The 72,089-nt window shown below is 40.7% G+C and overlaps 2 protein-coding genes and 1 long non-coding RNA gene across 5 annotated transcripts; all 3 read left to right on the top strand.

Moving 5' to 3' along the window:
* Positions 1-12,994: 12,994 nt before the first annotated feature.
* On the top strand, positions 12,995-16,411 carry LOC311117104 (uncharacterized protein). The gene is made up of 5 exons (XM_084192090.1): positions 12,995-13,241; positions 13,393-13,461; positions 13,596-13,662; positions 13,900-13,977; positions 14,078-16,411. Exons 3-5 carry the CDS (start codon positions 13,599-13,601, stop codon positions 15,334-15,336), a joined length of 1,401 nt encoding a protein of 466 aa, XP_084048216.1. The 5' UTR covers positions 12,995-13,241; positions 13,393-13,461; positions 13,596-13,598; the 3' UTR covers positions 15,337-16,411.
* Positions 16,412-48,714: 32,303 nt separating this feature from the next.
* Positions 48,715-51,264, top strand: LOC311117110. The gene is made up of 3 exons (XR_014611566.1): positions 48,715-48,875; positions 49,057-49,083; positions 50,872-51,264. It is a non-coding gene; the product is annotated as an uncharacterized lncRNA (long non-coding RNA).
* Positions 51,265-58,814: 7,550 nt separating this feature from the next.
* LOC311117109 (uncharacterized protein) lies at positions 58,815-62,623 on the top strand. Of its 3 annotated transcripts, none has more exons than XM_084192098.1 (5): positions 58,815-59,008; positions 59,160-59,228; positions 59,372-59,437; positions 59,676-59,753; positions 59,854-62,623. In XM_084192098.1, the coding sequence occupies exons 2-5, from the start codon at positions 59,222-59,224 to the stop codon at positions 61,185-61,187; spliced, it is 1,485 nt and encodes a 494-aa protein (XP_084048224.1). In that variant the 5' UTR covers positions 58,815-59,008; positions 59,160-59,221; the 3' UTR covers positions 61,188-62,623. The 3 variants fall into 3 exon arrangements, with proteins under 3 accessions (XP_084048224.1, XP_084048223.1, XP_084048225.1); XM_084192097.1 differs by having other exon boundaries at positions 59,363-59,437; XM_084192099.1 differs by lacking the exon at positions 59,372-59,437.
* The last annotated feature ends 9,466 nt before the right edge of the window (positions 62,624-72,089 follow it).

Genomic DNA, 72,089 nt, shown 5'->3' with positions numbered 1-72,089 from the left:
CCCACAATATATCTGCCATAGGGCTCAACAATTCACACACCAAAATTAAAATGGAACAGCTTGAATTCAGCTTGATGTCCTAGTATGAAGCATTCAGTCATTCTCAGACTGCTCACATAGTAGCACTGATTACATCCCTTTCCCTAGATGTACATTAGTAATTATTGTGATGAACAGTCATTCCAATATGATGTATGGTATTTCATTAAATTATGTAATGAGACAGAAATTCAATGAACAATAATAACTAATGCATTCTGTTTTACATGATCATTATTCATGACTCTCCATCTTGGATAATGGATTATCAGGAAGACGTGAGTAATTACTTATGTCTTTTTTGTTTATTGACAACCAATAACACAAGACAAAGAACAGACCAGAGTGTTAATCTGATACTATGAATAAGTACAGGCCTTGTGAACAGCAGTGTGCCTACTTCAAGGCTACAAATTAAATCAGTTTCTTTAGATTTATCATTACTCTCCCCAAATGTTCTCAAGGTAGGTTGGATTATGATGTATAGATATTCTTCAATTTATCCTGAATTTACATACCATAGTCCTCCCACTATATATCTGCCATAGAGCTCAGCAATTCACACTCAAAATTAAAATGGAACAGCTTGAATTCAGCTTGATGTCCTAGTATGAAGCATATAGACGTTCTAAGACTGCTCACATAGTAGCACTGCTTACATCCCTTTCCCTAGATGTACATTAGTAATGAATGTGATGAACAGTCATTCCAATATGATGTATGATATTTCATGAAGTTATGTAATGAGACAGAAATTCAATGAACAATATTAACTCATGCATTCTGTTTTACATGATCATTATTCATGAATCTCCATCTTGAACAATGGTTGATCAGCTACGGGTGAGTAATTACTTATGTCTTTTTTATTTATTGACAACCAATAACACAAGACAAAGAAAAGACCAGAGTGTTAATCTGATACTATGAATAAGTACAGGCCTTGTGAACAGCAGTGTGTCTTCAAGGCTCCAAATTAATTCAGTTTCTTTACATTTATCAATACTCTATACAAATGTTCTCAAGGTAGGTTGGATTATGATGTATAGATATTCTTCAATTTATCCTGAATTTACATACCATAGCCCTCCCACAATATATCTGCAATAGAGCTCAACAATTCGCACACCAAAATTAAAATGGAACAGCTTGAATTCAGCTTGATGTCATAGTATGAAGCATTCAGTCATTCTCAGACTGCTCACATAGTAGCACTGCTTACATCCCTTTCCCTAGATGTACATTAGTAATGAATGTGATGAACAGTCATTCCAATATGATGTATGATATTTCATGAAGTTATGTAATGAGACAGAAATTCAATGAACAATATTAACTCATGCATTCTGTTTTACATGATCATTATTCATGAATCTCCATCTTGAACAATGGTTGATCAGCTACGGGTGAGTAATTACTTATTTGTCTTTTTTATTTATTGACAACCAATAACACAAGACAAAGAAAAGACTGGAGTGTTAATCTGATACTATGAATAAGTACAGGCCTTGTGAACAGCAGTGTGCCTTCTTCAAGGCTACAAATTAAATCAGTTGCTTTACATTTATCAATACTCTCCCCAAATGTTCTCAAGGTAGGTTGGATTATGATGTATAGATATTCTTCAATTTATCCTGAATTTACATACCATAGTCCTCCCACTATATATCTGCCATAGAGCTCAGCAATTCACACTCAAAATGAAAATGGAATCAGCTTGAATTCAGCTTGATGTCCTAGTATGAAGCATATAGACGTTCTAAGACTGCTGACATATTAGCACTGATTACATCCCTTTCCCTAGATGTACATTAGTAATGAATGTGATGAACAGTCATTCCAATATGATGTATGATATTTCATGAAGTTATGTAATGAGACAGAAATTCAATGAACAATATTAACTCATGCATTCTGTTTTACATGATCATTATTCATGAATCTCCATCTTGAACAATGGTTGATCAGCTACGGGTGAGTAATTACTTATTTGTCTTTTTTGTTTATTGACAACCAATAACACAAGACAAAGAAAAGACTGGAGTGTTAATCTGATACTATGAATAAGTACAGGCCTTGTGAACAGCAATGTGTCTTCTTCAAGGCTACAAATTAAATCAGTTTCTTTACATTTATCAATACTCTCCCCAAATGTTCTCAAGGTAGGTTGGATTATGATGTATAGATATTCTTCAATTTATCCTGAATTTACATACCATAGTCCTCCCACTATATATCTGCCATGGAGCTCAGCAATTCACACTCAAAATGAAAATGGAATCAGCTTGAATTCAGCTTGATGTCCTAGTATGAAGCATATAGACGTTCTAAGACTGCTGACATATTAGCACTGATTACATCCCTTTCCCTAGATGTACATTAGTAATGAATGTGATGAACAGTCATTCCAATATGATGTATGATATTTCATGAAGTTATGTAATGAGACAGAAATTCAATGAACAATATTAACTCATGCATTCTGTTTTACATGATCATTATTCATGAATCTCCATCTTGAACAATGGTTGATCAGTTGTGGGTGAGTAATTACTTATCTGTCTTTTTTGTTTATTGACAACCAATAAGACAAGACAAAGAAAGACCAGAGTGTTAATCTGATACTATGAATAAGTACAGGCCTTGTGAACAGCAGTGTGCCTTCTTCAAGGCTACAAATTAATTCAGTTACTTTAGATTTATCATTACTCTCCCCAAATGTTCTCAAGGTAGGTTGGATTATGATGTATAGATATTCTTCAAATTATCCTGAATTTACATACCATAGCCCTCCCACAATATATCTGCCATAGAGCTCAACAATTCACACACCAAAATTAAAATGGAACAGCTTGAATTCAGCTTGATGTCCTAATATGAAGCATTCAGACATTCTAAGGCTGCTGACATAGTAGCACTGATTACATCCCTTTCCCTAGATGTACATTAGTAATGAATGTGATGAACAGTCATTCCAATATGATGTATGATATTTCATGAAGTTATGTAATGAGACAGAAATTCAATGAACAATATTAACTCATGCATTCTGTTTTACATGATCATTATTCATGAATCTCCATCTTGAACAATGGTTGATCAGCTACGGGTGAGTAATTACTTATTTGTCTTTTTTATTTATTGACAACCAATAACACAAGACAAAGAAAAGACTGGAGTGTTAATCTGATACTATGAATAAGTACAGGCCTTGTGAACAGCAGTGTGCCTTCTTCAAGGCTACAAATTAAATCAGTTGCTTTACATTTATCAATAATCTCCCCAAATGTTCTCAAGGTAGGTTGGATTATGATGTATAGATATTCTTCAATTTATCCTGAATTTACATACCATAGTCCTCCCACTATATATCTGCCATAGAGCTCAGCAATTCACACTCAAAATGAAAATGGAATCAGCTTGAATTCAGCTTGATGTCCTAGTATGAAGCATATAGACGTTCTAAGACTGCTGACATATTAGCACTGATTACATCCCTTTCCCTAGATGTACATTAGTAATGAATGTGATGAACAGTCATTCCAATATGATGTATGATATTTCATGAAGTTATGTAATGAGACAGAAATTCAATGAACAATATTAACTCATGCATTCTGTTTTACATGATCATTATTCATGAATCTCCATCTTGAACAATGGTTGATCAGCTACGGGTGAGTAATTACTTATTTGTCTTTTTTGTTTATTGACAACCAATAACACAAGACAAAGAAAAGACTGGAGTGTTAATCTGATACTATGAATAAGTACAGGCCTTGTGAACAGCAGTGTGTCTTCTTCAAGGCTACAAATTAAATCAGTTTCTTTACATTTATCAATACTCTCCCCAAATGTTCTCAAGGTAGGTTGGATTATGATGTATAGATATTCTTTAATTTATCCTGAATTTACATACCATAGTCCTCCCACTATATATCTGCCATAGAGCTCAGCAATTCACACTCAAAATGAAAATGGAATCAGCTTGAATTCAGCTTGATGTCCTAGTATGAAGCATATAGACGTTCTAAGACTGCTGACATATTAGCACTGATTACATCCCTTTCCCTAGATGTACATTAGTAATGAATGTGATGAACAGTCATTCCAATATGATGTATGATATTTCATGAAGTTATGTAATGAGACAGAAATTCAATGAACAATATTAACTCATGCATTCTGTTTTACATGATCATTATTCATGAATCTCCATCTTGAACAATGGTTGGTCAGTTGTGGGTGAGTAATTACTTATCTGTCTTTTTTGTTTATTGACAACCAATAAGACAAGACAAAGAAAGACCAGAGTGTTAATCTGATACTATGAATAAGTACAGGCCTTGTGAACAGCAGTGTGCCTTCTTCAAGGCTACAAATTAATTCAGTTACTTTAGATTTATCATTACTCTCCCCAAATGTTCTCAAGGTAGGTTGGATTATGATGTATAGATATTCTTCAAATTATCCTGAATTTACATACCATAGCCCTCCCACAATATATCTGCCATAGAGCTCAACAATTCACAGACCAAAATTAAAATGGAACAGCTTGAATTCAGCTTGATGTCCTAATATGAAGCATTCAGACATTCTAAGGCTGCTGACATAGTAGCACTGATTACATCCCTTTCCCTAGATGTACATTAGTAATCAATGTGATGAACAGTCATTCCAATATGATGTATGATATTTCATTAAATTATGTAATGAGACAGAAATTCAATGAACAATAATAACTAATGCATTCTGTTTTACATGATCATTATTCATGACTCTCCATCTTGGATAATGGTTTATCAGGAAGACGTGAGTAATTACTTATGTCTTTTTTGTTTATTGACAACCAATAACACAAGACAAAGAAAAGACCGGAGTGTTCATCTGATACTATGAATAAGTACAGGCCTTGTGAACAGCAGTGTGTCTTCTTCAAGGCTACAAATTAAATCAGTTTCTTTAGATTTATCATTACTCTCCCCAAATGTTCTCAAGGTAGGTTGGATTATGATGTATAGATATTCTTCAATTTATCCTGAATTTACATACCATAGTCCTCCCACTATATATCTGCCATAGAGCTCAGCAATTCACACTCAAAATGAAAATGGAATCAGCTTGAATTCAGCTTGATGTCCTAGTATGAAGCATATAGACGTTCTAAGACTGCTGACATATTAGCACTGATTACATCCCTTTCCCTAGATGTACATTAGTAATGAATGTGATGAACAGTCATTCCAATATGATGTGTGATATTTCATGAAGTTATGTAATGAGACAGAAATTCAATGAACAATATTAACTAATGCATTCTGTTTTACATGATCATTATTCATGAATCTCCATCTTGAACAATGGTTGATCAGCTACGGGTGAGTAATTACTTATTTGTCTTTTTTGTTTATTGACAACCAATAACACAGGACAAAGAAAAGACTGGAGTGTTAATCTGATACTATGAATAAGTACAGGCCTTGTGAACAGCAATGTGCCTTCTTCAAGGCTACAAATTAAATCAGTTTCTTTACATTTATCATTACTCTCCCCAAATGTTCTCAAGGTAGGTTGGATTATGATGTATAGATATTCTTCAATGTATCCTGAATTTACATACCATAGTCCTCCCACTATGTATCTGCCATAGAGCTCAGCAATTCACACTCAAAATGAAAATGGAATCAGCTTGAATTCAGCTTGATGTCCTAGTATGAAGCATATAGACGTTCTAAGACTGCTGACATATTAGCACTGATTACATCCCTTTCCCTAGATGTACATTAGTAATGAATGTGATGAACAGTCATTCCAATATGATGTATGATATTTCATGAAGTTATGTAATGAGACAGAAATTCAATGAACAATATTAACTCATGCATTCTGTTTTACATGATCATTATTCATGAATCTCCATCTTGAACAATGGTTGATCAGTTGTGGGTGAGTAATTACTTATCCGTCTTTTTTGTTTATTGACAACAAATAACACAAGACAAAGAACAGACCAGAGTGTTAATCTGATCCTATAAAGAAGTACAGGCCTTGTGAACAGCAGTGTGTCTTCAAGGCTCCACATTAATTCAGTTTCTTTACATTTATCAATACTCTCTCCAAATGTTCTCAAGGTAGGTTGGATTATGATGTATAGATGTTCTTCAAATTATCCTGAATTTACATACCATAGCCCTCCCACAATATATCTGCCATAGAGCTCAACAATTCACACACCAAAATTAAAATGGAACAGCTTGAATTCAGCTTGATGTCCTAGTATGAAGCATTCAGACATTCTAAGGCTGCTGACATAGTAGCACTGATTACATCCCTTTCCCTAGATGTACATTAGTAATGAATGTGATGAACAGTCATTCCAATATGATGTATGATATTTCATTAAATTATGTAATGAGACAGAAATTCAATGAACAATAATAACTAATGCATTCTTTTTTACATGATCATTATTCATGACTCTCCATCTTGGATAATGGATTATCAGGAAGACGTGAGTAATTACTTATGTCTTTTTTGTTTATTGACAACCAATAACACAAGACAAAGAACAGACCAGAGTGTTAATCTGATACTATGAATAAGTACAGGCCTTGTGAACAGCAGTGTGCCTACTTCAAGGCTACAAATTAAATCAGTTTCTTTAGATTTATCATTACTCTCCCCAAATGTTCTCAAGGTAGGTTGGATTATGATGTATAGATATTCTTCAATTAATCCTGAATTTACATACCATAGTCCTCCCACTATATATCTGCCATAGAGCTCAGCAATTCACACTCAAAATGAAAATGGAACAGCTTGAATTCAGCTTGATGTCCTAGTATGAAGCATATAGACGTTCTAAGACTGCTGACATATTAGCACTGATTACATCCCTTTCCCTAGATGTACATTAGTAATGAATGTGATGAACAGTCATTCCAATATGATGTATGATATTTCATGAAGTTATGTAATGAGACAGAAATTCAATGAACAATATTAACTCATGCATTCTGTTTTACATGATCATTATTCATGAATCTTCATCTTGAACAATGGTTGATCAGCTACGGGTGAGTAATTACTTATTTGTCTTTTTTGTTTATTGACAACCAATAACACAAGACAAAGAACAGACCAGAGTGTTAATCTGATCCTATAAAGAAGTACAGGCCTTGTGAACAGCAGTGTGTCTTCAAGGCTACAAATTAAATCAGTTTCTTTACATTTATCATTACTCTCCCCAAATGTTCTCAAGGTAGGTTGGATTATGATGTATAGATATTCTTAAATTTATCCTGAATTTACATACCATAGTCCTCCCACAATATATCTGCCATAGAGCTCAACATTTCACACACCAAAATTAAAATGGAACAGCTTGAATTCAGCTTGATGTCCTAATATGAAGCATTCAGACATTCTAAGGCTGCTGACATAGTAGCACTGATTACATCCCTTTCCCTAGATGTACATTAGTAATGAATGTGATGAACAGTCATTCCAATATGATGTATGATATTTCATTAAATTATGTAATGAGACAGAAATTCAATGAACAATAATAACTAATGCATTCTGTTTTACATGATCATTATTCATGACTCTCCATCTTGGATAATGGTTTATCAGGAAGACGTGAGTAATTACTTATGTCTTTTTTGTTTATTGACAACCAATAACACAAGACAAAGAAAAGAGCGGAGTGTTCATCTGATACTATGAATAAGTACAGGCCTTGTGAACAGCAGTGTGTCTTCTTCAAGGCTACAAATTAAATCAGTTTCTTTAGATTTATCATTACTCTCCCCAAATGTTCTCAAGGTAGGTTGGATTATGATGTATAGATATTCTTCAATTTATCCTGAATTTACATACCATAGTCCTCCCACTATATATCTGCCATAGAGCTCAGCAATTCACACTCAAAATGAAAATGGAATCAGCTTGAATTCAGCTTGATGTCCTAGTATGAAGCATATAGCCGTTCTAAGACTGCTGACATATTAGCACTGATTACATCCCTTTCCCTAGATGTACATTAGTAATGAATGTGATGAACAGTCATTCCAATATGATGTGTGATATTTCATGAAGTTATGTAATGAGACAGAAATTCAATGAACAATATTAACTAATGCATTCTGTTTTACATGATCATTATTCATGAATCTCCATCTTGAACAATGGTTGATCAGCTACGGGTGAGTAATTACTTATTTGTCTTTTTTGTTTATTGACAACCAATAACACAAGACAAAGAAAAGACTGGAGTGTTAATCTGATACTATGAATAAGTACAGGCCTTGTGAACAGCAATGTGCCTTCTTCAAGGCTACAAATTAAATCAGTTTCTTTACATTTATCATTACTCTCCCCAAATGTTCTCAAGGTAGGTTGGATTATGATGTATAGATATTCTTCAATGTATCCTGAATTTACATACCATAGTCCTCCCACTATGTATCTGCCATAGAGCTCAGCAATTCACACTCAAAATGAAAATGGAATCAGCTTGAATTCAGCTTGATGTCCTAGTATGAAGCATATAGACGTTCTAAGACTGCTGACATATTAGCACTGATTACATCCCTTTCCCTAGATGTACATTAGTAATGAATGTGATGAACAGTCATTCCAATATGATGTATGATATTTCATGAAGTTATGTAATGAGACAGAAATTCAATGAACAATATTAACTCATGCATTCTGTTTTACATGATCATTATTCATGAATCTCCATCTTGAACAATGGTTGATCAGTTGTGGGTGAGTAATTACTTATCCCTCTTTTTTGTTTATTGACAACCAATAACACAAGACAAAGAACAGACCAGAGTGTTAATCTGATCCTATAAAGAAGTACAGGCCTTGTGAACAGCAGTGTGTCTTCAAGGCTCCACATTAATTCAGTTTCTTTACATTTATCAATACTCTCTCCAAATGTTCTCAAGGTAGGTTGGATTATGATGTATAGATGTTCTTCAAATTATCCTGAATTTACATACCATAGCCCTCCCACAATATATCTGCCATAGAGCTCAACAATTCACACACCAAAATTAAAATGGAACAGCTTGAATTCAGCTTGATGTCCTAGTATGAAGCATTCAGACATTCTAAGGCTGCTGACATAGTAGCACTGATTACATCCCTTTCCCTAGATGTACATTAGTAATGAATGTGATGAACAGTCATTCCAATATGATGTATGATATTTCATTAAATTATGTAATGAGACAGAAATTCAATGAACAATAATAACTAATGCATTCTGTTTTACATGATCATTATTCATGACTCTCCATCTTGGATAATGGATTATCAGGAAGACGTGAGTAATTACTTATGTCTTTTTTGTTTATTGACAACCAATAACACAAGACAAAGAACAGACCAGAGTGTTAATCTGATACTATGAATAAGTACAGGCCTTGTGAACAGCAGTGTGCCTACTTCAAGGCTACAAATTAAATCAGTTTCTTTAGATTTATCATTACTCTCCCCAAATGTTCTCAAGGTAGGTTGGATTATGATGTATAGATATTCTTCAATTAATCCTGAATTTACATACCATAGTCCTCCCACTATATATCTGCCATAGAGCTCAGCAATTCACACTCAAAATGAAAATGGAACAGCTTGAATTCAGCTTGATGTCCTAGTATGAAGCATATAGACGTTCTAAGACTGCTGACATATTAGCACTGATTACATCCCTTTCCCTAGATGTACATTAGTAATGAATGTGATGAACAGTCATTCCAATATGATGTATGATATTTCATGAAGTTATGTAATGAGACAGAAATTCAATGAACAATATTAACTCATGCATTCTGTTTTACATGATCATTATTCATGAATCTTCATCTTGAACAATGGTTGATCAGCTACGGGTGAGTAATTACTTATTTGTCTTTTTTGTTTATTGACAACCAATAACACAAGACAAAGAACAGACCAGAGTGTTAATCTGATCCTATAAAGAAGTACAGGCCTTGTGAACAGCAGTGTGTCTTCAAGGCTACAAATTAAATCAGTTTCTTTACATTTATCAATACTCTCCCCAAATGTTCTCAAGGTAGGTTGGATTATGATGTATAGATATTCTTCAATTTATCCTGAATTTACATACCATAGTCCTCCCACTATATATCTGCCATAGAGCTCAGCAATTCACACTCAAAATGAAAATGGAATCAGCTTGAATTCAGCTTGATGTCCTATTATGAAGCATATAGACATTCTAAGACTGCTGACATAGTAGCACTGATTACATCCCTTTCCCTAGATGTACATTAGTAATGAATGTGATGAACAGTCATTCCAATATGATGTGTGATATTTCATGAAGTTATGTAATGAGACAGAAATTCAATGAACAATAATAACTAATGCATTCTGTTTTACATGATCATTATTCATGACTCTCCATCTTGGACAATGGATTATCAGGAAAACGTGAGTAATTACTTATGTCTTTTTTGTTTATTGACAAACAATAACACAAGACAAAGAAAAGACCGGAGTGTTCATCTGATACTATGAATAAGTACAGGCCTTGTGAACAGCAGTGTGCCTTCTTCAAGGCTACAAATTAATTCAGTTTCTTTAGATTTATCATTACTCTCCCCAAATGTTCTCAAGGTAGGTTGGATTATGATGTATAGATGTTCTTGAAATTATACTGAATGTAAACTCAGCAAAAAAAGAAACGGCCCTTTTTCAGGACCCTGTCTTTCAAAGATAATTTGTAAAAATCCAAATAACTTCACAGATTTTAATTGTAAAGAGTTTAAACACTGTTTCCCATGCTTTTTCAATTAACCATAAACAATTAATGAACATGCACCTGTGGAACGGTCGTTAAGACACTAACAGCTTACAGACGGTAGGCAATTAAGGTCACAGTTATGAAAACTTAGGACACTAAAGAGGCCTTTCTACTGACTCTGAAAAACACCAAAACAAAGATGCCCAGGGTCCCTGCTCATCTGCGTGAACGTGCCTTAGGCATGCTGCAAGGAGGCATTAGGACTGCAGATGTGGCCAGGGCAATAAATTGCAATGTCTGTACTGTGAGACACCTAAGACAGCGCTACAGTGAGACAGGACGGACAGCTGATCGTCGTCGCAGTGGCAGACCACGTGTAACAACACCTGCACAGGATCGGTACATCCGAACATCACACCTGCGGGACAGGTACAGGTTGGCAACAACAACTGCCCGAGTTACACCAGGAACGCACAATCTCTACATTAGTGCTCAGACTGTCAGCAACAGGCTGAGAGAGGCTGGACTGAGGAATTGTAGGCCTGTTGTAAGGCAGGACCTCACCAGACATCATTGGTAACAACGTCGTCGCCTATGGGCACAAACCCACCGTCACTGGCCCAGACAGGACTGGCAAAAAGTGCTGTTCACTGACGAGTCGCGGTTTTGTCTCACCAGGGGTGATGGTTGGATTCGCGTTTATCGTCGAAGGAATGAGCGTTACTCCGAGGCCTGTACTCTGGAGCGGGATCGATTTGGAGGTGGAGGGTCCGTCATGGTCTGGGGCGGTGTGTCACAGCATCATCGGACTGAGCTTGTTGTCATTGCAGGCAATCTCAACGCTGTGCGTTACAGGGAAGACATCCTCCTCCCTCATGTGGTACCCTTCCTGCAGGCTCATCCTGTCATGACCCTCCAGCATGACAATACCACCAGCCATACTACTCGTTCTGTGCGTGATTTCCTGCAAGACAGGAATGTCAGTGTTCTGCCATGGTCAGCGAAGAGCCCGGATCTCAATCCCATTTACACATCTGGGACCTGTTGGATCGGAGGGTGAGGGCTAGGGCCATTCCCCCCAGAAATTTCCGGGAACTTGCAGGTGCCTTGGTGGAAGAGTGGGGTAACATCTCACAGCAAGAACTGGAAAATCTGGTGCAGTCCATGAAGAGGAGATGCACTGCAGTACTTAATGCAGCTGGTGGCCACACCAGATACTGACTGTTACTTTTGATTTTGACCCCTCCTTTGTTCAGGGACACATTATTCCATTTCTGTTAGTCACATGTCTGTGGAACTTGTTCAGGTTATGTCTCAGTTGTTGAATCTTGTTATGTTCATACAAATATTTACACGTTAAGTTTGCTGAAAATAAACGCAGTTGACAGTGAGAGGACGTTTCTTTTTTTGCTGAGTTTATATTCCATAGAACCCTGATCCTGACACAATATAGTGTTTCTGCCATAGAGCCCAGTTCTGGTTATCACAAACCATGAAAATAATATGTTGATCAGGGATAGGCCAATAACTAAAAAAATATTATTAATTAAGTTAACCAGATCTTATTGGCGCCCACAGTCCCTACATTAGGGAGGCTTGAGAGACAGGAAACATCTGATTGTTCCTGTTTGTTCTGGATATAGTGATGTAGTCTACCAGACAGATCTCACCTCTCTTTTTTACACCATATTGTCAGGTTCAGTGTATTTACAACATGAGACCCAGGAGGATAAGTTGAAGAGGGAGGCATCAGCTGTTGAGCTTGGTAAGTATGAGATAGTCTGGAGGAGAGAGGATTGGTTCAGGGAACATTAGTGATGTTATTCCTTTTTTCAGACTAATTCATTTGGTAATGTATGAAATAGTCAATTGATCAGTTGATTGTTGGTTCAGCTCAGATAACTGTTGACTGTAGAAAACAATTATTGTACCACCTCCATCAAATTATAATGTGTCTTTATAGGCATACTATTGAATTAATGAATTAATTGCTTAATCAAACAACCAATTAAATATGTTAATTACTTTCTCTCAGAGTTGAAGATGGAAAAAGAATTAAAAGAGATATTAAGAGATGAGTTGATGAAACAACTAGAGGAGAAAGACAAACAACTGGATGATATGACCCAGGAAGTGAGAGAGAAAGAGAGACTACTGGAGGGAAAAGATAATGAAATAAAGGAGAAGAAGGTTGAACTAGGAGACAAAGACAAGAAAATAAAGGAAAAAGACCTTCAACTAGAGGACAGAAACTATAGACTGGGAGAGAAGGACAAACTACTAGAAGAAAAAGAAAGTGAACTAAAAGAGAGGAGACAGGAACTAGAAGAGAAATATAAACTACTAGAGGAGAGAGAGAAGCAGTTAAAGGAACGAGACAAACAAGTGGAGGATGTCAACAATGAAAATGCTAAACTGGGTAAGATTATTACTACCATTAATACATTTAGTCTACAGTACTTTCCTCAATTCTCAGGAATATTGTTTTACATCACTTTCCCTCTGCATCATATTTCTGTCTAAAGTCTTTAACACAGAATTCAGATGTTAGTCTTCCTTTGTTATTTCAGCTCAACAGATATGTGATGTGAAGACTGAGGTAGAAAGACTGAGAAGAGAGACCTCCGCCCAGATGACTGGTGAGTGAGATATGTGATACTTAACATTAACATTTCACGAGAAACCCAGAACTACCCTTAAGTAGGTCTATGTGCCTTCATGTGTTACTGAGGTAAATGTTCCCATTATAAATGGATGTTATTTGTTGTTTTAGAACATGGAGACACCTCAGATACAGGTTCCATACTCCCAGTCAGGAGGCATGGATTATCCTCCACTCAGTGAGTTATCAATATTGTCCTGCTTTCTCCTACTGTTTCTAGTCTATAGTGGACCATCCTTCACTTAGTGAGTTGTCAATGTTGTCTCAAACTGTCATCAATCTTGATATGCACTATTTTCTCCAATAATCTATATTTCACATAATGTGTAATGTATTTGTAGTTTGTGTATACTATGTTTTTAAATGTGTCTCTGATGAGTCAGTATGTTGACCAGTTCTCTATGTTGTGTTACAGTGGGAGGAGAGACCTCCGGTACAGACCCCACACTTCCACTGAGGAGGAGAAACAGCATGGAGTTAATTCCTCCAGACAGTGTGTTATGGATGTAGCTTACATTATATTTGACACTGTGTTGTACATCCTCCAGAAGGTCGGTGTGTTGAGCAGTGCTGTGTGTTGTGTTGTGTTGCAGTGGGAGGAGAGAGCAGCAGTCCAGACTCCCCAGTCTCTCCCAGTGTGTCTGAGCTGAGACTGGTGCTGCTGGGGAGGACTGGGGCTGGGAGGAGTGCAGCAGGAAACACCATCCTGGGCAGAGAGGAGTTTGCGGCCCAGGCCAGCCCTTCTGCAGTGACCCAGAGGAGTAAGAGGAGAGAGGGGGAAGTGTCTGGGAGACGGTTGGTGCTGGTGGACACTCCAGACTGGTTCTGTCCTGGACTCTCTCTGGAAGAGATGAGACAGGATGTGGGGCTCTGTGTCCGTCTGTCTGCCCCGGGACCCCACACCTTCCTCCTGGTCATACCAGTGGAGCCCTCCAGGGGGGAGGAGAGAGGGGTGCTGGAGAAAATAGAGGAGATGTTTGGGGAGGGTTGTTGGGGACACACTGTGATTCTATTCACCCATGCTGATGGCCTGAAAGAGCAGAGCATTGAGGAGTTTCTCCAAGCAGGGAGTCAGGACCTCCAGCAGCTTGTAGAGAAATGTGGGAGCAGGTACCACGTCCTCAACATTAAGGACAGGGCCCATGGCACTCAGGTCCCAGAGCTGCTGGAGCAGGTAGAGGAGATGGTGGCAGGAAACAGAGAGAGATTCTACAGCAGTCAGACCTACCAGGAGGCAGAGGACCAGGTCAGAGAGATGGAGGGAAAGATCCAGAGGGAGAAAGAGGAGAGGAAACAGAGGGAGGAGAGAGAGGTGAGAGTGAGGCTTCAGAAGGAGTTGCAGGACTCTCTGATAAAGATAGAGGGAGTGATCCAGGAACATGAAGCAGATATCAGAACACTCAGTGAAAGAACCACTGAACTGGAGAGAGAGCTGAAAGAAGAGGGTGATGAGGAAAAGAAAAGAGAGCTGGAGAGAGAGCTGAAGAGAGAGTCTGATAGGAGGGAGGAGATGGAGAGAAAGCTGGAGAGATTTAGAGAGAAGAGAGAGAATGAGAGGAGGGAGATGGAGGAGAGACACAGACAGGAGATAGAGGAGATGAGGGAGAACTATGAAGGAGAGGTCAGAGTTGAAGCAGAGAGAAACCTGATGAAGATAGTCCTACCTGAGTTACAGAGGAACATCATGATCTCACAGACAAAGATGGAGAGGGAGTTCAGCAGACAGATGGAGGAGAAGAATAGACAGATGGAGGAGAAGGATATAGAGATGAAGGAGAAGGATAGAGTGATTGCGGAAAGGGATGGAGAGATAGAGGGACTGATAGAAAGACTGTGGGAGATGTGCAAATGAGTTCTTGTAACTAGCCTGAAGAGCTACTCAGATACATGGAGAGGTAGGAGAAGAGAGAGGTAGAACACAGGGAGAAAAGTCACTTTCTGAGCACTTCTACAATGGGCAAATATGTATGTAAGGTTTCGTTCAAAACATTTTAAGGGAGTATACATGAACAATTATGTTTGTTGAAAAGAGGGAACGGAGAGCTACATTCCAAACCTATTTGTGAGTTGCTCGTTCAAACCATATAGTAACTAGCATAATTAGCATTAGGATGGTTGTCACATGGAATGTGGGGTTGGTTGTTACTATCAAGTCCATTATAATCACATTGTTCAGGGACATTGCCACTGCCAGTTTACACTAAATCCCCAGCTCTTTTGTGCTGTTGTTATAAAGACCTCCCTTCCCAGGAAATACAAACACCTTTGGCTGACATATCAAAATGTAGAGTGGAAAGCGTTTGCACATTGGAGAGACGTCGCCCAGACCTCTGTATAGATTGTTGATACCTGGCCAACATATAAACACTGTAGAATTTAGAATGTAGGTATTCTGAATACATCTGTGAGACATTTAGCCAAAAAACAAACTATGTTTAAATTGCATCTTCCCGATGCATCACGTATACTGTACATCTGTTGTATAGAGGTATCTGTGCTAGCTGCACCATCGAGAGCATCCTGACTGGTTGCATCACCGCCTAGTATGACAACTGCTCAGCCTCCGACCGCAAGGGGGCCAAGCTTCCTGCCATCCAGGACCTCTATAACAGGCAGTGTCAGAGGAAGGCCCTAAAAATTGCCAAAGACTCCAGCCACCCGAGTCATCGACTGTTCTCTCAATTACCTTGACTAACCTGTACCCCCACACATTGACTCTGTACCAGTACTCCCTGTATATAGCCTCGTTATTGTTACTTTATTGTTGCTCTTTATTTTTTACTTTAGTTTATTTAGTAAATATTTTTCTTAACTCTTATTTTTCTTTAAACTGCATTGTTGGTTAAGGGCTTGTAAGTAAGCATTTCACGGTAAGGTCTACACCTGTTGTATTCAGCGCATGTGACAAATACAATTTGATTTGATTTATCTGGGTTTGTTGCATCTCTCTCACACACATACACTGAGTATACCAAACATTAGGAACAACTTTTGCCCTCAGAACATCCTCAATTCGTCGGGGCATGGGCTCTACAACGTGTCGAAAGCATTACACAAGGATGCTGGCCCATGTTGACCCCAATGGTTCCCACAGTTGTGTCAAGCTGGCTGGATGTCTTTTGGGTGGTGGACCATTCTTGATACACACAGAAAACCCCTACTATTTGACCGAAGAGTCACTATATTTTCATGAATCAAAATGCACAGATTATTATTATTATTATTATTATTATTATTATTATTAAATACGGTAAAACTTCATTTTAAAAGGTCCTTACTACAGTGTAAATACATGTGTAATTACACTAACACGTAATGTAGCTTACTGTAATAACTCATAGTTACAGTGTAATAACAACATGTATTTTCACAATGATGTACAGAAATGAAGTGAAACTTCCAGAATCTTTAAAATGAGGGTCAGGTTGTCAGGATGTGTAATGTACCAGATGGTACACTTTATTTTGGTGGAAAGTGCTAGCAATAACGTTGAGTGGAGATATATTTTCAACAGTGCACATTCATGGGTAAGTAATTAGAGCCTATTGAGCATAATCTCTCAGATGCCCAGCGCATCCACGAGAGGTCACAACCTTTGTGACAGTTGTTACTGAATCGGATGCAGCTGAGAAGAAATAAAACAATACCTTTTTAATTTAGAGGAAGCCTGCCCATTTGTAACAAGCATGGTAACAAGCATTCATTGTTACACCTTTGTAATTACAGACCACAATTACTGCTAGTTACATGTTGTTATTACAGTGTAACTTTTAGTTGTTAGAGTTAACTAAAATACTTGTTCTGGTGTAATTAGACATGTAATTACACTCTATAAGGACCCCTTCAAAGGAAGTGTTACCTTAAATATTGTCATATTTAAATCTCAGAGATCAATTGCTAAACTCTGATTTACCACCCCAAAATACAGCCACACAACGTCTCTTTGCGCCTCTATTGGATGGACACTACAAGTGTAATGGCTGTGTTCATTGCAATGGAATTTATACATGTAGATCCTTCAAACACCCCCAAACAGGGAAGCAGATCCCAATCAAAGGTGTTATCTCTAAGGAAGTTACAGTATTTATCGAATAACTTGTCCTTGTGCTTAAAATTATGTGGGCAAAACAAAGTGCAAACTAAAAGTAAGAATCTCTGAGCACCGTATCTCCTGTCCATTTTTTAGAAGCTAACCACTCTATTTTCTCTCTTTGATATATGCTATATCGACATTGTACACATTTACATTTACATTTTAGTCATTTAGCAGACGCTCTTATCCAGAGCGACTTACAGGAGCAATTAGGGTTAAGTGCCTTGCTCAAGGGCACATTTACGTCATTTAGCAGACGCTCTTATCCAGAGCGACTCACAAATTGGTGCATTCACCCTATAGCCAGTGGGATAGCCACTTTACATTTTTTTTTTTTGGGGGGGGGGGGTAGAAGGATTACTTTATCCTATCCCAGGTATTCCTTAAAGAGGTGGGGTTTCAAATGTCTCCGGAAGGTGGTGAGTGACTCCGCTGTCCTGGCGTCGTGAGGGAGCTTGTTCCACCATTGGGGTGCCAGAGCAGCGAACAGTTTTGACTGGGCTGAGCGGGAACTATGCTTCCGCAGAGGAAGGGGAGCCAGCAGGCCAGAGGTGGATGAACGCAATGCCCTCGTTTGGGTGTAGGGACTGATCAGAGCCCGAAGGTACAGAGGTGCCGTTCCCCTCACTGCTCCATAGGCAAGCACCATGGTCTTGTAACGGATGCGAGCTTCAACTGGAAGCCAGTGGAGTGTGCGGAGGAGGGGGGTGACGTGAGAGAACTTGGGAAGGTTGAACACCAGTACTCTCCCTAGGAGAGGGGGTGACCTTGACAATGGCGAACGTGCATAAAGATGGCAGAATTCACATATGACATAATTGTTTTAGCACTATGAGTTTGTAAACTACGGTGCGCGACATGGTTCAATGTGCCAGTAAATCAGCACAATCTACTTTTTCATTTTTCTAATTGCTGCCGTCTTGGAGCTAAAATTGGCATAAAAAAAAAAGAGTAACGGACAGCAATGTAATATACGGCGAACTTAGCAAAACAAGGAATTTGTGGTAAGTACATCTTCATGCACCTCTGCTATTTATTGATAAAACGAGAGGCCGCCTGGCTATTTAATTTAAAGACCCTCCCTCCCTTCGGTGTCAATGTAGAGTTTGATCGGAAGCCATTCCTGTGATTATTGTGTTTTTGCTATCCATTGTAAATACTATTGTGTTTGTAGGCGTATATGATGTAGCCTAATTGTATATACACCAGGGTCTGTGGGAGCTGTGATGATAAACCTTGTCTCCTCAGGTTGTAGTTCATCACATTGGTTTTTATGCTACTACCGACCGTGGCAAGCCTTTTGGACAGGCAATACCTTGACCATGCATTGATTAAAGATAATACAGACAAAAAAATAAGTTAAAGGTAATCCAATCTAAACAAAAAAATATTAAAAAATGGCAAAAGCTGCTATACAATTACTCTATTACCATCCAACAATAGACCATTAGCAACTGAAACAAGTTCAGAAATAGAAAAATATATAAATGATTATTGTGTCCGCCCACCCAGAAATATCATAGAACCGGCTCTGATATGAGTTGACTTGTTCCTATTGTTGAATATGGTATATATATATATATATATATATATATATATATATATATATATATATATATACAGTATATTCGGGGTCAACAACATATACAACTTTGCATTTCACATAGTAAACATAATCAACAACCTTAACAAGTTTAGGTTTGGTGGAAAATGTAGGGGAAATAATGTTACCTCTGGATGCATCATAATTAGCCTTGTCCCAGCCATAACGGCCCATAGGGCAGAAGCCTATCTCCTATTTCAGTAGTGTGAGGCAGCTTGATATACAAGTACACTCCCTGGACAGGACTCTAGTCTATCGCAATGCCTTTCCCCCGAATCCATCTGCTTAATGCAGAGTGCCAAGTAGAGATGCATTGGGTCCTGATTTTTAGAGTCTTAGGTATGACTAAACTGGGGATCTAACCCAACCTTCCAATCTCAGGGCCGACACGAACCCCAAGGCCACTGAGTTGATGGATGCATGATGCTTTATATAAACAACATCCGCTGCAGATTGTCAGCTGCTGTAACTCAAAACGGAGCTTTTAGGTTTTCTCCTTCAATGATTTCACCTTGAAACGAGCAATCGCTTACCGAAACTGTTTAGTTCACTTTTACTATCTGCAAAACCATGCCTTCTGAGTTGTAAAGTGGTGGCCAGCCAAACAATTTGTTTTAAAAGTCTCACATGACAACAAAAACTATCCCATGGACTATATCCAGTAATAGTTTCTTATAGTTCCAGTTATGACATCAGAACACAGTTATGCTACTACAATTAAGGCATAATCCATAATCAAGTGGTATATATCATTTGAAAATGAAAACAAAATTGGCTTGAACTTGTCGAGTAATGTATATATTTTTGACACCAAAAAGGTTATGTAGATTACATTTACATTTACGTCATTTAGCAGACGCTCTTATCCAGAGCGAGTGCATACATTATTTAATTTTTTTATACTGGCCCCCCGTGGGAATCGAACCCACAACCCTGGCGTTGAAGTTGAAAGGTTTTCGTTTACTGTAAGATATTACAAACAAATGCTTTATTACTTACCAAAGTCATCAAATACCCTCAGAAGTCTACTGTGGTAGAGTGAGCACTTATGGCCATCTCTTCACCTCCAGTGCCATTCCAATGAAAACGGAAGGGTCTTTTCAAATTGACCATCCTTAAGAGGATGTGGTCCTCTGTAGCTCAATTGGTAGAGCATGGCGCTTGTAACACCAGGGTAGTGGGTTCGATCCCCGGGACCACCCATACGTTAAAATGTATGCGCACATGACTGTAAGTCGTTTTGGATAAAAGCGTCTGCTAAATGGCTTATTATTATTTAAGAGGAAGAGTATTGGTTAAGAGTTTGGGCTTGGTTTCAATAATTTGGCCATGTTTAAAAAGCATGACCTGGTGAAAATATGTAAGTTGTGGGTGGAAATATGTATCAGATAGACAGAGAGACAGAGATAGCGAGCAAATACATTTAGTTGATCAGTTGAAGTGCAACTGCAAATAGTACAAATACTTGGTTTAAAAGTGATGACAGTGATCCTTCGTGGGATAAACCTCTGCGAAGGCCTCAGGCACTGACCATTTCAATTAACTTATGTTTGAGAAATTAGTTTATTTGTCAATTGGGCACATGATCAAACATTGTAAATGATAATTACCTGCCAGATCTCCAGGTAGTGGACAATGTTTTTGTCTTTATGGGTGGCCACAACACAGTCAGAGCAAAATATTGTCTCAGCCCCACAGTCACTGCACCGCCATATTATCTCTGTATCGATCCCACACATGGAGCAGGTGGATTTTAGTGAGGCCATGTTCTCCACAAGGATGTTGTGCAGCTGCTCCCTAATCTCTCTCCATGCAGCCACTGTTTCCCCTTTCCTCCTCTGAGCATTGGTAGTCGGGGTATGACTTGTAGCCAGACTATGGTCCTCCCTTTGGGCCTGAAGGGGTTCAGAGCCGGAGGTGCAGCACTGAGGAACAATGTGCCTCTTTCGCCTCAGAGCCTTCACTCTAATTGGAATTTCCTTACCCAGGATAAAGATGTTTGTTTTCCCAAATTTGGGAATTGTTGTATAATTCTGAAACAAGAACAGTTATGAAGAATCAGATAAAATACATTTAGTTGATCACAAACTCAAGGAAGGCAAGAAGCCAGAAAATCCCATATGTCTCTGATGTTTCACAAAGCTTTTGACTAGGATTATGCAACATTTAGGGTGTATGCGCTTGGAATCACTGTATCCAGTAGGTGGCAGCAACACAGCTTTTTGGGTTGTAGTCCGCCATAAAACCACAAAAAAATAAGAAAATCCAAAAGCAAAAGTGACTTACCGTTACGTGAATCTGTGCAATAGAAACTCTCGTCAAAGGTAACGCATTCCACACATGTGGCATGTGGGGTACCACATTCACCATATGAATGGTGTGATTGGCTTTATACATAGCTTGGGCTTTGTCGAGTAAGGCTTAAACTATGTATTTAGATTGTAGTTAGGTATTATAGGTAGGCATCGTGGGCTGTATATTACTAGGTATTATAGGTAGGCATCGTGGGCTGTTGTGGGTAGTTGTTGTATGTAGTTATTGTAGGTTACTTTTGTATTCGGCGGTGCCGGGTGTAGCACGAAGCTAGCTAGCTAACTCACCTCCTGAACTAGCTGGCGAGTAGCTATTAGCAACGGTAGCAACTAAATACAATATCCTTTTAGCCAGCTACATTCGTTTGCAGCGACGCCGTTTTTCAAACAAAGTCAACACAGCAGCCATTGCTAGCTAGCCAACACTACCAGCTAGCTGTACTGTAGTAGCTAAATACAATATCTTTGTGCTAGCTAGCCAACGTTTAATTATTGCTGCGTTATGAAAGAACTAGACACGGACACGAATTATCTGTTTAGTGTGTTAACACACTATTGGTAGTTTGTTGTAACCAAGTATTGGTGCTAAACTGTGTGTTATTGGATGCTAGCATGCTAGTTAGCTATGGCGTCATAGTTAGCTAGCTGAATAAAGTAAGTTGAGTCTATTCCTTGAAACATTGAACCGCTGTAGTTTACAACAATTCTAATTTCTAAAGTGGAAGTTGGGAGAGTTTTATTCGGGTGGCTCAGTGAAACAATTATAGTTTCTGAGGTGGAAGTTGGGAGAGTTATATTTTTTTTGGTGAGGGAGGCCCTGCTCTCTCCTTTCCCAGATGTTTAGTTCATTTCATTCCGATCTCCTCTGCATTATTGTAGCCATCTGCTACAGCCTGTCAACTATGCCTCTGCCTATCCCTGTTCTCTCCTCTCCGCACAGGCTACACAAACGCCTCACACCGCGTGGCTGCTGCCTCTCTAACCTGGTGGTCCCTGCACGCACCACACACCTGGAGTTCCAGGTCTCAGGCAGCCTCTGGAACTGCCGTTCTGCTGCCATCAAGGCTGACTTCATCCCAGCCTATGCTACCCTCCAGTCCCTCGACTTCCTGGCGCTGACGGAAACATGGATTACCACTGAAAACACTGCTACTCCTACTGCTCTCTCCTCGTCTGACCATGTGTTCTCGCATACCCCGAGAGCATCTGGTCAGAGGGGTGGTGGCACAGGAATCCTCATCTCTCCCAAGTGGTCATTCTCAATTTCTCCCCTAACCCATCTGTCTATCTCCTCATTTGAATTCCACGCTGTCACAGTCACTAGCCCATTTAAGCTTAATATCCTTGTCATCTATCGCCCTCCAGGTTCCCTTGGAGAGTTCATCAATGAGCTTGATGCCTTGATAAGTTCCTTTCCTGAGGATGGCTCACCCTTCACAGTTTTGGGGGATTTCAACCTCCCTACGTCTACATTTGACTCATTTCTCTCTGCCTCCTTCTTTCCACTCCTCTCCTCTTTTGACCTCACCCTCTCACCGTCCCCCCCTACTCACAAGGCAGGCAATACGCTTGACTTCATCTTTACTAGATGTTGCTCTTCTACTAATCTTACTGCAACTCCCCTCCATGTCTCCGACCACTACTTTGTATCCTTTTCTCTCTCGCTCTCCTCCAACACTACTCACTCTGCCCCTACACAGATGGTAACGCGCCGCCGCAACCTTCGCTCTCTCTCTCCCACTACTCTCTCCTCTTCCATACTATCATCTCTTCCCTCTGCTCAATCCTTCTCCCTCCAATCTCCTGATTCTGCCTCCTCAACCCTCCTCTCCTCCCTTTCTGCATCCTTTGACTCCCTGTGTCCCCTATCCTCCCGGCCGGCTCGGTCCTCCCCTCCAGCTCCGTGGCTTGATGACTCATTGCGAGCTCACAGAACAGAGCTCCGGGTAGCTGAGCGGAAATGGAAGAAAACTAAACTCCCTGCCGACCTGGCATCTTTTCACTCCCTCCTCTCTACATTTTCTTCATCTGTTTCTGCTGCTAATGCCACTTTCTACCACTCTAAATTCCAAGCATCTGCCTCTAACCCTAGGAAGCTCTTTGCCACATTCTCCTCACTGCTGAATCCTCCCCCCCACCCCCCCCCCCCCCTCCTCCCTCTCTGTGGATGACTTCGTCAACCACTTTGAAAAGAAGGTTGACGACATCCGATCCTCATTTGTTAAGTCTAATGACACTGCTGGTCCTGCTCACACTGCCCTACCCTATGCTTTGACTTCTTTCTCCCCTCTCTCTCCAGATAAAATCTTGCGACTTGTGACTGCAGGCCGCCCAACAACCTTCCCGCTTGACCCCATCCCCTCCTCTCTTCTCCAGACCATCTCCGGTGACCTTCTCCCCTACCTCACCTCGCTGATCAACTCATCCTTGACCGCTGGCTATGTCCCTTCCGTCTTCAAGAGAGCGAGAGTTGCACCCCTTCTCAAAAAACCAACACTCGATCCCACTGATGTCAACAACTACAGTCCAGTATCCCTTCTTTCTTTTCTTTCCAAAACTATTGAGCGTGCCGTCTTTAGCCAACTCTCTTGCTATCTCTCTCAGAATGACCTTCTTGATCCAAACCAGTCAGGTTTCAGGACTGGTCATTCAACTGAGACTGCTCTTCTCTGTGTCACGGAGGCTCTCCGCACTGCTAAAGCTAACTCTCTCTCCTCTGCTCTTGTCCTTCTAGACCTGTCTGCTGCCTTTGATACTGTGAACCATCAGATCCTCCTCTCCACCCTCTCCGAGCTGGGCATCTCCGGCGCGGCTCACTCCTGGATTGCGTCCTACCTGACCGGTCGCTCCTACCAAGTGGCGTGGCGAGAAGCTGTCTCCGCACCACGTGCTCTCACCACTGGTGTCCCCCAGGGCTCAGTTCTAGGCCCTCTCCTTTTCTCCCTATACACCAAGTCACTTGGCTCTGTCATATCCTCACATGGCCTCTCCTATCATTGCTACGCTGACGATACGCAACTAATCTTCTCCTTTCCCCCTTCTGATAACCAGGTGGCGAATCGCATCTCTGCATGTCTGGCAGACATATCAGTATGGATGACGGATCACCACCTCAAGCTGAACCCTGGCAAGACGGAGCTGCTCTTCCTCCCGGGGAAGGACTGCCCGTTCCATGATCTCGCCATCACGGTTGACAACTCCGTTGTGTCCTCCTCCCAGAGTGCGAAGAGCCTTGGCGTGACCCTGGACAACACCCTGTCGTTCTCCGCTAACATCAAGGCGGTGACCCGATCCTGCAGGTTCATGCTCTACAACATTCGGAGAGTACGACCCTGCCTTACACAGGAAGCGGCACAGGTCCTAATCCAGGCACTTGTCATCTCCCGTCTGGATTACTGCAACTCGCTGTTGGCTGGGCTCCCTGCCTGTGCCATTAAACCCCTACAACTCATCCAGAATGCCGCAGCCCGTCTGGTGTTCAACCTTCCCAAGTTCTCTCACGTCACCCCCCTCCCCCGCATACTCCACTGGCTTCCAGTTGAAGCTCGCATCCGTTACAAGACCATGGTGCTTGCCTATGGAGCAGTGAGGGGAACGGCACCTCCGTACCTTCAGGCTCTGATCAGTCCCTACACCCAAACGAGGGCATTGCGTTCATCCACCTCTGGCCTGCTGGCTCCCCTTCCTCTGCGGAAGCATAGTTCCCGCTCAGCCCAGTCAAAACTGTTCGCTGCTCTGGCACCCCAATGGTGGAACAAGCTCCCTCACGACGCCAGGACAGCGGAGTCACTCACCACCTTCCGGAGACATTTGAAACCCCACCTCTTTAAGGAATACCTGGGATAGGATAAAGTAATCCTTCTACCCCCACCCCCAAAAAAAAATAAAAATACAATAAAAAATTGTAAAGTGGTTATCCCACTGGCTATAGGGTGAATGCACCAATTTGTAAGTCGCTCTGGATAAGAGCGTCTGCTAAATGACGTAAATGTAAATGTAAATGATTGGTAAGATGATTTCCACCTTTTAATGGGGTGATTGTAGTCTTATCGGGTGCACCTGATGGGCTGTGAGCTCACAGGTCAGTGACATCATCACCTGAAAACAGATATTTACATACGCTTTATCAGACCATGGTCCAATGGTAAACCTTTATTTGACACCCTGCTCATACAGTTAGATACAAAACAGTCATGTCTAGTTATAAGATAATGTCATGACAGTGTTATGGTCGCAATATTGGGGATAGCTTAGTGAGATCTGACCTGCCCCCTGAGCCCACTCAGACGCTCTTGACACCCATTCCAAATGGGAACTACAAATGTGGCTCATGCGCACATTGCAATAGCATTACAAAAACATCCTTCCTCGGACACCCATACAAAGTTAGAAAAATCCCTGTTAGGGGTGTCATCTCATGCAAGACAAAGGGATCTATCTCATCACCTGTTCATGTGGGAAAGCCTACGTAGGACAAACGAAATACATTTAAAAACTTTACACCGTAGTTCAATCAGGTGAAAGAACACTGTCCAGTAGCAGTTCACTTCGTTGAAGCTAACCATCCTATCTCCTCCCTCCAATACACAGGCATTGACCATGTTGCTCTACCAAGGAGAGGAGGTAACATGGAGATCCTAATACTACAGAGGGAGACCTACTGGATATCCTGTCTAAAAACATTGACCCCTAGTGGTCTGAATATTAACTGATCTCAGGTCATTCTTATGAACAATCCTTCTTTCTTCTCTCTTCTTTATGAACAAGTCTTATAAATGAATATATTCTTTCTACAGCTTATCAGCGTACACCCAATATGATCCCCCTGTTGATGATGCTTATTATGCATTATGGTTGAACCAAAAGATTACATGTAAACAACAATTTAATGAAACTGGAAATAATTAAATATATATGTGAAATTAAATTAAACAATAATGTATGTTGATGCTAATATTATGTACAATATCTAATTATGTTTCCATATGATAGCAATAGCCTAATATTCTATATGCTGGAAACTATTGTCTTTTAACAGTTTCACTGAATTCATTCTAATCAATCTAATAATTATGACACATGTTGTGGAAAATTATCACTATACTTATTAAAAATCAAAGTTCTTCCAGAATTTTTGTAGAATTAAGATAGACTTACACAGAACCTATGGTCTGACCTAGGGTACCACTCGGTACCATAGCTCTGTATGGTCTACTGAAAAAATACCCACACACACCCCTCACTATTTTCATTGGTTGCACTAATTGCACTGTTTGTCTACATAACCTGGTTCAAGCATTCATGACATTACCCTGAAGAAGGCACAGTGATGCCGAAATGTTGGTGTTTTTATAGACTGTGCAACTATCTTTATTTATTTTTATAGCTTACATTTTATTCTACGTTAGTCAGCACCTCTACACTAAATAATGTTCTCTGGGTGTGCGCCAGCTGATGCTTTTTATATGACAGCGTTATGACACATAATATTTACATGCATTGTAACATATATTTCAGGATGTTCTTGCATTATGACACCCTGCTTATAATGCCTCCATAATAGTGTCATGAACATTTCATATCACATGTGACAATGGTTATGAACATTGTCATAGAACATTTTATAACAGCTGTCATTACAGTGTGAAAAGACATATCTTGAGTCTGTGTTTGTTTCTGGTTCTGTTCCCCCAGGTTGTTCAGAGCCTCTGGGTTTGAAGGGGGGTCAGATGCAGGACTCCCAACTAACCTCATCCTCTGTGTCCCAGACCCTGTGTATGGGCCTGCTGGCCTGGACCCGTAACAGAGCCAGACTGGACCACCAGGCCAAGGTCAATGCATGGACACACAGCCATCAATGACCACAACCAGAGGATACATGTATGGAGGAGAGGGGGAGAGGTAAGGAGAGAGTGAGGGAGGAGTAGGAGAAAGATACACTGTATTTGAATAAATGGATAATCTCTTCTCCTTCTATTTCTCTCTCCCTCTCTGTCCTTTCTCTCTCTCTCTCTCATCTCTCTCTATAAACTGGCCTACTGCAACGATGGACTGAGGTGGGGTATATACCAAGACGAAGCACAACATAAGGACAAGGTATAAACACATGATCATATGGATTGATTGAGTGATTGATTGATTGATTGCTGCGTGGTTGTCTTGGCACATGATATCACCTTTCCTCTGTGAACAGCTGAGCCGCTCATGGAGCGTGCACAGGAAGCGCTGCAGTGCAGCTGAGACCGGTGTCAACCCCAACAATCTGCTTGTTACTTTCAGTCTGCTACTCTGTGGCGATGTTGACCCCTGTTTTGGCCCAAACTCCACAAAACAAGCCAAATAACTATGCCCAAACTGTGGTAAGACCGTAAGGAAGAACTCAAAAGTGGTGGCTTGCAACATCTGTGATATGTTTGTTCACATAAAGTGTGGAGATATCCAACCCTTGTCATATGATAAAGCTGTAAAGTCTCAAAGTGACATTTTGCTTGTTTGCAATGTATTTGATGAAAAAAAGATTGTGGAGGCTGTTTTGTTAGACTTCAGTGCGGCTTTTGACATTATCGATCATAGTCTGTTGCTGGAAAAACGTATGTGTTATGGCTTTACACTCCATGCTATATTTTGGATAAAGAGTTACCTGTCTAACAGAACACAGAGGGTGTTCTTTAATGGAAGCCTCTCCAACAAAATCCAGGTAGAATCAGGAATTCCCCAGGGCAGCTGTCTAGGCCCCTTACTTTTTTCAATCTTTACTAACGACATGCCACTGGCTTTGAGTAAAGCCAGTGTGTCAATGTATGCGGATGACTCAACACTATACATGTCAGCTACTACAGCGACTGAAAAGACAGCAACACTTAACAAAGAGCTGCAGTTAGTTTCAGAATGGGTGGCAAGGAATAAGTTAGTCCTAAATATTTCAAAAACGAAAAGCATTGTATTTGGGACAAATCATTTACTATACCCTAAACCTCAAATACATCTTGTAATGAATAATGTGGAAATTGAGCAAGTTGTGGAGACTAAATTGCTTGGAGTAACCCTGGATTGTAAACTGTCATGGTCAAAACATATTGATACAACAGTAGCTAGGATGGGAAGAAGTCTGTCTATAATAAAGCGCTGCTCTGCATTCTTAACAACACTATCAACAAGGCAGGTCCTACAAGTCCTAGTTTTGTCGCACCTGGACTACTGTTCAGTCTTGTGGTCAGTTGCAGCACGGCTGGCCCTTGGATGTACACAGAGTGCTAACATTAATAATATGCATGTCAATCTCTCTTGGCTCAAAGTGGAGGAGAGATTGACTTCATCACTACTTGTATTTGTGAGAGGTATTGACATGTTGAATGAACCGAGCTGTCTGTTTGAACTACTGGCACACTGCTCGGACACCCATGCATACCCCACAAGACATGCCACCAGAGGTCTCTTCACAGTCCCCAAGTTAAGAACAGACTATGGGAGGCGCACAGTTCTACATAGAGCCATAACTACATGGAACTCATTCCACATCAAGTAACTCATGCCAGCAGTAAAATTAGATTTAAAAAACAGATAAAAATACACCTTATGTAACATTGGGGACTGTGAAGCAACACAAACATACACACATGCATACAAACCACGATAACATATGCACTATACACACATGTACACATGGATTTTGTTTTATAGATATGTGGTAGTAGAGTAGAGGCCTGAGGGCACACACTTAAGATGTTGTGAATTCTGTTTTGAAAAATGTATAACTGCCTTAATTTTGCTGGATCCCAGGAAGAGTAGCTGCTGCCTTGGCAGCAGCTAATGGGGATCCATAATAAATACAAAAACAAATACAAAGGTATGCTGTTTAAAACCTCTTAGATGTAAAGTCCCCTGTTTAGAAGACCTGCGTGGTTCTGGTACTGGTTCCGACCGTCATTTTCGCTTATAAATCAATCTGTGGATGTAAGGGTTGGTGTGAGGTGTGACCCAGGTGCGGTGCAGGATATACAGTAGGCAGTAGGCAGAGATGGTTAAACAAGGATCTTTACTGGTGGTCCCGAAGCCAGAATACAAAATAACGGACTTATCACGATAAAAGAAAGGCGGAGCTAATAAGTCTCCAAAAACCGTCTGACAGCCAAACTACGAAATACTACCTAAGACTGAAACAAATAACGAAACAGGGAGAACAATTCTCAAGTACCTGTTCATAGGTCTCCGATCAGACACTGAGTAGTACTGCTGGACATAGAGAAACTAGCAGAGAAAACTGAGCAAGGGAACACAGGGATGTGAGAGCATAAATACACAGGTGAACAGGTAGACACAGGTGACACCAATAAGATCATGACTAGTCCAGACTGTGAGTGAGGAGATGCCTAAGGTTTTCGGAGGATGACACCTAGTGGGTCGCTCCGGAACAGCGACCACCTCCTATAACATGTGGACACCATAGATTGAAATGGCTTGCATTGAGCAATAGCCCTGGTTCCCACGGACAGAGAGTATATTTTCTACGCCTGTGTGACATAATATGTGAAATCTGAAACCACTTGAAGCTGGGTTGTCCGTCCTACCATTTCATTTGCTCTTCCAAGTGTCGCTATGAACCGTACATCACAGTCACTAGCTGAGTTCGAATACTCATACTAACCGCACTAACCGTAATATTTGTGACATAAATTGAGTATGTAGTATACTTATTAGTCATAGTATGGATATAGTTAGTATGACAAAAGTTCCCAGATGATGTACTACATTCGGCAAAATATGAAGTATACAAGCAGTGGACACTATTTCCATGCTTTTGGGGCCCATAATGCAATTCTTCAGAAAATGGACGTGGCTTCACAACATTTTCAGATTTGAAGAAAATGGTGGAAAATATGCAGCCGAAGTCCGACAAGAGCAGATAGAAATTAATTACTTTAACTAATTATGACAAATGTTAAGAAAATGTTGAGCAATGTAATAAAGTAATGCCTTTTCAAATAATGTACATTACACGTTATGGTGTCTGGTAATTTGTTAGCTTCGCTAGCCTTAAGAACCGCATAGCATATCATTACAGCAGTTGTTTGTATGTACCGGTATGTTAGCTAGCCACTGTCCTAATGTTACTTGGCTACTAATACATAGAACTTGCCAGTATATATATATATATATATATATATATATATATATATATATATATATATATATATATATATATATATATATATATATATATATATATATATATATACAGTGCCCTCCACTATTATTGGCACCCCTGTTTAAGATGTGGTCGAGGACTTCCAAAAATTCTCTTTTTTTTTTAAACATAGAACCCAAATGCAAAAAAAGAGAAAAATCCAACCTTTTATTTAAGTACATTACTTTGGTGGTTAAAAAAAATTCACACATTTAGAAAAAAATAAACATGAAATCATGTGTCCCACAATTATTGGCACCCCTAACAATTCCGCTGAAAATTTTAATTGATTTTTAAAACAATATATTTTTCTGTAGTTGCTAAAGTTGGTCAGGGTATCTAGGAACTTTTAATTAGTAATTCATGACTTCCTGTTTCCCTGGGGTATAAATATGACGTGACACAGAGGCCTAATTCTCTTACCCATTTGTCAACATTGCAAAGACAAGAGAACACACCATTCAAGTAAGGCAGATTTGTGTCGACCTTCATAAGTCAGGCAATGGCTACAAGAAAATAGCCACTCGCCTTAACTTGCCCGTATCTACAGTCAGAGGAATCATTAAGAAGTTTAAAACAACTGGAACAGTGACAAACAAGGCTGGAAGAGGTCCCAAGTTTATCTTGCCACAACGCACAGTGAGGAGGATGGTAAGAGAAGTAAAAAAAAGTCGTAAGCTCATTGTCACAGAATTGCATCAAAGAGTGGCATCTTGGGGTCACAAAGTCTCCAAAACAACCATCAGACTCTCTCTACATGCCAACAAGCTGTTTGGGAGGCATGCAAGGAAAAAGCCTTTTCTCACTAACACTAACAAACGTAAACGTCTGGAGTTTGCTAAGCGGCACTGGGACTTCAACTGGGATTGTGTGCTTTGGTCAGATGAGACTAAGATTGAGCTTTTTGGCAACAAACACTCTAAGTGGGTCTGGCGTAAAACAAAAGATGAGTATGCCGAAAAGCACCTCATGCCCACCGTGAAGTATGGTGGAGGATCTGTGATGCTGTTGGCCTGTTTCTCTTCCAAAGGCCCTGGGAACCTTGTTAGGGTGCATGGCATTATGAACGCTTTGAACTACCAGGACATTTTAAATAAAAACCTGATGGCCTCTGCCAGAAAGCTGAAGATGGGTCGTCATTGGGTCTTTCAGCAGGATAATGATCCAAAACATGTGGCAAAATCTACACAAAAATGGTTCAGCAGTCACAAACTCAAGGTCCTCCCATGACCATCTCAGTCCCCAGACCTCAACCCAATCGAAAACCTGTGGGGCGAGCTAAAGAGGAGAGTGCATAAGAGAGGACCCAGGACACTGGATGATCTAGAAAGATTGTGCAAAGAAGAAGGGTCAAAGATCCCTCTCTCTGTGTTCTCCAATCTTGTGAAATGTTATAGGAAGAGATTAAGTGCTGTCTTGTTGGCAAAACGGGGTTGTACAAAGTATTAACATCAGGGGTGCCAATAATTGTGGGACACATGATTTCAAGTTTTTTTTCTTCTAAATGTGTGATATTTTTTTTTACACCAAAGTAATGTACTTCAATAAAAGGTTGGATTTTTCTCTTTTTTTGCATTTGGGTTCTATGTTGTTTAAAAAAAAAAGGAGAATTTTTGGAAGTCCTCGACCACATCTTAAACAGGGGTGCCAATAATTGTGGAGGGCACTGTATATATATATATACACAGTGGGGAGAACAAGTATTTGATACACTGCCGATTTTGCAGGTTTTCCTACTTACAAAGCATGTAGAGGTCTGTAATCCAGAAAATCACATTGTATGATTTTTAAGTAATTAATTTGCATTTTATTACATTACATAACTATTTGATCACCTACCAACCAGTAAGAATTCCGTCTCTCACAGACCTGTTAGTTTTTCTTTAAGAAGCCCTCCTGTTCTCCACTCATTACCTGTATTAACTGCACCTGTTTGAACTCGTTACCTGTATAAAAGACACCTGTCCACACACTCAATCAAACAGACTCCAACTTCTCCACAATGGCCAAGACCAGAGAGCTGTGTAAGGACATCAGGGATAAAATTGTAGACCTGCACAAGGCTGGGATGGGCTACAGGACAATAGGCAAGCAGCTTGGTGAGAAGGCAACAACTGTTGGCGCAATTATTAGAAAATGGAAGAAGTTCAAGATGACGGTCGATCAGCCCAGAACTACACGGCAGGACCTGGTCAATGACCTGAAGAGAGCTGGGACCACAGTCTCAAAGAAAACCATTAGTAACACACTACGCCGTCATGGATTAAAATCCTGCAGCGCACGCAAGGTCCTCATGCTCAAGCCAGCGCATGTCCAGGCCCGTCTGAAGTTTGCCAATGACCATCTGGATGATCCAGAGGAGGAATGGGAGAAGGTCATGTGGTCTGATGAGACAAAAATAGAGCTTTTTGGTCTAAACTCCACTCGCCGTGTTTGGAGGAAGAAGAAGGATGAGTACAACCCCAAGAACACCATCCCAACCGTGAAGCATGGAGGTGGAAACATCATTCTTTGGGGATGCTTTTCTGCAAAGGGGACAGAACGACTACACCGTATTGAGGGGAGGATGGATGGGGCCATGTATCGCAAGATCTTGGCCAACAACCTCCTTCCCTCAGTAAGAGCATTGAAGATGGGTCGTGGCTGGGTCTTCCAGTATGACAACAACCCGAAACACACAGCCAGGGCAACTAAGGAGTGGCTCCGTAAGAAGCATCTCAAGGTCCTGGAGTGGCCTAGCCAGTCTCCAGACCCGAACCCAATAGAACATCTTTGGAGGGAGCCGAAAGTCCGTATTGCCCAGCGACAGCCCCGAAACCTGAAGGATCTGGAGAAGGTCTGTATGGAGGAGTGGGCCAAAATCCCTGCTGCAGTGTGTGCAAACCTGGTCAAGACCTACAGGAAACGTATGATCTCTGTAATTGCAAACAAAGGTTTCTGTACCAAATATTAAGTTCTGCTTTTCTGATGTATCAAATACTTATGTCATGCAATAAAATGCAAATTCATTACTTAAAAATCATACAATGTGAATTTCTGGATTTTTGTTTTAGATTCCGTCTCTCACAGTTGAAGTGTACCTATGATAAAAATTACAGACCTCTACATGCTTTGTAAGTAGGAAAACCTGCAAAATCGGCAGTGTATCAAATACTTGTTCTCCCCACTGTATATATATATATATATATATATATATATATATATATATTATTTTTTTTCTATGGGGGGTAGATCAGCTTAATATTGCAGATAGATTGTAACTTCCATCAATGTAATTGTCTGCATCACTTCCAATCCCCCATGTTTTTTATATATATACTCCCCTTTATTCCTTTTCAACCCCACCATCCTTTCCCTACTTGGGGTAAATTAGTGAACAACAATGCCCTCTACTTCCAGCCTATACTTACTATCTACACCTTATGGACACAGTCAATTTTACAATAATTCAATTTTATTTGTTTTTGCTCCTGAACTTCTTCTACTCTCAACCTCTCCGATCATTTTCATGATGTCCATCCGGTTTGCTTCTACAGTGGGGAAAAAAAGTATTTAGTCAGCCACCAATTGTGCAAGTTCTCCCACTTAAAAAGATGAGAGAGGCCTGTAATTTTCATCATAGGTACACGTCAACTATGACAGACAAATTGAGGGAAAAAAATCCAGAAAATCACATTGTAGGATTTTTTATGAATTTATTTGCAAATTATGGTGGAAAATAAGTATTTGGTCACCTACAAACAAGCAAGATTTCTGGCTCTCACAGACCTGTAACTTATTTAAGAGGCTCCTCTGTCCTCCACTCGTTACCTGTATTAATGGCACCTGTTTGAACTTGTTATCAGTATAAAAGACACCTGTCCACAACCTCAAACAGTCACACTCCAAACTCCACTATGGCCAAGACCAAAGAGCTGTCAAAGGACACCAGAAACAAAATTGTAGACCTGCACCAGGCTGGGAAGACTGAATCTGCAATAGGTAAGCAGCTTGGTTTGAAGAAATCAACTGTGGGAGCAATTATTAGGAAATGGAAGACATACAAGACCACTGATAATCTCCCTCGATCTGGGGCTCCACGCAAGATCTCACCCCGTGGGGTCAAAATGATCACAAGAACGGTGAGCAAAAATCCCAGAACCACACGGGGAGACCTAGTGAATGACCTGCAGAGAGCTGGGACCAAAGTAACAAAGCCTACCATCAGTAACACACTACGCCGCCAGGGACTCAAATCCTGCAGTGCCAGACGTGTCCCCCTGCTTAAGCCAGTACATTTCTAGACCCGTCTGAAGTTTGCTAGAGTGCATTTGGATGATCCAGAAGAGGATTGGGAGAATGTCATATGGTCAGATGAAACCAAAATATATATTTTTGGTAAAAACTCAACTCGTCGTGTTTGGAGGACAAAGAATGCTGAGTTGCATCCAAAGAACACCATACCTACTGTGAAGCATGGGGGTGGAAACATCATGCTTTGGGGCTGTTTTTCTGCAAAGGGACCAGGACGACTGATCTGTGTAAAGGAAAGAATGAATGGTGCCATGTATCGTGAGATTTTGAGTGAAAACCTCCTTCCATCAGCAAGGGCATTGAAGATGAAACATGGCTGGGTCTTTCAGCATGACAATGATCCCAAACACACCGCCCGGGCAACGAAGGAGTGGCTTCGTAAGAAGCATTTCAAGGTCCTGGAGTGGCCTAGCCAGTCTCCAGATCTCAACCCCATAGAAAATCTTTGGAGGGAGTTGAAAGTCCGTGTTGCCCAGCGACAGCCCCAAAACATCACTGCTCTAGAGGAGATCTGCATGGAGGAATTGGCCAAAATACCAGCAACAGTGTGTGAAAACCTTGTGAACACTTACAGAAAACGTTTGACCTGTGTCATTGCCAACAAAGGGTATATAACAAAGTATTGAGAAACTTTTGTTATTGACCAAATACTTATTTTCCACCATAATTTGCAAATAAATTCATTAAAAATCCTACAATGTGATTTTCTGGAGAAAAAAAATCTCATTTTGTCTGTCATAGTTGACGTGTACCTATGATGAAAATTACAGGCCTCTCTCATCTTTTTAAGTGGGAGAACTTGCACAATTGGTGGCTGACTAAATAAATTTTTTCCCCACTGTATATGCCATATCTTTCTAACTGTGCTCTTTCCCAAAAGCTCCCAACATACAACCTATATACTTATTATGGACACTGTATGCATACATTATTAGTTATCTTGTTATTATTTGTTGTTATTTGTTATTAGTCCCATCCTTCAACTCCATTCAATACCTCCCATCTATCTCTTAACACCATCCATATTGGATTTCTATTTGCCATATATATTTCAAACGTACTGTGATGTTTTACAAAAGTTCTGAACCTTTCTATTCTCATTGCTTCTACAGATTGTGAATTAAAAAGAAACATTTTTGCTAAAAGTATGATTATGTTATTGCTCGATTGACTATGACTTTTCAGATCACCCAGTAATGCTATCTGCAAGGTTAGCTCCAGGTAAATATTGCAATCCTTTAGCCATTCCTGGACCTGTGTCCAAAAACAAGCTACAAATGGACAGAACCAAAACAAATGATCCAATGATTCTGTCTCCTCACACCAAAATATGCAGAGCTGGGAAGATTGTATCCCCCATATAAATAACATTCTATTGGTAGCAAGAATTGTATATAATAATTTAAATTGAAAGATTCTAATTTTTGAATCCGGTGTCGTTTTGCGTGTCAGTTCATAAACACTATGCCATGGGATCGGTACGTCAAAAAATCTCTTCCCAACTATTTTGCAATCTATATGGGACGGCTGTCAATCCTTTGGTCCTTAAGTGAAACTGATATACTTTTTTATTTATCACAGTTTTCCTTAACCAATTATGTTCTTTAATGCAAGGCCGACAGACAAGTTCCTTACTTTCTCCCCCTTCCACTTTCCTCTTCCTTTTTTGCGGTAAGGCTGCAATTATTTTGTTGTAATTTTGGGTAGAGCAGACATTTCCATATGTTTTTGTTAGCTGCATGTGCGACATAACTCCACCAGTCCTACCGATGATATCATTTGCGAAGATTATACCTTTTTTAAACATTCTGTCAAAAAATAAAGGTTTTTTGTCAATTAGTATATTTGAATTTAACCACAATATTTGTTGCATTATTTGTTCTGTCGTTTCTGGAGGATTAAATTGAAATTGCAACCAACTTTCTATGGCTTGTTTTAGAAATAGTGATATTTGGAAGATGATTTCCTTTTCAAATAACTGAAAATGAGTGGTTGTAATCTGAATAAAGGGAAAAAGGCCATTCTTGAACATTGGGTGAGACAATCTTACTAATTTGCTTGAGAACCAGTTCGGATTTAAGTATAACTTTTGTATGACTGAAGCTTTTAGTGATAGGTCTAATGCTTTAATATTTAATCATTTCTGTCCTCCGAATTCATATTCATTATATAAATAGGCCCTTTTAATTTTGTCTGGCTTGCCGTTCCAAATAAAATTGAATATTTTTTTCTCATATAATTAAAAAAACTGTTCGCTAGGCGTAGGCAAGACCATAAGCAAATAGGTAAACTGGGATAATACTAAAGAGTTAATCAGGGTGATTTTTCCACAAATTGACAGGTATTTACCTTTCCATGGTAGCAAGATCTTGTCTATTTTTGCTAACTTTCTATTAAAATTTATTGAAGTGAGATCATTTATTTCCTTTGGGATATGTATTCTGAGTATATCCACATCACCATCAGACCATTTTATTGGTAAACTACATGGTAATGTAAAAATTCCAATACGTAATATAGTACATTTGTCATAATTTGGTTGTAATCCAGAGAGGTTAGAAAATGTATCTAGATCCTCTAAGAGGCTGTGGAGGGATTCTAGTTGTGGATTTAAAAGAAAACATGAATCATCAGCGTACAATGACACCTTTGTTTTTAAGCCCTGGATTTCTAATCCTCTGATATTATTATAGGATCTGATTTTAATAGCTAACATCTCGATGGCCACAATAAATAGATATGCCAATAGTGGACAACCTTGTTTCACTCCTCTTGACAGTTTAAAACTTTCGGAGAAATAGCCATTATTTACTATTTTACACCTAGCGTTACTATACATGATTTTGACCCATTTTATAAGAGATTGTCCAAAATTGAAATGCTCCAGGCATTTATATATAAACCCCAGTCGTTCTTTATCAAATGCCTTTTCGAAGTCTGCTATGAATAGCAGGCCTGGTTTCCCATATTTTCCATAGTGTTCTATTGTTTCCAATACTTGCCTTATATTATCTCCAATGTATCCGGCGAGTTGAGTTGATGCCCTTTGACAGTCACGTGACTTCCGTCTCGCTTCCGCATTGTCTCCGTGCTGCTCTGCTGTTTGTTGCTACTTGGCTACCTGCCAAACTATTCACGTTTTACTTTTAATAAACGTTTAATCAATCTCTGTGTTCAACAAATTTACCAACTTTTTAGTTTTGTCCTCACTCATCTTTTTTCGTTAAACTTTTTCACCCCGGACGTTTATCCCGAGACAGAAGAGTCATTTTCCTGTGCGTTTTAGCTGCCAACTTTACGTTATTTTCCTTTTTTCCATCGCAACTTTTTTCCCTTATTCAACTTTTTCACTCCGGACGCTTTATCTGGACATGGTTCATCAACATCTTCAACAGCCGAAGCTAAGTAGTAACATTAACATGATGTCTTCTAATTGCAGTCGCTGTACTCATAATATACAGGAGAATTCTCGCCTTACGGCGAGAATAGCTGTGCTACAAGCCCAGCTTCAGACGCAATCGTTAGGCAAGGGTAATATCAGTGTAGGAAAGGAAGAAACAGCGTCTGTGCCACCAGTAAGTACAGACAGTAACGTTAGTATAAATCCCCCCGCACAGTCCCCGCAGCCGGACAACTTTCTCATGGCTTCTGGAGGGAAATACTGTTGGAATGCTCAACCGGTGTCGCTCATTCAGCCGACAGAAACCTTCAACCGGTTTTCCCCATTATGTAGCGAGTCGGAGTCTGAGTCTGAGTCTTCTCTAGTCTCTACTCCTCCCGTTACGGGGTCTGAGACTCCGAAGGCTCCCACCATTAGCTCTGACAAATTGAAAACCCTAGTCATTGGCGACTCCATTACCCGCAGTATTAGACTTAAAACGAATCACCCAGCGATCATACACTGTTTACCAGGGGGCAGGGCTACCGACGTTAAGGCTAATCTAAAGATGGTGCTGGCTAAAGCTAAAACTGGCGAGTGTAGAGAGTATAGAGATATTGTTATCCACGTCGGCACCAACGATGTTAGGATGAAACAGTCAGAGGTCACCAAGTGCAACATAGCTTCAGCGTGTAAATCAGCTAGAAAGATGTGTCGGCATCGAGTAATTGTCTCTGGCCCCCTCCCAGTTAGGGGAAGTGACGAGCTCTACAGCAGAGTCTCAGCACTTAATCGCTGGTTGAAAACTGTTTTCTGCCCCTCCCAAAAGATAACATTTGTGGATAATTGGCCCTCTTTCTGGGACTCACCCACAAACAGGACCAAGCCTGACCTGCTGAGGAGTGACGGACTCCATCCTAGCTGGAGGGGTGCTCTCCTCTTATCTACCAACATAGATAGGGCTCTAACTCCTCTAGCCCCACAGTGAAATAGGGTGCAGGCCAGGCAGCAGGCTGTTAGCCAACCTGCCAGCTTAGTGGAGTCTGCCAATAGCACAGTCAGTGTAGTCAGCTCAGCCATACCCATTGAGACTGTGTCTGTGCCTCGACCTAGGTTGGGCAAAACTAAACATGGCGGTGTTCACCCTAGCAATCTTATTAGGATAAAGACCTCCTCCATTCCTGCCATTATTGAAAGAGATCGTGATACCTCACATCTCAAAATAGGGTTACTTAATGTTAGATCCCTCACTTCAAAGGCAGTCATAGTCAATGAACTAATCACTGATCATAATCTTGATGTGATTGGCCTGACTGAAACATGGCTTAAGCCTGATGAATTTGCTGTGTTAAATGAGGCCTCACCTCCTGGTTACACTAGTGACCATATTCCCCGTGCATCCCGCAAAGGCGGAGGTGTTGCTAACATTTACGATAGCAAATTTCAATTTACAAAAAAAAATATGGCGTTTTCATCTTTTGAGCTTCTAGTCATGAAATCTATGCAGCCTACTCAATCACTTTTTATAGCTACTGTTTACAGGCCTCCTGGGCCATATACAGCGTTCCTCTCTGAGTTTCCTGAATTCCTATCAGACCTTGTAGTCATAGCAGATCATATTCTAATTTTTGGTGATTTTAATATTCACATGGAGAAGTCCACAGACCCACTCCAAAAGTCTTTCGGCGCCATTATCGACTCAGTGGGTTTTGTCCAACATGTCTCTGGACCTACTCACTGCCACAGTCATACTCTGGACCTAGTTTTGTCCCATGGAATAAATGTTGTAGATCTTAATGTTTTTCCACAAAATCCTGGACTATCGGACCACCATTTTATTACGTTTGCAATCGCAACAAATAATCTGCTCAGACCCCAACCAAGGAGCATCAAAAGTCGTGCTATAAATTCTCAGACAACACAAAAATTCATTGATGCCCTTCCAGACTCCTTCTGCCTACCCAAGGACGTCAGAGGACAAAAATCAGTTAACCACTTAACTGAGGAACTCAATTTAACCTTGCGCAATACCCTAGATGCAGTTGCACCCCTAAAAACGAAAAACATTTGTCATAAGAAACTAGCTCCCTGGTATACAGAAAATACCCGAGCTTTGAAGCAAGCTTCCAGGAAATTGGAACGGAAATGGCGCCACACCAAACTGGAAGTCTTCCGACTAGCTTGGAAAGACAGTACCGTGCAGTACCGAAGAGCCCTCACTGCTGCTCGATCATCCTACTTTTCCAACTTAATCGAGGAAAATAAGAACAATCCAAAATTTCTTTTTGATACTGTTGCAAAGCTAACTAAAAAGCAGCATTCCCCAAGAGAGGATGGCTTTCACTTCAGCAGTGATAAATTCATGAACTTCTTTGAGGAAAAGATCATGACCATTAGAAAGCAAATTACGGACTCCTCTTTGAATCTGCGTATTCCTCCAGGGCTTAGCTGTCCTGGATCTGCACAGCTCTGCGAGGGCCTGGGATCGGGAGAGACACTTAAGTGTTTTAGTACTATATCTCTTGACACAATGATGAAAATAATCATGGCCTCTAAACCTTCAAGCTGCATACTGGATCCTATTCCTACTAAACTGCTGAAGGAGCTGCTTCCTGTGCTTGGCCCTCCTATGTTGAACATAATAAACAGCTCTCTATCCACCGGATGTGTACCAAACTCACTAAAAGTGGCAGTGATAAAGCCTCTCTTGAAAAAGCCAAACCTTGACCCGGAAAATATAAAAAACTATCGGCCTATATCGAATCTTCCATTCCTCTCAAAAATTTTAGAAAAAGCTGTTGCGCAGCAACTCACTGCCTTTCTGAAGACAAACAATGTATACGAAATGCTTCAGTCTGGTTTTAGACCCCATCATAGCACTGAGACTGCACTTGTGAAGGTGGTAAATGACCTTTTAATGGCGTCAGACCGAGGCTCTGCATCTGTCCTCGTGCTACTAGACCTTAGTGCTGCCTTTGACACCATCGATCACCACATTCTTTTGGAGAGACTGGAAACCCAAATTGGTCTACACGGACAAGTTCTGGCCTGGTTTAGATCCTACCTGTCGGAAAGATATCAGTTTGTCTCTGTGAATGTTCTGTCCTCCGACAAATCAACTGTACATTTCGGTGTTCCTCAAGGTTCCGTTTTAGGACCACTATTGTTTTCACTATATATTTTACCTCTTGGGGATGTTATTCGAAAACATAATGTTAACTTTCACTGCTATTCGGATGACACACAGCTGTACATTTCAATGAAGCATGGTGAAGCCCCAAAATTGCCCTCGCTAGAAGCCTGTGTTTCAGACATAAGGAAGTGGATGGCTGAAAACTTTTTACTTTTAAACTCGGACAAAACAGAGATGCTTGTTCTAGGTCCCAAGAAACAAAGAGATCTTCTGTTAAATCTGACAATTCATCTTGATGGTTGTAAAGTCGTCTCAAATAAAACTGTGAAGGACCTAGGCGTTACTCTTGACCCTGATCTCTCTTTTGACGAACATATCAAGACTGTTTCAAGGACAGCTTTTTTCCATCTACGTAACATTGCAAAAATCAGAAATTTTCTGTCCAAAAATGATGCAGAAAAATTAATCCATGCATTTGTTACTTCTAGGTTAGACTACTGCAATGCTCTATTTTCCGGCTACCCGGATAAAGCACTAAATAAACTTCAGTTAGTGCTAAATACGGCTGCTAGAATCCTGACTAGAACCAAGAAATTTGATCATATTACTCCAGTGCTAGCTTCCCTACACTGGCTTCCTGTTAAGGCAAGGGCTGATTTCAAGGTTTTACTGTTAACCTATAAAGCGTTACATGGGCTTGCTCCTACCTATCTTTCCGAGTTGGTCCTGCCGTACATACCAATACGTACGCTACGGTCACAAGACGCAGGCCTCCTAATTGTCCCTAGAATTTCTAAGCAAACAGCGGGAGGCAGGGCTTTCTCCTATAGATCTCCATTTTTATGGAACAGTCTGCCTACCCATGTGAGAGACGCAGACTCGGTCTCAACCTTTAAGTCTTTACTGAAGACTTATCTCTTCAGTAGGTCATATGATTGAGTGTAGTCTGGCCCAGGAGTGTGAAGGTGAACGGAAAGGCTGGAGCAACGAACAGCCCTTGCTGTCTCTGCCAGGCCGGTTCCCCTCTCCACTGGGGTTCTCTGCCTCTAACCCTGTTGCAGGGGCTGAGTCACTGGCTTGCTGGTGCTCTTTCATGCCGTCCCTGGGAGGGGTGCGTCACTTGAGTGGGTTGAGTTACTGACGTGATCTTCCTGTCTGGGTTGGCGCCCCCCTCTTGGTTTGTGCTGTGGTGGAGACCTCTGTGGGCTATACTCGGCCTTGTCTCAGGATTGTAAGTTGGTGGTTGGGGATATCCCTCTAGTGGTGCGGGGGCTGTGCTTTGGCGGAGTGGGTGGGGTTATATCCTTCCTGTTTGGCCCTGTCCGGGGGTTTCTTCGGATGGGGCCACAGTGTCTCCGGACCGCTCCTGTCTCAGCCTCCAGTATTTATGCTGCAGTAGTTTATGTGTCGGGGGGCTGGGGTTAGTTGGTTATACCTGGAGTACTTCTCCTGTCTTATCCAGTGTCCTGTGTGAATTTAAGTATGCTCTCTCTAATTCTCTCGTTCTCTCTTTCTCTCTGAGAACCTGAGCCCTAGGACCATACGTCAGGACTACCGGGCATGATGACACCTTGCTGTCCCCAGTCCGCCTGGCCTTGCTGCTATTCCAGTTTCAACTGTTCTGCCTGCGGCTACGAAACCCCTACCTGTCCCAGACCTGCTGTTTTCAACTCTTAATGATCGGCTATGAAAAGCCAACTGAGAGACCTGAGCCCTAGGACCATACGTCGGGACTACCGGCCGTGGTGACTCCTTGCTGTCCCCAGTCCGCCTGGCCTTGCTGCTATTCCAGTTTAAACTGTTCTGCCTGCGGTTATGGAACCCCTACCTGTCCCAGACCTGCTGTTTTAAACTCTTAATGATCGGCTATGAAAAGCCAACTGAGATTTATTCCTGATTATTATTTGACCATGCTTGTCACTTATGAACATTTTTGAACATCTTGGCATGGTTCTGTTATAATCTCCACCCGTCACAGCCAGAAGAGGACTGGCCACCCCTCATAGCCTGGTTCCTCTCTAGGTTTCTTCCTAGGTTTTGCCTTTCTAGGGAGTTTTTCCTAGCCACCGTGCTTCTACACCTGCATTACTAGCTGTTTGGGGTTTTAGGCTGGGTTTCTGTACAGCACTTCGAGATATTAGCTGATGTAAGAAGGGCTATATAAAATAAAATTGATTGATTGATCTTCCGTGTAAAAAACCTGTCTGATTAGAAGGAATAATATCCGACAATACCTTTTTAATTCTATGCGCTATACATTTTGCTAGAATTTTTGCATCACAACACTGAAGTGTAAGGGGCCTCCAATTTTTTAAATGGACTGGATCTTTATATTTTCCACTTGTATCCTGTTTCAGTAATAAAGAGATCAGACCTTCTTCTTGAGTGTCAGATAATCTACCATTTACATAGGAGTGATTAAAACATGCTAATAACCAACCTCTTAGTATATCAAAAAAGGTTTGTTATACCTCGACTGGTATGCCATCCAACCCTGGAGTTTTCCCGGACTTAAAGTCTTTAATTGCATCCAGAAGTTCCTCCTATGTAATTTCACCTTCACATGAGTCTTTCTGTATGGCTGTTAATTTTACATTATCAATAGAAAAAAATTCTCTACAATTAGCTTCAGTTAGAGGAGATGGAGGCGACTGAAAAGAAAACATATGCTTAAAGTACTTTGTTTCCTCCTTCAAAATATCATTTGGTGAATCATAGGTGACTCCATCAATTGTAACCAGTTTCATTAAGTTCTTTTTGGTAGCATTCCTATGTTGAAGATTAATAAAGAATTTTGTGAATTTTTCACCATATTCCATCCAGTTTGCTTTATTTTTATAATATATTACACTTGATCTTTCTTGAATAAGTTTCTCCATTTCTTTTTGTTTTTCCTCTAATTTATTCTGAGCCTCTATGTTACAGTTTTTATTGCCATCTATCTGTTCTGTTAGACTTTCTATTTCCTTTGTTAGTATAAACTCTTTTGACCTAACTTGCTTTTGTTTTCGAGATGAGTACTGAATTGCATGGCCTCTAAAGGCACATTTAAAGGTGTCCCATACAATGTGGATTTGCTGTACCAATGTTATGTCGGAAAAAGTCAGTTATAAATTCATTTGTTCTAATTATAAATAAATTATCATCCAATAGGCTCTGATAACATTTCCAATATCCTCGCCCACGTGGAAATTCAGTAAGAGTAATGTATATGCCAATTATATGATGGTCCGACCGCATTCTGTCCCCTATTAACACTTTTTAAACTTTTGGTGCCAACGAGAATGAGATAAGAAAGAAGTCAATACGACTAGCTTGATTGAGTCTCCACCATGTATATCTCACTAGATCAGTATATTTAAGCCTCCATATATCTACTAGTTCTAATGTATCCATGACATTCACAATTTCCTTAAGAGCATGTGGGTGATTGTTTGTGGTGTGATTTCCTTTACGGTCGATTGACCTCCACAATCCACCATAAAATCAGATACTCAACGGCTGTTATATCCCAGAGCCCAACTCAAGAAAGGACCTGATTTACGAGTGCACATACAGTTAAAGCTGATTGAGAAAGCATGCAGATTGAGCAGAAATTGACAACAATATGAGATTTGATTAATCTACTTAATCTATGTCAAGACCTAGGTGATGGAGATCAGATCCACCCTCTTCACCTGAGACACAAACACTCTGATCCCCTGTTGTAACCATTTTCCCAAGCACCTCCGTACAGTCAGACCTTTGATTATTTTGAACCACCTGGGCCACAATGATAAACCCCCTCTCTGATTGTCCGAGTGTGACCCCCTCCCCATGGGTTACTGCAGCCAGTGTTGCCAGCACTACCACTACCTGGGTGGGGGTACCCCACCGGAATCCACACCGGCTAGGTAAAAGGTCGTCAAGGTTCTCATTAGCAGCTTTGAGAATTTCCTTGTATATAATGCTCTCCCATCAGGGGGCTCTGGCTTTGTAGGACCAACCCTGCCAGGCAGGCTCAGAATCTTGAGGGGGCGATGCTGCTCAAGTAGGTCTCTGACCGCATTTAGTTCTCAGTTTAGGCTGCATACTCAGATCCATAAAAGAGATGGGAACTTCTCTTTGGTGTATGGGTCGCTCAGGTGGGTGTCCAGGATATAGGGTTAGGGATCTTTCCATCATGATAGGACAATAAAAAATTAGATTAGATGTATACTATATTTAAAAATGTATATCCCTCATCTACACAGAATTGAAAGCTCTCTCTCACTACCCCTGCTCATAGACCCCCGTCGGCTCTGGGATATGCAACCATTTCCCCTCTCACTCACTTAACGCCACACCTTTTCAAACACAAAAATGCACTCCACATGGTTGACTGCGGAAGAAATGGGCCGAGCGTGCAAACGCACCCGCATCCACACCTGCCAAAAGGGGGAAAGGACGCCAGAGAGAACACAGGACCAACCACAACAACCATCCGCCAAAACAACAACCGCCCGCCAAAAAAGCTATGTTCTAATTATTTGTATTTAAAGATGTATTATTCTGCTTGTTATCTTTTCTTGTTATATCGTTTTATCCTTTTATAAAATACTATACTTACTATAAATGTTCTTTAATATTACAATTCCTATCATTGCTAGTATTGGGTGCTCCATTATTCGACTCCTCTATTAGAACTTTTGGTTGTCGATATACAGTTTATCCACCACGAGTGCAACACGTTTCCCTTTTAATCTGTTTTCCTTGAAGATTGGATACAGAACTTGCCAGTATATTAACTATATGCTATCTAACTAACTATCCAATGTTTATTGACATGATTATTCACATCATTCTTAGCTTAGCTAAGTGGTATAGTCGTTGTGCATTCTCAATGGACATTGTCCTCTGTAGCTCAATTGGTAGAGCATGGCGCTTGAAACGCCAGGGTAGTGGGTTTCGATCCCCGGGACCACCCATACGTAAAAATGTATGCACACATGACTGTAAGTCGCTTTGGATAAAAGCGTCTGCTAAATGGCATATTATTATTATTGTAAATGAAGTCGTAAGATATCTAGCTAGTCATTTGTTAGCTATGCTAACAAGCTAGAAAGAAGTTGCATAGCAACAGCATCATCTTCCGGTAGACAGGCGAAGCGCTAGCACACTCAACTGAAAGGATGCCGTTTGTTTACAGTATACTAAAATTAACTAATAGTATGTAGTATACAGTGCATTCGGAAAGTATTCAAACCCCTTCCCTTTTTCCACATTTTGTTATATTACAGCCTTATTCTAAAATGGATTTAAAAAATACAATATTCATCAATCTACACACAATACCCCAAAAAGACGAAGCAACAGCAGGTTTTTAGAAATGTTAGCAAATATGTAAAAAAAATTAAAACATAACTACCTTATTTACATAACTATTCAGACTCTTTGATTTGAGACTGTCACGACTTCCTCCGAGGCTGCCTCCTCTCCTTGTTCGGGCAGGCTTCGGCGTTCGTCGTCACCGGCCTTCTAGCCACTGCCGCTCCTCATCTCATCATTCCATTTGTTTTGTCTTGTTTATTACACACACCTGGTTCATATCCCCTCATCAGTACCTGTATAAGTGTTCCCTCTGCCCCCTTGTCTTTGTGTGTGATTGTATATTGTGAGATTAGTGAAGCTCGGTGGAGCTCCTTGTAGTTTGTATCACTGGGTTATTTTTCCTGTGTGCCTTCTTGGTTTCAGTGCGCCTGTTTTGCGCACTGAACTGTATTGACACTTTATTGCGTAACTCTGTATACCAGAATAAATCCTGTTATTCTGTGATTTACCCTCCTGCGCCTGACTCCTTCAAATCACCACATCAAAGAGACTCGAAATTGAGCTCAGGTGAATCCTGTTTCCATTGATCATCCTTGAGATGTTTCTACAACTTGATTGGAGTCCACCTGTGGTAAATTCAATTGATTGGACAATGTTTGGAAAGGCACACACCTGTCTGTATAAGGTCCCACAGTTGACAGTGCATGTCAGAGCAAAAACCAAGCCATGAGGTCGAAGGAATTGCCCGTAGAGCTCAGAGACAGGATTATGTCACAAAATGTCCGCCTTAACTCTTCCCCCAGCCTCCCCAATCACAGCCCTTACCCCCAGCCCTGTCCTTTGTACACACTAACCAAAACTCAGCCTTTACTCCCAGCACCCTAACTCTACCCCCAGTCAGACTACACCAAGCCCTTACCCCCAGCCTTATCCCAGTCCCCTAATTATCTCCCACACCCCTAATTCAGACCCAGCCCAGCCCCCTCACTCTAACCCAAATGGGCAGGCAGTGCAAGCGGGCTCTGTGCGTCATTCCAGATCAAACTGTTGGTTTTCAATGTGTGTTCAATACAGGGAGGTGTGTGTGTTGAATTTGCTGAATTGGATGTGTGTTAAGCCTACTGGTATGGGACAGCATGTGTAACTGTCTGATTTGTAAATTCACAACATTGACCAACAGGTGGCAATGATACTCTCTTCTCTGACAGGAAGTTATCATCAGTCAGCTACAGTCTTTTAGTTAGCAGGGGATGGAAAAGCATTGGGACTATTTCTGTCATGGAATCTATTTCACTCATGGACTCATGTGAATGGGTCCAAAGAGATAAGAGAAGCTAATATTGATACGCACTGTTAAATCTTTACAGCTCAGGATAATATGACTATAATTAAAGACCATCACTACCATCTGCTGGCTGGATCTGTCTTCTGATTTGAATTGAAACAGTTTTAGAATTTAGAGATGATTAACTAAAATATGGTTGAGATAAGATCATAAAAGAGGGCACCATGCTGTATGATAGCATAATCCCTCTAATGGTCGTCACTAGTTAACAAAGTCACAAACCCTGCCCATTTTTACATTTTAGTCATTTTAGCAGACGCTCTCATCCAGAGAAATTTAAAATATTGAGTGCATACATTTTCATACTTTTTTAGTACTGGTCCCCCGTGCGAATCGAACCCACAACCCTGCTGTTGCAAGCGCCATGCTCTACCAACTGAGCACATGGGACCACAATTAATAGTCTTAAAATCTGATTTTAAACCTATCCCTAACCCACACTGCTAACATTATGCAACCTTAAACTTAAATTAAGACCAGAAATGTACATTTTTGTTTTCATGAAATGTTACGACAGGCCTATAGACAATTCTGACTTTGTGGCTGTGTTATCTAACAAGCAGAGAAGCAAGGGGGGAGGAGTTTAGTCCCAAGTGCCTGTGCAAAGGTGAAATTGACATTTCTGTCTCAGTATAGGCCTGAGGTGAAAATTGTTCTGTAAAAACGTGTAGATATGCATATATAGGGAATATTAGAGTATGGTTATGGATTTAAAGAAACTATTTTTAATCTGAAGTGGAGGACGTGAAGACCAGTAAAGGTAAGAGGAGATCTCAGTATATATCACTTTCCAAACTAAACACAACATTCCTGTTTTTAAACAACGAGGACTGGAGAAAGAGGAAGTGATGTTTCTATCTGTGTGATTGAGAAAATGAGAGAATCTGATGAATAGATGGTGGTAATGATGTGAATATGAATGTTTTCTCTTTTTATTGCAGGGAAAATGGCAGAGTCCAGAGTTCATAGTAAGTCACCATATTCGAATTCATTATGAGCTTTTCTTTCACATATCAAGGACAACAGTACTAAACCAACTATTGAAAATGAAATGTGTTTGTGGTTTTATTTCTCTTTATGTGTAAATGTTTGTCACTGGATGAAATGTGTTAGGAACATGAGGAGTTGTAGCTGAGTTTGTGTCTGTGAGAAACAGCTCTACTGCTCCACAGTGACCTCTCCCTCCAAACGTCTCCTTTCATTATAAAAACCATTTAATCCAATCAGTCACAATACAGAAGAAAAAAAAAACGTTTGTACTTTACATGCTCTAGAGAAGTTAAAGTTGTTCTTATCAACAAATAAATCAAATTATTAACCCAGAGCGATTTACAGTAGCAATTAGGATTAAGTGTCTTGACTTGCTCAAGGGAACATCAACAGATTTGTTACCTAGTTGGCTCAGGGATTCAAACCAGTGACTGTTCGGTTACTGTCCCAACGCTCTTAACCGCTAGGCTACCTGCCACACATTTCTGACCAATGGGAAAATACAGTGTCTCTAATTTATTCTATATATTTAATCATGGCAGATTATTTACTTTTTCAGTAGATTCAAGTTGAGTTGGGTTATGGATATACTTGATCAAAATGATGTTACAGATGATTTTACCATTATCCATTAGCCTTTACTAATGTTTAAATCAGTGATTTTTACTGTAAAACATCATATTTTCTTATTTCAGGGGGAATTGGCCATGTATATACCCATTAACTGAATTAGTATAATAATTTAACTGATATTTAATGTCAATAGGTTTGTTTAGTGTCTCTTGCACTGGGGTAGACCTGTTCTATATGAGTATGCCCATGGATTTACCTGGTTTATATGAGTCATAGGGTGTAGGGATACACAAGGCTCATACAGGTAATGGGTCTGGATGGGTGTCTATTGCCCATTCAAATCCTATCTGGCAACAACTTTTGTGGTAGGAAAAAGTGAATGGGGCTGGGGCACATGTGTTATACCACTGTACTATGAGTTTATCTATGAAATGATTTGTGTATACAGGTCAGAGGTCACAGGACTAACATATGCAAATAACAGGGTTGGGGTGTGCAGCGAATAGCTGGATATAGGTTACTGTTGGTGACTTGGGGAATACAGGCCTAAGGAAAGTGGGTAACAGGGGTGAGATTGGCAAGTAACAGGGATGAGGTGTATTGGCAAAGGAACTGTGGTATTGAGTAACAAGTAGGGCACTTAGGGCCATAATATGGGTGTATCGGTACTTCATTGTATACATTTGAGGGTATTGTCATGTAGGTGTTGGGGTTAGGGCATGGGGGTAACAGGGCTGGGGTGTGTGGGTCATTGAGTTTAAGTGTGTGGGTAAGTGGGCTTAGGTTTATAGATATTGAGGCTGAAGAATAGGGGTAAATATCTGTACATTTTTATTATAAGCAGAGCACTGTATGTCACAATTTTGTACATACTTTTCAATGAATGAAAAAATAAGCAAAATGGATTACATGTTAGGGTTAGTAGTAGCATAAGATTTGTATAGTGGCATGTCTGGGAAAGATTTGGGAACAAATGGGATAATATCATTCCAGATAGTAGCATTCACATTCTTCTATGACATATATATACTTTCCTTCAAATGAATATGTTGTATTTTAGAATTGACATGGTCCTGGTTGTTGTATGTCTATTGTAGTTTTTAATTCCGCTGTGTTTATAAATGTACTGAGAGTATTTTGTTTTCCTGACACAGATGGTCATTAAACCAGAAATGTTCTCTCTTTCTGAACAGCTCAGTTTAAACTCACCTCAGAAGACCATGTAAGGGCTGATGTTGGTGAAGATGTCACACTCCCATGTCACCTCTCACCTGAGGCCAGTGATGTTGCCATGACGATCAGGTGGTTTAAAGAGACAGAGTGTATTTACCTGTATAAGAATGGCCAGGTGACAGAGAGGAGTGGCTATGAGGGCAGAGTGAGTCTGATCACCCAGGAGCTGGAGAGAGGCAACGTGTCTCTGAGGCTGAGAGACATCAGGGAGTCAGATGATGGAGTCTACATATGTCAGGTCATCCATGGAGAACAGAAGGAGGAGGATGCAGTGTGTTTAAGGGTCAGAAGAGGTAAGTGTTCTATAACTCCAGTAATGTTTCTAAACACCTAAACAACAACAATAACAACCAGTCTCTTTCCCTGTACAGAACACTTCTACTTTCTCATGTAGGTAGGACTTCATAGTAGGAGTTACAGATGAATAGACTAGATGAATTCTGAATATCAACTAGTTAGAATGCATATTTCAATCACTCTGAGTTTTGAGCTTGATGTCCTAAATCATTTGAAGCATTCCAATATTACTGGTCAAGTCCCTTGATTCTCATTAGTAATGAATGTGATGAACACCCATACCCCTCTGATGTATTTCACATCACTATGGTATTTGATATTATAATGTGACAGATGGTGATTTGAAGGTATTGATAATAACTAATACATTCTTGGATAATGGATGATCAGCATTTGGGGAGTAATTACTTATTTGTCTGTTTGGTTTATTGACAACCTATAACACAAGACAAAGAACAGACCAGAGTGTTAATCTGATACTATAAAGAAGTACAGGCCTTGTGAACAGCAGTGTGTCTTCAAGGCTACAAATTAAATCAGTTTCTTTACATTTATCATTACTCTCTCCAAATGTTCTCAAGGTAGGTTGGATTATGATATATAGATGTTCTTCAAATTATCCTGAATTTACATACCATAGCCCTCCCATAACATATCTGCCATAGAGGTCAACATTTCACATAGCCCTCCCACAATATATCTGCCATAAAGCTCAACATTTCACACTCCAAAATTAACACAAAATCAGCTTGAATTCGGTGTTATGTCCTAGTATGAAACATTCAGACATTCTCAGACTTCTCACATAGTAGCACTGATTACATCCCTTTCCCTAGATGTATATTAGTAATGAATGTGATGAACAGTCATTGCAGTATGATGTATGGTATTTGATTGAATAATGTAATGTGACAGAATTTGGATTGAATGTAACTGTAATGACTCATACATTTTGTTATACATTATCATTATTCATTACTCTCCATCTTGGATAATGGATGATCAGGAGCAATACCATAGCCACCCACAATATATCTGCCATAGAGCTCAACATTTCACATAGCCCTCCCACAATATATCTGCCATAGAGCTCAACAATTCACACACCAAAATTAAACTGGAATTAGCTTGAATTCAGCTTGATGTCATAGTATGAAGCATTCAGTCATTCTCAGACTGCTCACATAGTAGCACTGTTTACATCCCTTTCCCTAGATGTACATTAGTAATGAATGTGATGAACAGTCATTCCATTATGATTTATGGTATTTCATTAAATTATATAATGAGACAGAAATTCAATGAACAATAATAACTAATGCATTCTGTTTTACATGATCATTATTCATGACTCTCCATCTTGGATAATGGATGATCAGATACTTGTGAGTAATTTCTTATTTGTTTTTTTTGTTTATTGACAACCAATAACACAAGACAAAGAAAAGACCGGAGTGTTAATCTGATCCTATGAATAAGTACAGGCCTTGTGAACAGCAGTGTGTCTTCTTCAAGGCTACAAATTAAATCAGTTTCTTTACATTTATCATTACTCTCCCCAAATGCTTTCAAGGTAGGTTGGATTATGATGTATAGATATTCTTCAAATTATCCTGAAAATACATACCATAGCCCTCCCACAATATATATGCCATATAGTTCAACATTTCACATAGCCCTCCCACAATATATCTGCCACAGAGCTCAACAATTCACACACCAAAATAAAATGGAACAACTTGAATTCAGCTTGATGTCCTAGTATGAAGCATTCAGACATTCTAAGACTGCTCACAAAGTAGCACTGAGAATTACAGTGAGGGAAAAAAGTATTTGATCCCCTGCTGATTTTGTACGTTTGCCCACTGACAAAGAAATTATGAGTCTATAATTTTAATGGTAGGTTTATTTGAACAGTGAGAGACAGAATAACAACAAAGAAATCCAGAAAAACGCATGTCAAAAATGTTATAAATTGATTTGCATTTTAATGTGGGAAATAAGTATTTGACCCCTCTGCAAAACATGACTTAGTACTTGGTGGCAAAACCCTTGTTGGCAATCACAGAGGTCAGACGTTTCTTGTAGTTGGCCACCACGTTTGCACACATCTCAGGAGGGATTTTGTCCCACTCCTCTTTGCAGATCTTCTCCTAGTCATTAAGGTTTCGAGGCTGACATTTGGCAACTCGAACCTTCAGCTCCCTCCACAGATTTTCTATGGGATTAAGATCTGGAGACTGGCTAGGCCACTCCAGGACCTTAATGTGCTTCTTCTTGAGCCACTCCTTTGTTGCCTTGGCCGTGTTTTTTGGGTCATTTTCATGCTGGAATACCCATCCACGACCCATTTTCAATGCCCTGGCTGAGGGGAGGAGGTACTCACCCAAGATTTGCCGGTACATGGGCCCGTCCATCGTCCCTTTGATGCGGTGAAGTTATCCTGTCCCCTTAGCAGAAAAACACCCGCAAAGCATAATGTTTCCACCTTGACGGTGGGGATGGTGTTCTTGGAGTCATAGGCAGCATTCCTCCTCCTCCAAACATGGCCAGTTGAGTTGATGCCAAAGAGCTCCATTTTGGTCTCATCTGACCACAACACTTTCATCCAGTTCTCCTCTGAATCATTCAGATGTTCATTGGCAAACTTCAGACGGGCATGTATATGTGCTTTCTTGAGCAGGGGGACCTTGCGGGCGCTGCAGGATTTCAGTCCTTCACGGCATAGTGTGTTACCAATTGTTTTCTTGGTGACTATGGTCCCAGCTGCCTTGAGATCATTGACAATATCCTCCCGTGTAGTTCTGGGCTGATTCCTCACCATTCTCATGATCATTGCAACTCCACGAGATGAGATCTTGCATGGAGCCCCAGGCCGAGGGAGATTGACAGTTATTTTGTGTTTCTTCCATTTGCGAATAATCGCACCAACTGTTGTCACCTTCTCACCAAGCTGCTTGGCGATGGTCTTGTAGCCCATTCCAGCCTTGTGTAGGTCTACAATCTTGTCCCTGACATCCTTGGAGAGCTCTTTCGTCTTGGCCATGGTGGAGAGTTTGGAATCTGATTGATTGATTGCTTCTGTGGACATTTGTCTTTTTATACAGGTAACAAACTGAGATTAGGAGCACTCCCTTTAAGAGTGTGCTCCTAATCTCAGCTCGTTACCTTTATAAAAGACACCTGGGAGCCAGAAATCTTTCTGATTGAGAGGGGGTCAAATACTTATTTCCCTCATTAAAATGCAAATCAATTTATAACATTTTTGACATGCGTTTTTCTGGATTTTTTTGTTGTTATTCTGTCTCTCACTGTTCAAATAAATCTACCATTAAAATTATAGACTGATCATTTCTTTGTCATTGGGCAAACGTACAAAATCAGAAGGGGATCAAATACTTTTTTCCCTCACTGTATGTATAAATGTTCTTCAAATTATCCTGAATTTACATACCATAGCCCTCCCACAAAAATATCTGCCATAGAGGTCAACATTTCACACTCCAAAGTTAACACTGAATCAGCTTGAACTATTTTTGATGTCCTAGTATGAAGCATTCAGACATTCAAAGACTGCTCACATAGTAGCACTGAGTACATCACTTTCCCTAGATGTACATTTGTAATGAATGTGATGAACAGACATTGCAGTATGATGTATGGTATTTCAATAAATTATGTAATGAGACAGAAATTCAATGAACAATAATGACTAATGCATTCTGTTTTACATGATCATTATTCATGACTCTCCATCTTGGATAATGGATGTTCAGTTATGGGTGAGTAATTACTTATTTGTCTTTTTTGTTTATTGACAACCAATAACACAAGACAAAGAACAGACCAGAGTGTTAATCTGATGCTATAAGGAGGTACAGGCCTTGGGAACAGCATTGTGTCTTCTTCAAGGTTACAAATTAATTCAGTTTCTTTACGTTAATCAATACTCTCCCCAAATGTTCTCAAGGTAGGTTGGATTATGATGTATAGATGTTCTTCAAATTATCCTGAAATTACATACCATAGCCCTACCACAAAATATATGCCATAGAGCTCAACATTTCACACTCCATAATTAACACGGAATCAGCTCGAATTCAATTTGATGTCCTATTATGAAGCATTCAGTAATTCTCAGACTGCTCACATAGTAGCACTGATTACATCCCTTTCCCTAGATGTATATTAGTAATGAATGTGATGAAAAGTCATTCCAATATGATGTATGGTATTTCATTAAATTATGTAATGAGACAGAAATTCAATGAACAATAATAACTAATGCATTCTGTTTTACATTATCATTATTCATGACTCTCCATCTTGGATAATGGATGATCAGCATGGGTAGAAGGTGAGTAATTACTTATTTGTCTTTTTTGGTTATTGACAACCAATAGCACAAGACAAAGAACAGACCAGATTGTTAATCTGATACAATAAAAAGTACAGGCCTTGTGAACAGCAATGTGTCTTCTTCAAGACTACACATTAAATCAGTTTCTTTACATTTATCAGTACTCTCCCCAAATGTTCTCAAGGTAGGTTGGATTATGATGTATAGATATTCTTCAAATTATCCTAAATTTACATACCATAGCCCTCCCACAATATTTCTGCCATAGAGGTCAACATTTCACATAGCCTCCCACAGTATATCTGCCATAGAGGTCAACATTTCACACTCCAAAATTAACACGGAATCAGCTTGAATTCAGTTTGATGTCCTAGTATGAAGAATTCAGACATTCTAAGACTGCTCACATAGTAGCACTGATTACATCCCTTTCCCTAGATGTACATTAGTAATGAATGTGATGAACAGTCATTGCAATATGATTTATGGTATTTGATTGAATAATGTAATGTGACAGAAAATTCAATGAGCAATAATGACCAATGCATTCTGTTTTACATGATCATTATTCATGACTCTCCATCTTGGATAATGGATTATCAGCAAGACGTGAGTAATTACTTATTTGTCTTTTTTGTTTATTGACAACCAATAACACAAGACAAAGAACAGACCAGAGTGTTAATCTGATACAATGAATAAGTACAGGCCTTGTGAACAGCAGTGTGTCTTCTTCAAGGCTACAAATTAAATCAGTTTCTTTATATTTATCAATACTATCCCCAAATGTTCTCAAGGTAGGTTGGATTATGATGTATAGATGTTCTTCAAATTATCCTGAATTTACATACCATAGTCCTCCCACAAAATATCTGCCACAGAGTTCAACATTTCACATAGCCCTCCCACAATATTTCTGCCATAGATCTCAACAATTAACACTCCAAAATTAACACAGAATCAGCTTGAATTCAGCTTGATGTCCTAGTATGAAGCATTCAGACATTCTCAGACTGCTCACATAGTAGCACTGATTACATCCCTTCAACTAGATGATCATTAGTAATGAATGTGATGAACAGTCATTGCAATATGATATATGGTATTTGATAGAATAATGTAATGTGAAAGAATGGATTGAATGTAACTGTAATAACTAATACATTTAGTAATACATTATCATTATTCATTACTCTCATCTTGGATAATGGATGATCAGGACCAATTCCATAGCCCTCCCACAATATGTAATTCATAAAGCTCAACATTTCACATAGCCCTCCCACAATATATCTGCCATAGAGCTCAACAATTAACACACCAAAATTAAAATGGAATCAGTTGAATTCAGCTTGATGTCCTAGTATGAAGCATTCAGTAATTATCAGACTGCTCACATAGTAGCACTGATTACATCCCTTTCCCTAGATGTACATTAGTAATGAATGTGATGAAAAGTCATTCCAATATGATGTATGGTATTTCATTAAATCATGTAATGAGACAGAAATTCAATTAAAAATAATGACTAATGCATTCTCCTTTACATGATCATTATTCATGACTCTCCATCTTGGATTATGGATTATCAGCAAGCTGTGAGTAATTACTTATTAGTCTTTTTTGTTTATTGACAACCAATAACACAAGATAAAGAACAGACCAGAGTGTTAATCTGATACTATGAATAAGTAAAGGCCTTGTGAACAGCAGTGTGTCTTCTTCAAGGCTACAAATTAAATCAGTTTCTTTAGATTTATCATTACTCTCCCCAAATGTACTCAAGGTAGGTTGGATTATGATGTATAGATGTTCTTCAAAATTTCCTGAATTTACATACCATAGTCCTCCAACAATATATCTGCCATATAGCTCAACATTTCACATAGCCCTCACACAATATATCTGCCACAGAGTTCAACAATTCACACACCAAAATTAAAATGGAATCATCTTGAATTCAATTTGATGTCCTAGTATGAAGCATTCAGTCATTCTCAGACTGCTCACATAGTAGCACTGATTACATCCCTTTCCCTAGATGTACATTAGTAATTAATGTGATGAACAGTCATTCCAATATGATGTATGGTATTTCTTTAAATTATGTAATGAGACAGAAATTAACAATAAAACTAATGCATTCTGTTTTACATTATCATTATTCATGACTCTCCATCTTGGATAATGGATGATCAGCTATAGGTGAGTAATTACTTATTTGTCTTTTTTGTTTATTGACAACCAATAAGACAAGACAAAGAACAGACCAGAGTGTTAATCTGATACTTAAAGGAGGTACAAGCCTTGGAACAGCATTGTGTCTTCATCAAGGCTACAAATGATATCTGTTTCTTTAGATTTATCAATACTCTCCCCAAATGTTCTCAAGGTAGGTTGGATTATTATGTAAAGACATTCTTTAAATTTTACTGAATTTAAATATACTATAGAACCCTGCCTCCTGCCACAATATACAGTATCTGCCATATAGCCCAATGCTTGTTATCACAAAAAAATATAAATAATTAATTGGAACAGAAGTAGGCCAAGAATGTAAAAAATATATTATTAATGAAGTTAATCAGATCGTATTGGTGCCCACAGCCCCTACATGAGGGAGGTTTGAGTGACAGGAAAAATCGGATTGTTCCTGTTTGTTCTGTATATAGTGATGTAGTCTACCAGACATATCTCACCTCTCTTTTTTACACCATATTGTCAGGTTCAGACTATTTACAACATGAGACCCAGGAGGACAAGCTGAAGAGGGAGGCATCAGCTGTTGAGCTTGGTAAGTATGAGAGAGTCTGGAGGAGAGAGGATTGGTTCAGGAAACATTAGTGATGTTATTCCTTTTTTCAGACTAATTCATTTGGTAATGTATCAAATAGTCAATAGATCAGTTGATGATCGGTTCAACTCAGATAACTGTACAAAACAATTATTGTACCACTTCCATCAAATGATAATATGTCTTTATAGGCATACTATTGAATAAATGAATTAATTGCTTAATCAAACAACCAATTAAATACGTTAATTACTTTCTCTAGAGTTGAAGATGGAAAAAGAATTAAAAGAGATATTAAGAGATGAGATGATGAAACAACTAGAGGAGAAAGACAAACAACTGGATGATATGACCCAGGAAGTGAGAGAGAAAGAGAGACTACTGGAGGGAAAAGATAATGAAATAAAGGAGAAGAAGGTTGAACTAGGAGACAAAGACAATAAAATAAAGGAAAAAGACCATCAACTAGAGGACAGAAACTATAGACTGGGAGAGAAGGACAAACTACTAGAAGAAAAAGAAAATGAACTAAAAGAGAGGAGGCAGGAACTAGAAGAGAAATATAAACTACTAGAGGAGAGAGAGAAGCAGTTAAAGGAAAGAGACAAACAAGTGGAGGATGTCAACAATGAAAATGCTGAACTGGGTAAGATTATTACAACCATTAATATATTTAACCTACTGTACTTTCCTCAATTCTCAGGAATATTGTTTTACATCACTTTCCCTCTGCATCATATTTCTGTCTAAAGTCTTTAACATAGAATTCAGATGTTAGTCTTCCTTTGTTATTTCAGCTCAACAGATATGTGATGTGAAGACTGAGGTAGAGAGACTGAGAAGAGAGACCTCAGCCCAGATGACTGGTGAGTGAGAAATGTGATACTTAACATTAACATTTAAATAGAAACCCAGAACTACCCTTAAGTAGGTCTATGTGCCTTCATGTGTCACTGAGGTAAATGTTCCTATTCTAAATGGATGTTATTTATTGTTTTCGAACATGGAGACACCTCAGATACAGGTTCCATACTCCCAGTCAGGAGGAGACACAGCATGGATGGTCCTCCATATAGTGACTTATCAATATTGTCCTGTTTTCTCATACTGTTTCTAGTCTATAGGTGACCATCCTTCACTTAGTGAGTTGTCAATGTTGCCTCAAACTGTCATGAATCTTGATATTCTCTATTTTCTTCAATAATCTATATTTCACTATGATGTGTAATGTATTTGTAGTTTGTGTATACTATGTTTTTAAATGTGTCTCTGATGAGTCAGTATGTTGACCAGTTCTCTATGTTGTGTTTCAGTGGGAGGAGAGACCTCAGGTACAGACCCCACACTTCCACTGAGGAGGAGAAACAGCATGGAGTTAATTCCTCCAGGCAGTGAGTTATGGATGTAGCTTACATTATATTTGACACTGTGTTGTACATTATCCAGAGAGTCAGTGTGTTGAACAGTGCTGTGTGTTGTGTTGTGTTGCAGTGGGAGGAGAGAGCAGCAGTCCAGACTCCCCAGTGTCTCCCAGTGTGTCTGAGCTGAGACTGGTGCTGCTGGGGAGGACTGGGGCTGGGAGGAGTGCAGCAGGAAACACCATCTTGGGCAGAGAGGAGTTTGGGGCCCAGGCCAGCCCCTCTGCAGTGACCCAGAGGAGTAAGAGGAAAGAGGGGGATGTGTGTGGGAGACGGTTGGTGCTGGTGGACACTCCAGACTGGTTCTGTCCTGGACTCTCTCTGGAGGAGATGAGACAGGATGTGGGGCTCTGTGTCCGTCTGTCTGCCCCGGGACCGCACGCCTTCCTCCTGGTCATACCAGTGGAGCCCTCTAATGGGGAGGAGAGAGGGGTGCTGGAGAGAATAGAGGAGATGTTTGGGGAGGGTTGTTGGGAACACACTGTGATGCTATTAATCCATGCTGATGGCCTGAAAGAGCAGAGCATTGAGGAGTTTCTCCAAGCAGGGAGTCAGGACCTCCAGCAGCTTGTAGAGAAATGTGGGAGCAGGTACCACGTCCTCAACATTAAGGACAGGGCCCATGGCACTCAGGTCCCAGAGCTGCTGGAGCAGGTAGAGGAGATGGTGGTAGGAAATAGAGAGAGATTCTACAGCAGTCAGACTTACCAGGAGGCAGAGGACCAGGTCAGAGAGATGGAGGGAAAGATCCAGAGGGAGAAAGAGGAGAGGAAACAGAGGGAGGAGAGAGAGGTGAGAGATAGGCTTCAGAAGGAGTTGCAGGACTCGCTGAGGAAGATAGAGGGAGTGATCCAGGAACATGAAGGAGATATCAGAACACTCAGTGAAAGAACCACTGAACTGGAGAGACAGGTGAAAGAAGAGGGTGATGAGGAGAAGAAAAGAGAGCTGGAGAGAGAGCTGAAGAGAGAGTCTGATAGGAGGGAGGGGATGGAGAGAAAGCTGGAGAGATTTAGAGAGAAGAGAGAGAATGAGAGGAGAGAGATGGAGGAGAGACACAGACAGGAGATAGAGGAGATGATGGAGAACTATGAAGGAGAGGTCAGAGTTGAAGCAGAGAGAAACCTGATGAAGATAGTCCTACCTGAGTTACAGAGGAACATCATGATCTCACAGACAAAGATGGAGAGGGAGTTCAGCAGACAGATGGAGGAGAAGAATAGACAGATGGAGGAGAAGGATGGAGAAATGGAGAGACTGAGACAGAACTTGAAAGAGGTCAGTAAAGCTCACTCAGTGTTCCAGAAGAGACTGGTACGAGAGGGGAGAGGTCAGAGGGCACTGATAGGAGTGTTGAGCTGGGTCAGGAGAAACTCATCAAGTTGGCTTCTCCACAATCTGATATGATTCACCATCACAGTCCATGTGTAGAACCAGATCAGCTCTACTGTCCACTGTGCCGTGGTGAGTGGCATGGTGAACATGGGGAAAACAGGCCAGAATAATTTATTGTCCTGTCTGCTTTGTCTAGAGAATGAGGGGAGGGAGGTCTGTAAAGATCTTGATGAGACGTAGGCCAGAATTCCAAACCAACGTAGATGATTGAATGTGCACTGCAGGCTTTTAGAATGGAGAGGGTTGAGGTGGATCAGGGGGTCGTTGGGAGGAGTCAGAGACTGAGAACTCTAAAGATCTGAGTGAGACTTTTACTCAATGTTGTAGGAGGTCTACTATTGAACAGAGAGAACCATACTGTATTTACCACACATCAGTTCCTGTTCTTAATCAATCAAATTGCACAATCAAATTATATGTTTTGTGTTGAAACTTCAAAATTGAGTGAACAAAATTTTAAGAACACCTCAGAACAGCCTCAATTCGTCGTGCCATGGACTCTACACAGTGTCAAAGCGTTCCATAGGGATGCTGGCTCATGTTGACTCCAATGCTTCCCAAAGTTGTGTCAAGTTGGCTGGATGTCCTTTGGGTGGTGGACCATTCTTGATCCACACAGGAAACAGTTGAGCATGAAAAACCCAGCGGCGTTGCAGTTCTTTACACAAACCAGTGCGCCCTGCACCTATTACCATACAACGTCCAAAGGCACTTAAATCTTTTGTCTTTCCCATTCACCCTCTGAATGGCACACATCCTTCTTTAACCTTTCTCCTCCCCTTCATCTACACTGATTGAAGTGGATTTAACAAGTGACATCAATAAGGGATCATAGCTTTCACCTGGATTCCCCTGGTCAGTCTATGTCATGGAAAGAGCAGGTGTTCCTAATGTTTTGTACACAGTGTATGTCTACAGTGAATTGATGAGTAATGCATTAGATTATTGTTCAGTTGTTGGATGAGACAACATTTTTGTGGAGGGGTTAGAGAGGAGACCAGTTAGAGAGAATCACACTGTATTATCCTACACTGTGAGAGCAACGTAGGAGTGTTATTATTTTACCACAGTCACACTGTTTTTTTCTATTTGCTGACCTTCACCAATCAACGTTCATCAGCATACTGTTGTTATGATGTTATGTTCCATGTTGAAACCTTAAACATATCTCTACAGTACTCGCTCGTGGACAGACAGGCAACGCGATGCTCACGCAAGATTTGGTTCAGGGTTCAGAGATCACAGTGAAGGATTGATGAGTAATACATGTGTTTATTATGGTCTGTTAGTTGAACCCATTACCCAGTGGGTAGTAATCAGTGATTTGGATGTAGCTTCCAGTTACCACGGTGTTGTCTCATATTAATGGTGGGAATCTATCCCAATGGAACTCTCACACCACCTGAGACTGATATCGTTGAAATAAAGAAATACAACTTTATAAGCCATCAGTGTTTGGAGATTGTTTTGTCTTGGATGATTCTCTACAGTACAGAGCTGAGCTATCAACAGTGACCTGGTCTAACAGCTGGCCTCTCTCTTTACCTGGCACACAAATACACACTTGCATGCATGCACACACACACACTACTACTACTAATACTACTACTAATACTACTACTAATACTCTAGGACAGCAGTTTCAGAAGACCAGAGGAAGTGATGGAGCATCAGTCTGAATGGAGATGTCCAAATGACTAACTGGCGAGGATTTAAAGAGACATGCAGTAACCTTCTCTGACCAGCAGATGGCTCTGCTACATCACCAGAGGAGCAGGAGGAACCATGAGGAGTATAAGAGCAGCAGCAATCCATTCAACACCTAATTCCAACCGCTTTTGATTTGATACCCAAACAGACACAGAGAGAAATACATGTATTATGTTGCTTGTTTTACTATATAGAAAGTGGTTTGTTAATTTGTATCAGATACAGTATATGTTACTACAATCAATATTGTATTAAATCAGTATCAATAAATATACCAGTGTTTATGTTGTACAGTGGTAAGCACAATTTGGATTACATTTTCTGTCATAAAGAAATACCTTGATACTCACATTATAACGTGAATAATGTTGTAACTTTTCATTTACGATTAATGTAAGATGTCCACTTTCAAACGTTATGGTTATTTAGTGGAGCTTTGAGAAGGCTGTTTTTCCATCAGAAACTGTGGCCCTTAGTAGTCAGGGAGGGAATAGTCGAAGGTTGGTCATGGAAAAGTTAACCCTGTAATATTTAGGCACTACACTACTTTACAACTGTTGGAAATGGTATCACACAGGAGCACGGTAAAGGAAAACATTAAAGAGCAGAAGTACAGTACTTTACAATCCAATAAATAAATAACACACTGTAAACCAATCATATCAAAATCACTTATTGTGACCTTTACGTCCAAATATAGTTTCCAGTGTCTCTAATGACCAGTGTCCACACCTCCACTTCCAGAGAGTGAGAGGGGGAGAGAGAGAGAGGTGGTCAGTCGTCCTCTGTGCAGCCCAGTAGCTCCATCCTGAGTGTGATACGTCTGTACCAGAACCAGGGGATGAGGCGGAGGAAGAGACCATATATGGGGCGGCTGGATTAAGTTCTTCCTGTGGGTGTTGTTGTCAATGTTACACCTGTCACCAAGACAACCACAGATACAGTCATACACACTGCCACCAAAGACTAGTTTATACATTTACATTTACATTTTAGTCATTTAGCAGAAGCTCTTATCCAGAGCGACTTACAGGAGCAATTAGGGTTAAGTGCCTTGCTCAAGGGCACATTTACGTCATTTAGCAGACGCTCTAGTCCAGAGCGACTCACAAATTGATGCATTCACCCTATAGCCAGTGGGATAACCACTTTACAATTTTTTTTTTGGGGGGGGGGGGGGTAGAAGGATTACTTTATCCTATCCCAGGTATTCCTTAAAGAGGTGGGGTTTCAAATGTCTCCGGAAGGTGGTGAGCGACTCCGCTGTGTGTGGGGGGGGGGGGGGGGGGGGGTAGAAGGATTACTTTATCCTATCCCAGGTATTCCTTAAAGAGGTGGGGTTTCAAATGTCTCCGGAAGGTGGTGAGTGACTCCGCTGTGGGGTGGGGTGGGGGGGGGGGGGGGGGGGTAAAATGATTACTTTATCCTATCCCAGGTATTCCTTAAAGAGGTGGGGTTTCAAATGTCTCCGGAAGGTGGTGAGTGACTCCGCTGTGGGGTGGGGGGGGGGGGGGTGCTAACATGCGTTGTTATACCTGGTGCTAACATGCGTTGTTTATCCTGATCTTATCCACATTCTGATTGTACCACATTTTCTGATATGCGTCTACACATGGTATTAAAATGTGTCTCATATCCGTCCACTGTGTCCGCATTGTGATCAGATTTCCAAGTCCTTCTCTGTATGTAATTTATTTGACAGATTTTATTTTAAGACACATATTGATGTCATAAGTCAATGGTGCCACCTGACAATGATTTTAAAAGGCGGGAAAATGATTATTTAAATAGTTTCACTTTCCAGATCTGTCTACACTTGTAAGATATCCAGACACAACGCGTGTCTGACTACCTCCGGAGGTGGTGGTAGTGGTCCTCTGTAGCTCAATTGGTAGAGCATGGCGCTTGTAACGCAAGGGTAGTGGGTTCGATCCCCGGGACCACCCATACGTAAAAATGTATGCGCACATGACTGTAAGTCGCTTTGGATAAAAGCGTCTGCTAAATGGCATATTATTATTATCACAATCAGATCGTAATGTGTATTTTACTCGTCTATATCTTTCCAATAATGTGTGTGGCTCAGTCAGTAGAGCATAGTGCTTCCACGACCAAGGGTTGTGGGTTTGATTCCTGCTGGGGCCATCCATATGTATGACTATAAGTCATTTTGAAAAAAAGGCATATATTATTATTATTATAATATATGATCAGGACAAAGGACGCACGTTAGAACCAGGTATAAATGGAGCTCTGTCTCTCTTTCATATCTGAGATCTCTTTTCTGTTTCTGTGTCTTAATCAACCAACCAACCAATCAATCAATCAATCCATATGATCATGTGTTTATACCTTGTCCTTGTGGTGTGCTTCCTCCGGGTACATAGTCCACCTCAGTCCATCATTGATGTAGGCCAGTTTATAGGAGAGTACAAACTGGACACGGCCAAAGTCCTTAGCTCCCTGAGTCACTATACCTGTTACTTTAGTGGGAACCAATAGGTCTACCTGAGAGAGGGAGAGAGAGAGAGAAAGGACAGAGAGAGGAGGAGGGAGAGAGAGGAGAGAGAGAGAGAGAGAGAGAGAGAGAGAGAGAGAGAGAGAGAGAGAGAGAGAGAGAGAGAGAGAGAGAGAGAGAGAGAGAGAGAGAGAGAGAGAGAGAGAGAGAGAGAGAGAGAGAGAGAGAGAGAGAGAGAGAGAGAGAGAAAGAAAGAAAGAGAGAGGAGAGAAAGAGAGAGAACTGAACTTTTGTGTCACAACACAGTCATGACATACTTATCTTATTACAATGTATTCCTGTTTTGGAAGGTTTAACATTTGACCATGGTCTGATGAAGCATATGTAAAAAGGTGTCTTCAGGTGATGATGTCACTGACCTGTGAGCTCACAGTCTATAAGCTATATGCGCAGGATACAGTGGCCCCTGCAGACTTGTGGGTAAACACGTATGTACTGCGCTTCGATTGGTGGAGGGAAGGTGTTGGCCAGTGTTCCTTGCTCTGAAGGACAACATCAGTCCTGCACTGGATAGTTCCCAGGTCCAGATGAACCCAATGTTCCAGGTCTGTCCCATCATGGAGATAGGTATCTCATATGCAGTCATTAACTGTCTCACTCTGAGATCCACCAGATAGCGTCTCTACTGTTAAAACTCAGTCATCTTCTCTGTTCTGGTTCATTCTCCCCCACAAACAGGCTCCTCTGGCTGGCTCTGATGGGGAGCAACATTTCTACTGACGCCAGTCAGCGTCTCTACTGTTAAAACTGAGTCATCTTCTCTGTTGAGCTGTACATCATTTATTTATTTATTCTTTACTTCTATTAGTCAGTCCATCCTTTTGTTCTTCTCTTTCTTCCTCCATACTTCCATTCATCAGTCCAACATCTTCACTCTCACTGGCTGAGACTTCAGCTTCAAAATGACAAAAACATCCTCCACATCCTACCAGTTCTCCTCTCTTTCTTCACAGCTCCTGTGTGAGTGTGAGTGGAGAGACATCTGGTCCTGGAGGAGAGTGAGTGGAGAGACATCTGGTCCTGGAGCAGTGTGAGTGGAGAGACATCTGGTCCTGGAGGAGAGTGAGTGGAGAGACATCTGGTCCTGGAGGAGTGTGAATGGAGAGACATCTGGTCCTGGAGGAGTGTGAGTGGAGAGACATCTGGTCCTGGAGGAGTGTGAGTGGAGAGACATCTGGTCCTGGAGGAGTGTGAGTGGAGAGACATCTGGTCCTGGAGGAGTGTGAGTGGAGAGACATCTGGTCCTGGAGGAGTGTGAGTAGAGAGACATCTGGTCCTAGAGGAGAGTGAGTGGAGAGACATCTGGTCCTGGAGGAGTGTGAGTGGAGAGACATCTGGTCCTGGAGGAGTGTGAGTAGAGAGACATCTGGTCTTGGAGGAGTGTGAATGGAGAGACATCTGGTCCTGGAGGAGTGTGAGTGGAGAGACATCTGGTCCTGGAGGAGTGTGAGTGGAGAGACATCTGGTCCTGGAGGAGTGTGAGTAGAGAGACATCTGGTCCTGGAGGAGAGTGAGTGGAGAGACATCTGGTCCTGGAGGAGTGTGAGTGGAGATACATCCGGTCCTGGAGGAGTGTGAGTGGAGAGACATCTGGTCCTGGAGGAGAGTGAGTGGAGAGACATCTGGTCCTGGAGGAGAGTGAGTGGAGAGACATCTGGTCCTGGAGGAGAGTGTATAGTAGGGGAGTGGTGCTGGGGTCTGTGTGTGTCCTTGGTCCCTGTGGAGGATGGGGGTCCAAGGGGTCCGTCTCGTTCATTCTCCCCCACAAAACAGGCTCCTCTGGCTGGCTCTGATGGAGAGCAGAGAGGCCCTAGTACCAGGACGTGACAACATTGTTACTGACGCGACACCAGGACAGCACAGAGGGCTTAAATAGCTAACACACATTCACACAGAGGCACACTCAAATGGAAAACAGCAAGATACCTAATTTGATAATGTGTCCATGTAAGCATTGAACCTCAAGACCAGTCTTATAATATTTATCCTGTGATGACTCACATAAAACATTATACAAGTTCACATTCACTGTGCTGGCAGTTTCTTCCTGCATATTCTACAGGACACACACATGAGTTGTTGGCCTCCAGGTCTGTACACACACCTCCGTTCCTGCACAGCCCGCTCTCACACTCATTCACATCTGGAACACAAACACCAACCAGGAAAAACTGTTACATACATTTATGGGACTGTCATTATTCCATACAGCTATTTCTATTTACGGTGTGTTCACACAGCGTGTGAGCTGTCATAACTCATTGTACCCATGAAAGCGTGAGGACATGTGTACTACATCATTAGAGTGACCCCCACTGAGTGACCTCATTAAGAATGGCCAGATTAGGCCACTCCCTCCAGCCTGGGGGGGCATATTAGGCCTCAGCCGCTAGACAAGCTGACCCCCGGGTTAGTGTGTGTGTGTGTGTGTGTGTGTGTTTGGGTGATGTGTGTGTGTGTGTGTGTGTGTACTTACTGTGTTGGCAGTGGGCTCCAGAGTAGCCAGGGGAGCAGTCACAGTGATACCCCAGGAAGACATCACCTCGTTGGGCATCAGTGGTCTCACATACACCCCCATTGTGGCATGGATTGGGCTGGCACGGGCCTGGACACAACAACAACTTTTTGGTATCAATTGGTTTTTAACACTAAGCATAAGCACAGGACAACATATGACCTCTTTCACTGTCTGTCCCATGATCAGCACAGGGATATACACTGAGTATACAAAACATGACACAGACTGGGCAGGTGAATCCAGGTGAAAGGATGAATCTTTCTATTCTCAGTGTATGTCAGAGTAGGGCTGTTACCATGACTGTATTCCTGCCACACCGGCGGTCACGAGTCATGAAGGCAGTCGAATTCAACGTGACCGTTTAGTCATGGTAATTAGGCTTCTCCAAGCTCTGATGCTGATGATGGTCATTAGTAGCCTACCAAACTTGCTAACTGCCTGGTACTCTGCACTCTATTGTCCCTCTTATCACTTTTTTTCAGCTGCCCCTATTTCGAGACAAGTGCATGATAATGGGACATTTCTAAATCAACACAAATTTCACACTTATATTATTTAGTATATGTAAACACAAGATTAAATCAGGAATAGTGTGATGGGTGACAATATTAGCCTATCACTAGTGAATGATATATTATCACTGGTGAATGATGCCCAGTTTACGGGAAGAAACAGCACATGCTTTTTTTTGCAACTTTTTCAGATCATAGTCGCACACCTCATGTAGCCTAGCTCATAGGCCTATATGTTTTGATAAGGTTTGTATCACAACTAAAGTGGCCAAATAACTTCTTAAAATGAAGCATGTTAATCCACTTTACAACGGGTGTAGAGCCTAACTGGCATACATACGCAGCGCTTGAGATTCAAGCACCTTTATAATAAAAACCTTACCTGCATAATCACATTTGTGGTCACTTCTGAGAATGGTGTTTTCCTGCTAATGGCACATTCGCGCTTATAGCCTACTGCCATGTGCCCATTGCTGTGCTTATAATGTGAAGAAATAGCCTAATAGTTTATCAACATTTTAAGCTAAAAGTTCTCATCTGTTGCATCAGGCTCAATGCTTAAAACAGTTTTTTTGATGCTAGTGGTTGTATTAATTTGGGATCCATCGCATCCCACAGCTGTCCCAGACTATGTTTGGAATATTTCTCGCACAGAATAGAAAATGTCGACTTTTGTAGATTGACATAGGCTAGTGTTTTTGCTGTTTGTTAGGCCTACTCATCTTGTTGGCTGACGAAAAGTAAATGTGGACAGTTCTTCCAATATCTTCAATATGCACCTCAGAATTGGATAAGGAATCGCACAGTTGCGTCCCCGATGTGTCTGTCTTCATTTGTAGCCTGTGAGAAAGACCCGATCACATGACAGAGAGCCATGTGAGGGAGAGGTGCTTCAGCACGCAGCTGGGAGAAGGCAGTGGTGTAGTGGTCCCTGGAGAAGTGGGTATACTCTCAGTATTCACCTTTTTTTTTTTTAAGTAGTCCAGAAAAAAGCCCTGTTTTAGAAACAGTGACATGTAAGACTATGATTTAGTTTACCCAAAAATATGTAATTTCTACTTGCACACTATTATAAAATGATCATGACTTGATTAGGAGCAGTTTGTAGTTACTACTGGTCACAAGAGCAGCCTGGATGAATGTAAAATGTATTTATCATGAGGCAAACAGGAAATGGTGTTTCGATTATTTTTTGCACATTTATTTAAATAAAATACTTCAAATCTGAAGGTGACAATGCATCCTTGTTCATATTGCTATATGCTTTGTTTTGAACATGTTCATTTACCGGTAAATCATTCAACAAAATATGTTACAACAATATTTAGTTAACAATTAACAAAAATATATGCATTAACAACACATCAACAGTGATATACTCTCTCAACCCAGCACTGGGTTTCTGACCTTTGCTCATACTACAGTATATTCCAGACAAATTTGCTTTCTGCAGGAGCTTTCACACTGCACTGTCTAGAACGCACCGAAGAGGCAGCACGATGGCTCTTCAACCAGGTCCTTGTATATTTTCTAGGATCAAACTTGGAAGTTGGTGGGCCGTTGATATTAATCATCATCAAGTTTGATATGTTTGAGATCAGAAGGACAGCCCTCTTGTCTGAGCTTATATTGTTCATAAGGCTAAAATTCCTCTCACACTCTGCTGTACCGACAGGGAATGTTTTCATACAGTTCATAAGTGGTTTTAGGTCCTTGGGCTCACTACTGGGCTCTTCCAGTAGGTCCCGCATCCCATTCAGTGCTTGGTCTGTGCACAAGTTAAATCGCTTGCACAGTCGCTTAACTTGTTCTTCACCATGGCGGATGCTGGGCTTTGATGGCCACTTACTCTGATCAAGGATGCTGAGGTCCATGATGGTCTCATCTTCAAAAGACAAGCGTTTCTCCAGATTGTTCACAAGGCTTTGTAAGAACTGGCCTGGATTGATAGACTTCAGCTTTGCATTTGTTTTCAGGGCTATAGACCGATACTCCCCAGTCTGTTTTGCTTCTAAAGCCTCACTATATTTCTCACCTGGACTCTCTTTGAATGACTGGATCACTCTGATTGAGCGTTTCAGCAGATGCTCTGCTCTGAGGAGCGTTATAGAACGAGACTGAAGCTCCTGTGACAGGAGACTTAGTTCATGGAGAGTGTCGTACATGAGGCCAAGGTCACAAATGAATTCTGGACTTTGAACACGGTCTAACAAACCTCTGTACATCTGCCTCTCTTTGGTGGACCTCATCTCATCACTGCAAGCATTTTTAAAGTGCTGCACAAGAGCTCCCAGGGATGTCCAAACAGCACGAACAGTCCGAAAGCTACTGGCCACCCAGCGTACATCCAAGATTCTGCCAATGCGAAGAAGTTGTGAGCCTACTTCAGCTGCTGCATTAACAAGTTCACGTTCATTTTTGTTTGACACACTATACAGAGAGTATAGCTTCTGGATAAAAGTTTTAAAGTGATTGACAGAGTTTACCTCATCAACTGCATCTGACACAGCAAGTTCAAGTCTATGGTTCATGCAGTGCCATACAAAAAGCTTTGGGAATCTCAAAGTCAGTCTGGTTGCTACTCCTGACTTCTTTCCTAGCATGACACTGGCTCCATCAGATACAAATGTTACCCAGTTTTCATGAAGCCACTCTTCTGTAAAGCCAGCATTAGTTAAACAGGTGAGTAACGCCTGTAATATGCCATCTGCTCTCTGATTTTCCAGTTCAACAAGTTCCAGGAATATGAACTCAGGGCTTTCTTCTTGAATTGATGCTTTAATAGAAACTGTCATGACAGCTTTGTGACTTAAAGAAGATGCCTCGTCAATTAGGACAGCTAACTTACTGGATGATGCTATAATGCTACTGATGATTTTGCTCTGCATCTCACTAGCAACATGTTGTATTATTTGTGTTGCACTGTAACGTGAATGAAGTATTGAGCCCATTTTTACACCATTCAGTTCCTGCAGCTCAATGAGGCTCTCATGGTCAGAAAAGGGTCGGTTCTTTTTGGCCAGATGGTAGGCTGTTCGAAACACAGCTTCAGTTTCCTTCATGTAGGACTCAGTCATAGTCTCCACTGCATTCTCAATGGCAGCTTCTTTCTGTTGCTCTGCCACCTTCACAGCCTGAGTGTGGGCCTTGGACAACGCATGTTTCCTCACCTTATTTCTCAAGATTGACAAACTTGTTGTTCTACTTCCCTGGCCAGACACTTGAATTTCAAAGTTCATCCATTCTCTTGAGAGCGATACACCTTGTCCTTGCTCCTTGTCGATCCCAATGGAGTTCACACTGCTACAGACCAGACATCCTGCGAAGCATAAACAAACAATGTAACTACTCCTGTATCCACAGCTGTACGTGTGCATGGTCCTTTACACACACACACACACACACACACACACAAAGTTATCTGTGCCCACTGTTTCAGAAGTTACCCAAACTAGCAATCTACCTAAACTTACCCAATTTTTTGTTTTTGGATCCCAACCAGGGGTTCTTGGATTTGAAGTCTTCTGTTTGTTTAGCACTCCACAGGTCTGGCCAGTCATTATTGATGTCTACAGACAACAACAAAACTAATTATGCATCTCCCTGTCTCTCTCTCTCTCACACACTTACACACACACACACACACACACACACAC

This window comes from Coregonus lavaretus (genome assembly GCF_964263955.1).
Source record: "Coregonus lavaretus genome assembly, contig: HAP1_SCAFFOLD_401, whole genome shotgun sequence".
In the NCBI taxonomy this organism is placed as follows: Eukaryota; Metazoa; Chordata; class Actinopteri; order Salmoniformes; family Salmonidae; genus Coregonus; species Coregonus lavaretus.
This window is presented reverse-complemented; position numbering and strand designations above follow the sequence as displayed.

What these genes read in the sequence shown, in the direction of transcription:
- LOC311117104 (XM_084192090.1), top strand. Translation starts at nt 13,599, where the DNA reads ATGGAGACACCTCAGATACAGGTTCCATACTCCCAGTCAGGAGGCATG. An exon ending in CATGGATTATCCTCCACTCA is followed by an intron (nt 13,663 to 13,899) that starts GTGAGTTATCAA and finishes GTTGTGTTACAG; the next exon opens with TGGGAGGAGAGACCTCCGGT. An exon ending in GGAGTTAATTCCTCCAGACA is followed by an intron (nt 13,978 to 14,077) that starts GTGTGTTATGGA and finishes GTTGTGTTGCAG; the next exon opens with TGGGAGGAGAGAGCAGCAGT.
- LOC311117109 (XM_084192097.1), top strand. An exon ending in CATGGATGGTCCTCCATATA is followed by an intron (nt 59,438 to 59,675) that starts GTGACTTATCAA and finishes GTTGTGTTTCAG; the next exon opens with TGGGAGGAGAGACCTCAGGT. An exon ending in GGAGTTAATTCCTCCAGGCA is followed by an intron (nt 59,754 to 59,853) that starts GTGAGTTATGGA and finishes GTTGTGTTGCAG; the next exon opens with TGGGAGGAGAGAGCAGCAGT.